This window comes from Cetorhinus maximus, chromosome 14, assembly GCF_964194155.1.
Source record: "Cetorhinus maximus chromosome 14, sCetMax3.hap1.1, whole genome shotgun sequence".
Lineage (NCBI taxonomy): Eukaryota > Metazoa > Chordata > Chondrichthyes > Lamniformes > Cetorhinidae > Cetorhinus > Cetorhinus maximus.
Window position 1 is genome coordinate 52,796,750 of NC_135892.1, and position 72,089 is coordinate 52,868,838.

Consider the following 72,089-nt stretch of genomic DNA (forward strand, 5'->3'; position numbering starts at 1 on the left):
TTCTTGGATGGCGGAGAGGCGTCATGAGTGACCTTCTGAGGGGATAGCCCTTGTCAGCCAGCAGCCATCCATCCAGCCGGGCTGGAGTACGAAAGAGCCATGGCACCTGGGAGTGTCTCAGGATGTAGGCGTCGTGGGAAATGCCTGGGTACCTTGCACAGACTTGTAGAATCAGCATCCTGTGATCACACACCAGCTGCACGTTCATTGTGTGGAAGCCCGTCCTGTTGACGAAGGCACCGGGCTCACCTGCTGGCGCCTTGATGGCCACATGTGTACAGTCTATTGCACCCTGGACATGGGGGAAGCCAGCAATGGCCGCGAAGCCTCTGGCTCGCTCTGTCTGGCTTTCCTGGTCCCAATGGAAGTGGATGAAAGTCAATGTACGGCTAAACAGAGCGTCTGTGACCTGTTGACACAAGTGTGGACAGCTGATTGTGAGACACCGCAAAAATCACCCACCCACCCCTGAAAGGAGCCAGAGGCATAGAGGTTGAGGGCAGCTGTGACCTTCAGAGCCACTGGCATGGGGTGTCCACCCACACAGTTAGCTGAGATCTCAGGCCCAATCATCTGACAGATAGAGTTGACTGTCTCCCTTGAGAGACGGAGCCTCCTTCGGCACTGCACCTCAGACAGATTGAGGTAGCTGCTTCGCCATATGAATACCCTGGCAGCAGGATAGTGGCATCTTCTGTGGCCCCTTCCGCCTTGGACTACCACTTGGTTCTGTGCCCCTTGTGCCTGCGCCTGTCCTCCCAAAGGTGGCTCCCTTGGAGGCTGAATGTGCACTCCTGGCCTCCTCCCCCTTCTAGCCCTCCCTTCCTCAGAGGAGCTGACTCCAGTGGAGAGTTCAGCTCCCATTCCCAGGCTAAGGGAAGGCTTCCTGAAACCTGTAGGCCCAGAAGAGATTACTCACTGCAGTGTGCCAACCTGAAGGTTAAGAGTCCAGACAAAGCAGCTGGTATGCATTTTGAAGATCACACAGGCAAGTTTCAATAACTTTGAAAAATATATACTTGACTGTGCACACTCGCAAACCTGGTGAGCCTTCTTATCCTGCCCGTGGATGAGGTTTATACAAATGAGTCCCACCCGCCTGCCCGTTGTGCCCGTGCGTCGACCCATATGAACACACTCGAACTCTCCCTCCAGCAGCGCCACCGCACTCTATTGCTAAGCTGCCCATGCCCCCAGTTTCATTTTATTCTTCGTCTCATCTGACGCCTCAACAAGAAACTTTGTCTCTTTCTTTCAGATGTAAAGGAACGCAAGCTGCAACAACTCATCGACACCAACGCCCATCCAGGACGCTCCCCCCCTGCCTATCCCTTTGTCCCCATCCTGTCTTCCAATCCCAGCCCCGGCCGTGTATTCACCATACCCCCTGACCTTCCCCTCTCTGATGCTGAACATTCAGTGCTCAGCAAGGGACTTAGTTTCATACCCTTGCGCCCTCATCTCAATGAATTTCAGGCTCGGCACGATGCTGAACTCTTCTTCCACCGCCTTCGTCTCCTTGCTCACTTCTTTGGGCAGGAGTCCTCTACCCATTCAACGGATCCTTTTACCCGCCTCCAATATTCTCCCTCCACCTGGACCCCTCCCTCTGGATTCTTACCTTCTCTTGATCTTTTCATTGAGAACTGTCGGCGTGACATTAGTCGTCTCAATTTCTCTGCTCCTCTCACCCATTCTAACCTGTCTCTCTCTGAACTTGCTGCACTCCGTTCTCTCAGGTCCAACCCTGACATTGTCATCAAACCTGCTGACAACGGTGGTGCTGTTGTTGCCTGGTGCACTGACCTCTACCTCGCAGAGGCTGAGCATCAACTCGCAGACACTTCCTCCTACCTCCCCCGGGACCATGACCCCACCACTGAACATCAAGCCATTGTTTCCAGGACCGTTACTGACCTCATCTCCTCTGGAGATCTTCCTTCCACAGCTGCCAACCTCATAGTCTCCCAACCTCGGATGGCCCACTTCTACCTCCTACCCAAAATCCACAAACAGGACTGTCCCAGCAGACCGATCATGTCAGCCTGTTCCTGCTCCACCGAACTCATTTCTAGCTATCTTGACTCCATTCTCTCTCCCCTTGTCCAGTCCCTTCCCACCTACACCCGTGATTCCTCTGACACCCTACATCATTTCAACAATTTCCAGTTCCCTAGCCCCAACCACCTCCTCTTCACTATGGACGTCCAATCCCTCTACACCTCCATCCCCCACCGGGATGGTCTGATGTCTCTTCGCTTCTTCCTCGAACAGAGGCCCAAACAATCCCCATCCACCACTACTCTCCTCCATCTGGCTGAACTTGTTCTTTCACGAAACAATTTCTCCTTTAACTCCTCTCACTTCCTCCAAATAAAAGGTGTGGCTATGGGTACCCGCATGGGCCCTAGTTATGCTCCTCACACCCCGCTTACTGTAAGGGCTCCATCCCTTTCTCTCAGTTCCTTCACCTCCGTCGCATCTGTTCTGATGCTGCCACTTTCAAAAACAGTTCCTCTGACATATCTTGCTTCTTCCTTACCCGAGGTTTTCCACCCACGGTGGTTGACAGGGCCCTCAACCGTGTCCGGCCCATCTCCCGCGCATCCGCCCTCACACCTTCCTCTCCCTCCCAGAACCATGATAGGGTCCCCCTTGTCCTCACTTATCACCTCACCAGCCTCCGCATTCAAAGGATCATCCTCCGCCATTTCCGCCAACTCCAGCATGATGCCACCACCAAACACATCTTCCCTTCACCCCCTCCGCTGGCATTCCACAGGGATCGTTACCTCCGGGACACCCTGGTCCACTCCTCCATCACCCCCTACACCTCAACCCCCTCCCACGGCACCTTCCCATGCAACTGCAGAATCTGCAACACTGCCCCTTTACTTCCCCTCTCTTCACCAACCGAGGGCCCAAACATTCTTTTCAAGTGAAGCAACATTTCACTTGCACTTCCCTCAATTTAGTCTACTGCATTTGCTGCTCCCAATGCGGTTTCCTCTACATGGAGAGACCAAACACAGGCTGGGTGACCGCTTTGCGGAACACCTTCGGTCTGTCCGCAAGCATGACCCAGACCTCCCTGTCGCTTGCCATTTCAACACACCACCCTGCTCTCATGCCCACATGTCCGTCCTTGGCCTGCTGCATTGTTCAAGTGAAGCTCAACGCAAACTGGAGGAACAGCACCTCATCTTTCGACTAGGCACTTTACAGCCTTCCGGACTGAATATTGAGTTCAACAACTTTAGACCATGAACTCTCTCCTCCATCCCCACCCCATTTCTGATCCCCCCCTTTTATTTACCTATAATTTATTTTCCCTATTCCCATTATTTTGAAATGTATTTCCATCCATTGTTTTATCTCCACCTTTTAGCCTATTTTGATCCCTTCCCCCAACCCCACCCCCACTAGGGCTATCTGTACCTTGCTTGTCCTGCTTTCTACCCTTAATGTCACTTATTAGCACATTCATTCGATAATATCATCACCTTCAACACCTCTTTGTCCTTTTGTCTATGACATCTTTTGGCTATCTCCACCTATCACTGGCCCTCTATCCAGCTCTACCTGTCCCACTACCTCCCCCCCCCCCCCACCCACTTAAAGCAGCTTATATTTCACCTCTTTTCTATTTTTACTTAGTTCTGTTGAAGAGTCAAACGGATTCGAAACTTTAACTGTGTTCCTCTCCGCATATGCTGCCAGACCTGCTGAGTTTTTCCAGGTATTTTTATTTTTGTTTTGGATTTCCAGCATCCGCAGTTTTTTGCTTTTATCATGTGTCTAAGAAATTATTTTTCTCCAAAGTCCCCAATTATGTGATTGATCTGGACTTTGGATAAGTCCAACTTGATCTGGAAGAGTGAATTTCTGATCCGTGGTTAAACAATTTTATAGCGTAGGTTCAGCTTTAAGAAGTTGCTGAAATTTAAGATGGTGCCATCGTTTGAAGACAACAGGTTTAACCGCAATTGTTGGTCCTGGCAGGCACATGCTGCAATGGCGCTCACACTCAGCCTTGAAAAAATTCCAAGCAATGGCTACTTGGATTGACTGGCTGCAGACTTCTCCATTTCAGCGCTATATGTTAGGATCGCTAAATCCGGGCCTTTGCTGGTCTTTAAAACTGATTCTTTCGTCATGATTCTTCTGAATTCATTTTTTTTTTCTCTTTTCTGAGTGAGCACAGATGATACGCGTTCAGGCTCTGACTCAGGAATCCGGTCACTCTGATGGAGTTTTTAAATGGCAATTCCTGAACACTGCACTATTCAAAAGCTTCTCAGGACTTGCCATATCCTGGAAATTTTAGCTCACTCCTGCCAGGTCTGCTGACTCTACACTCCGGGAACCAAAGCTGGAGTTCCAAGAAATCCTATGGAGTCTTTTGCTGCAGTAAGGAATTTGAAATATCTGCCTTCAGCTTGCAAGCCTTTCTTTGGAGCTTTACCCTGGTGATTTTTCTCTGCGCGATTCTGGGATTCACGACCCAATTCCCAGGCTGCACAATTTTTGGGAGTGCCTTTAAATGGTTTGGGCTGGTTCCTGTCAAAAGCCCATACCCGCCGCCCCTGACCTGACAGGCTCCATTGGTGTCTCCTACTCCTCCACAATTTTCATGGAGGTGGATAGGATTTTAAAGAGTCGTGGCTCAAGACTCTTTAAAGATAAGTTCAAAAGGTCCTCCTCATTTCCCCAATGCAAAGTTACATCCTTCACCCACCCCCTTCAGGCCCCTCATGCTCTCTATGCCAAGCTCTGCCCTTCTACCCACCCCCTCAGGCTCCTCGTGCCTCTATGTCCCTTACCCTCCCTCATGCCCCCTATGCCAAGGCCTGGCACTTCCATGCTCATTGACCCACTGTCCACATCAGCCCAGACAGCTATTACAATACGAGAACACCAGTGTCCCAGGGGAAACATTGTTTGATTGACAGCTCAGGTTCTCTGATCTCTGTGGTCAAATTCACTATGCTTGTTTACATAAGTTATGTGTTTTCAAGGATTCCTGTTTTGTGGTTTTTGAAACTTCAAAGGGCCTGGTTGATTGACACTTTTATTAGCTTGCAGTCCAAAAGGTTTTTTGTCAAGCATAGGAGAAATTTATCAATGAATTACTTTCTTTCAAAGATTTATTTTACACATAACACTATACACAATGGGCTTCATTGGTTCTAGAAAGTGTACAGTGGGTCTTTGGGCATGCAAGTGCCATAGCTTGGCATGGTGGCATGAAAGACCGGGTGTTGGGTAGAGGGATATAAGGGACATGAAGGGCATGAAAAGGTGAATGGGAGGGCAGAGTTTGGCATAAGGGACATGAGGGGACATAGGGTGTGCATGGGGGCGGAGGGCGGGGGGCTCATGAGGTGGCATGAATGGGGCAGAGGGAGTGTTTGGAGGGTGAAGGAGGTGTAAAGGGTGAGGGCTGGAAGGCCTTTGTGTTTTTTTTCACTGAAACAAAGTCCCAAGACACCAAGGCAGGCCTTTTGGGCAGCTCTCCTCCGCACCTGGCAGGCCTTGTGGCTGCCTCTGCACTTCTTCCCAGGTCAGCTGGCCCAACTCCAGCCCACACCCAGCCCCCAGCAGTGAAGATCCTCCCTTTACAGGCACTTTCCCCCAAGGCAGGCGGGCCAAGCCAGGAATTTTCCCAACTTCCAGTGCCTGCCTCGAGGGTGAAAATCCAGGCCATTTTGTTTAAGCTAAAGAAGAGTAACAACCAACTTTCATAATTAAAGTTGTAATTCCAAACTTAAAATTCTTTTCTCAAAACACTTTATTTGCAGTATTGCTTAGGTGGTAAAATGTGGATCCTTCTCGTGGATTTGGTATTAATTTCTCTCAGTCTTTTTGTAAAAACATTTACTTGCAGAGTGACAGGTTTCTCTGTTGTAGTGTGACAGACTTGTCTCCTTACATGCTGCTTCTTTGAGTTTGCTGAAACTCCTCTCATGTGGCTCTAACCACTGGTGCTTAATATCCTCTCTCGTCAGCTCTCGCAGATTTGCTGTGTTCTGACATGAGAGGTCCAAAAAAAAACTCATGTACTGGATCAAGCCAAGGAAATTTCTTAGTTCTTCCTCGTCGCTTGAGCTTCCATCTTAGAGATAGCTGTGACTTCTTCAGGGCTCAGCTTGACCCCATCAGGTGTATGTAACATTCCAAAGAACTGGCATTCTGTCATCTTTACAATGCATTTGTCTGTGTTTAGCTTGATCCCAGCTTTCCTGGTCCTCTCCATGGCTTCATATGGATGGTAGTCATGATCTTTTTTCATGTACACCATAGACCTGGATTTCATCAACTATATTGACTGCTCCTTTGCATCCCTTATATGCCTTGTCTATTTTCTGCTGGAATACATCCTGGCTCACTTTAAGGCCAAAATGTAGATGCAGGAATTTCTACCATCAAAAGGGAATGTTGAATGTTGTCAGTAGTGAAGGTTGCTCATCAAGCTTTGAGTTCCAGTAGCCATTTTGGCACAAAGTTTGCTGAAAGCTTTTGCCCCTGTCGGTGCTGGTGTTATCTCGTCCAGTGTTGGAACAAGGTAGTGATTCCTCTTTGATTAAGATCTTTGGGATCCAGGCAAATGTGTTGTCTTTCATTTGGCTTCTCTCGTGCAATGATGGAGTTTACCGAATCTGTCGGTTCTCCGACTCTGGCAATCACTTTCTTTTCTTCCATCTCTTGGAGCTCTCTTTCAAGCTATCCTTTTAGCTCTATTGGTACTTTACATGGGGGATGAAATATTGATTTCTTCTCTGGATCAATGGTGATGTGATACTCAAAATCTTCAAAATATCCAATCATCTCATCAAAACACTCTGGACCAGATCTTTCTTGCCTCTGATTGGAAGGTGCTTTTCAATGTGTGTGCTACCTTCAACACTTCGTAGTGTTCCCTTCTTCTCATGGTTTACTGATATCAGCTGCAGCTTCTTGCAACTGCTCAACCCCAGAATAGCAGGACCATCTGTTTCAGTGACATAGAACTTGCAGTTCATGTCTATCTTTGTGTTCCCTCTGATTTGGGTTGTCCTAGCTGTCAAATCTGTTTCACATTGCTTGGCAATACTCAGTTTCAGAGCAACTCTCTTTGTGTACCCATTTTCTTTCAAATTTTCAGGAAAGGATGTTGTATCGACAGGTATAGTCTGAGTTAGATGATGTTACTCTGTGTTACGTCACCAGGGGGAAGAATTTTCCGGTCGGCCAGTGGGGGCGGGGCCGACACGTAAAATGACACGCGGTGACGTCAGGCGGGCGTCCCCAGCGTCATTTAGATTTTCAGTTTGGTGGGCGCCAATCCGAGTTGCATGCGTGAAAGAGCACAGGTCCCGACTCAAGGAATCCCCCCACCCGCCCGCACATCTTCTCCCAGTTCTGCTTTCTATAAGCACTGGGGCAGGATTTTGCCCTTGGAGGGGGTGCTCGGGGGGGGCAGGTGGGGGCAGTCAGGCAGCCGTCTGCCACCAGCGATCGGCTCTGCACCGCGATTTCACGCGGGCAGGCCAATTAAGGACTGCCTTGCGTGGACCGCGAGTGGCAGCGCTAAGCACTGTCTGTGTGGGCGGGGAGAGGAGGGAGAGCTGGGCCTAGCGCGTAGTTCGCGCATGCGCATGAATGAGCACAGAGGCACAGAGCTGACTTAGGGAGATTGAAGCACTTTTATAAAAAATTAATAAAGACAGTAAAAATTTAACAATACATGTCCCCTCATGTGACTCATGTGATGGGACATGTTTTTAGTTCCAAAATAAAGTTTTTATTTAATGTTTATTTGCTTTAGGAAATCTCATCCTGCTTTTGGATGAGGTTTCCTAAAAAACTGTAAAGGCCGCGTGGCCTTTTTGCCTGCCGCCAACTGTAAAATTGGATGGGCAACATAGAATTGAATTTAATTAGCTTGTTAATGGCCTTAATAGGCCTTTGAATTATCAGCGCGTGCACAGCTGGCTCCAGCACATGCCCGCCGAATGAAATATTGCACGTCATTTTATGCTCAGACATGTCAGACGCATGCCGAGCATAAAATTCTGCCCCTGCAGTTTGATCCATATGCAGGACATTTCCTTCTGTCTATGAATTTGTGGCCACCCACAGCTCTTGCACATCTTTCTCTCAGTCTGATATGCATTGTGCTGTTTCACTGCATCAACCCTGCTGCCTTTTTCTTGCCTTAACTTGAAGGCTAGCCATTTGGGTAGTCAGCGTGTTCATCTGACTACTCGTGGCTTTATGTGCTCTGGCAGTATTAACAGTCTGTGATATTGTGAGCTTGTACTGTTCAATCAACGGTGTAATGAGCCCAAAATGAGATGATCTCACCAGTCTTTCATCAGTTTCTTTGACTTTACATTTGCTGGCTACATTTCTCAATCTCATTAAAAAAAATTATCAACAGGCTCACCTGGTTCCTGCCTCAGGTTTTGAAACTCATATTGGTGGATTCAATGGCTTGGCTTTGGCCCGAGATGTATGCTAAACTTTTCAAAAATTTTGTCTGGGTTTTACTGTCATTCTCACTCATCTCCCAGCCTTTGAAGTGATCGGAACCTTTCTCTCCTGTCCACAAAAGGATGTAGCTGATGTGTTCCTCTTCACTCTTGACTTTTAGACATCTACTAAATATCAAACTGCACTTTTGTTTAAGCTTCTCAAGTGTCTCTATGACATCATCAGCCTCCCAATTCACCTTGGGTCTTGCTGTGTGTTCATTGCTGCAGCAGTGGCCATTTCATTTATCGTATGATTCACTCTGTTTTTTCTCTCCCTCTGGCACTAATTTGGGTATTTTTCTCCATATAATTCAGCACTTATTTTGTTTATAAAGATTTGGTTTTACTCAAAAAATCTGACTGCTACTATGTTATGTTTTGTTAGAGTCATAGAATCATAGAGTCACAGAGGTCTACAGCATAGATAAAGGCCCTTCGGCCCATCAAGTCTGCACTGGTCAGATAAGTACCTAACTATTCTAATCCCATTTTCCAGCACTAGGCCCATAGCCTTGTAAGCCACAGCATTGCAAGTGCACATCCAAATACTTCTTAAATGCTATGAGGGTTTCTGCCTCTACCACCCTTTCAGGCAGTGAGTTCCAGATTACCACCACCCTCTGGGTGAAAAAATTCTTCCTCACGTCCCCTCTAAGCCTCCTGCCCCTTACTTAAATCTATCCCCCTTGGTTATTGATCCTTCTACCAAGGGGAAAAGTTCCTTCCTGCCTACCCTATCTATGCCCCTCATAATTGTATACACCTCAATCATGTCCCCCCTCAATCTCCCCTGCTCCAGGGAAAATAACCCCAGTCTATCCAATCTCTCCTCATAACTGAAACTCTCCAGCCCAGGCAAAATCCTGATAAATCTCTTCTGCACTCTCTCTAGTGCAATCACATCCTTCCTATAATGCAGATTCCAGAATTGCTTGCAATACACTAGCTGTGGCCTAACCAGCGTTTTATACAGTTCCAGCATAACCTCCCTGCTCTTATATTCTATGCCTCAGCTAATAAAGGCAAGTATCCCATATGCCTTCTTAGCCATCTTATCTACCTGTTCCTCTACCTTAAGGGACCGGTGGACATGCACACCAAGGTCGCTCTGATCCTTGGTACTTCCCACGGTCCTACCATTCATCGTGTATTCCTGTGCCTTGTTTGTCCTGCCCAAGTGCATCACCTCACTCTTGTTGTTCCCAGCAATTCAAAATTTGCAAATAAATAGTTCATACTGGAAATACATTTAGTTAATCAGCATACATGTATATAAATATTTTTAATTGTATAATTAAGTAGCTACATAATTAAGCACTATATGAATGATAATGTATACTTTCTATCACAAAATGAGAGGGTTGAAAGCTCTTAGTGAAAGAAACAACCAAGGTTAAAAAAGGGGAGGATGAGATAAATTAGCTAGTGACAAATGTCCCAAGCTTGCAGAGATGTAAGCAAAAACAGCTGGTAGAATGTGCAGAGCTCAGCTCCACTTCATAATGCCAATTGATCTTGTAATATTTAATATTTTAAATAGAATAATGAATATCCTGGAGTGATTGCAAGGAAATCATCAAAGATTTCACATGATATAAACTGCAGGAGTAATTCTCAATGCTCATTTGAACCAATTTCTGCAGATCACTCTTATGCAATAATTTTAGGTTTAGATTTAGCTTTACACTCCATTCAGCCCATGTTTGGTCTGATTGTGTGTTTATTTTCATTACCATTTCCAGTGCCATTAATAACTAGTTCATTTTGTGATGTCTTTCAGCACTTACAAGTTGTGGTATAATCACTGCAAATTTATCACATGATTTAATTAATAGGAAATACGTATCAGTATAGATAATCTATATAGGATAACACATTAGTGAAAGTGAATAATGAGGGAGAAAGATTGGTATAACATGAATTATAGAAACTTACAGCATAGAACAAGGCCATTTGGCCAGTCATACTTGTGTTGAAAGCAGTCACACTCAGCCCCACATCCCCACATTTTGGCCATAACCCTATAAGTTCCTCATCCTCAGGTACCTGCCCTCTTTAAAAAGCAGATTCTAGATTCTGATGACGCTGAATGAAAAAATATACTCTCCTAATCTCCTCTCTAGATTTTAAACCAATGATTTCACATTGATGATCCCTGGCTATTGACCCACTTGTGAGAAAAGTTTGAGCAGTTAATCAATTCCATTTCAAAGCTATGTTTTATTTCCTTGAAGTACATTCCAACCTACTTTCATATGGAAATTGCTGTTGGTGTAATTAGCAGATGAGCAATTAATGTGATCATTTGACCTTCCTCTGCCACTATTTTAGTACAGGTACAAACTCATTTAAAAGAAAGAGTAATTTATAGGTTAATTTGTACATGAAAATGTTTTCTTTCATTTTCAGTAAAAAATATTTTTCCTGTGATAGATATGATGGTAGATGATCATGGGCAGTAAGCTCTTGCAGTTTAAAGCCACACTTGAACCTGAAGTGCTGTCCTATTGTAATTTCAGTGGTGGGGATAATGGGTTCTACCTGACTAAATGTAAAGTGGGATAGTGTACTCTCTATACATAATAATATTAATTCCATTTTCCCCTCCCCTGTCGCCTAGTAGGGACAAAAATCAGTGGTGGTGTGCTTCTAAATCAATGCTTCTCAATTCAGTCAGGGCAATCCCAATGATATTACTCTCTTTGTTGTCCTGACATGAGAGTGCCAGACCTCCACATAGTGCTTCAGTTCGTGGCCCAGCCAGAGGTGACAGAGTTTGGACTGAGTTTGCAGAGTCAGGTGACCGTCAACAACAACCTGCATTTGTATAGCATTTTTCGCATTCAGAAATGTGCCAAGGCGCTGCACAATGGCGTAATCGAGCAGTCCATTGAAGAACTGAAAACTTAGAGCCACCTGGTCAGATTGGAAATGCTCTGTGCCTGAGCCTAACAACTTTGCAATATATTTATTAATTCTTATTGCTGGCAATAGCAGTTAAAACAGATCATTATTTAGATAAGCATCTGAAAAATAAATGTGGTGAAAGAATTAAGTTGTTCACAATTCATATATTAACAAGGCAATCTTTCAGTGAAGGAGCCTTCTTGTAGAAGGCATTCCATGGCATTTTAAAACATATTTAGCCTTCCACGAACAATTTATTAGATAATCAGCTTTCCTGCTTAATGTTTAGTGGACCAAACATTTTAGTCCCAAAACAACATCTTCTAAATAAAATATTTTTCTTCAAAATTATAGCCCAAAAAAGGAGCATAGTGGCGAGTGTCAGGAAAAAAATGAAAAAAATAATAAAAACTAATGCTGAATATTTATGTAACATGTAGCAATGAATCGAAATCTGCAGATTAAAAATGCCATTGTTTAAAGAAAAAAATGGAACCTCTAATCTAATTTTTTAGATGTTGTGTAAAAATACGCACTGCAGTTCTCAACAGTTCAGTATGTTACATAGGGCAGAATTCTCCCCCCATCACGGGGGGTGTTGAAGAGCGGGCGCGTGGAGGCACGCCTCCAATCAGCGCCCCCAATCGTAGGCGCGCTGCCATTTTACGTGGGAGAGCCAATTAAGGCCCGTCCAGCGTGACCTCTGCACGGAAGCGCTATGCGCTCCCTGTGCGGGCGGAGGGGGGGATTCTCTGAGCCGCGAGTGTGTTCTTTCGTGCATGCACACGAAAGAGCGCATTCATCCCCCTGAGGCTAAGTTCTGCCTCAGGGAGATTGGCTCTACAGTAAAAAATATGAAAAGTAGAAAAAAAAATTCCCTGACATGCCCCCTCATGTGACAATGTCACATGAGTTGGGACATGTCCATAATTTTCATTTACACTTTAATTAAATTTTTAAAAACCTACATGAAACCTTAAGGTTGGACGGGCAGGTCCATTAATTAGTTTAATGACTCTATCAATGCCCTCAATTGGCCATTGACAGGTCAGTGGGTGCACAGCTGATTCTGCTGAGACCCCGCCTACCTGAAAATTTAAATGGGGCGGGGTGACATCGGGAATTCCGCCTGACGTCATTCCGTGTCATTTTACGCATCAGCGAGTGGGCCCTGCTCCCCGCTCGCCGACCAGAAAATCCTGGCCATAGTGTTGTTATGACCAGGTGAGATGGGGTGAATGGGTTCCCCTCTATTCAACCTCCTCAGTTGGTCATAACAAGGATTTAAGTTTATTTTTCACTAGGATATGCCTTTTCTAAATCATATGTATTTAACTAGTTATGCAATAAGCGATAAGGAGCCAATGAAGCGAGGCATGCTCAACTCAAAGAAAGAGTAAATATATTGACCATTAAAGACGAGGGAAAAAGTAATAAAAACGCAACATCACACACGCACTTGTGTCAGAAATTAAGGAAGTTAGAGACCAATAAAAAAAGGTTAAAATAATATATAGTTAAGTGTCCTTTGCTTGTTCTTGTGGCATAGATTTTTAAACATTGCAGCCGATTTGGATTAGCTGGTTTTGTGTTGTGGTCAGATGTAGAAGATGTTGCAATTATTATGAGATTTTGGTTCACTGGTAGATTTCCAGTGACATTAGCTTCCAAACCGGGTTACATTCTCCAAAAGAGAGAGAGAGAGACAGAGAGAGAGAGAGAGAGAGCTTGCAGCCTGTCTCTTCTGCTGAAGTCTTTCTCGCAATCTCTCCCCAGAAGGTAAAAAACAATTCAGACCACTAATTTAATTTCCCAGTTTTTACTGATGTTCCATTTTAAGCTATACAAGCCCAGTTTGGACCAGTATTCTTATTTCCCAGTTTTTACTGTGTTTTTTCTCTCCCTTCTGCAGTGGCTGTAACCCGACCTGTTATACATCACCCGTTGTATATTTCCAAGGGGTTTGGGTGGGTCTGTCTGTGGCAGCCATTGTTCCAATATCCAGAACTACGTATTTTAATGTCTCTTTCTTAGACAGTGATGAGTTTTGATGGGTCTCTGAACTATAGGAAATGCCTCTCTCTTCACACTCCCATGAGGGTAACTTGTTTGTTTTTCACCTTCACCTTGGAATGTGGCCCTGCATTTTTAAGTAGTTTTTTCTGTCTCATTTCAAATCGCAAAATTTCCAGTCAGTTGAAAGTTTGAAAATCATACTTTCAATAATAAAAGGGCATAGCCTCGTGACAGGATGTAGAAGCTATTCATTAAGTTTCTTATCTTGTGCAATGAGTTACCGCTGAAGAACACAGACACAAGTCATGAATTGTACACACATCTTGAATTTTTGTTGCCATGTGCCCTCGGGCTTTAAAGTCAAGATTGAATGTACGCTTTATCCCTACTGGTCATTCTATATTCAATTTATCCAAATGCACAACCCTACAGTGCAAAGAATCTGTTGTGGGTTGAGGGTTGTGAAAAAAAAAACCTTTCTCTTTTCATCATGCTGTTCCAGATGCTTATCTTATGCATAGAAAGCAAAAGGACTTAGGAATGGAAAAGATGAAATCAATCCCATCTGGGATACATACGTAGCTTAATGTACCTTATATTTTATGTCTATAATTCTCAGTCATCATTACCAGATCAAACAGCACTCTAGTGTGAGTGAAAATCGCTTGTTTACTCTCTCATTGCAAAATGGTTTACATGCAGGCTTTGATTACCTGTAACATATAGGGTCTGATATTATTAGCAAAAACTGTTGCAATTCCTGCATGTCCCCAAATGTTGAGATATATTTGAGTTTGGAAGTAGTAGCAAAAATTTTGCAACAAATCACAATGCACATGTAATAATCTTTCATTCATCTGACACAGTTAATGAAGCAGCTGATTCTTATAGGTTCTGAAAAATCTAAGAATGCAAGAATCTAGCTATGAAATGTGAAACAGATGAAAAATGACTCAAGAACAGCTGCACAAATCTAGTTTCATCAAACGATTTGACAATTGATGATAAGATGGAAAGAGGACAGTGCATTTTAGGCACTGACTGACACTTTAAAATGCAAGCAAGTGCCAAGCATCACAATTTGGCACTGATTGTGTCAACATTACCTTTTCCATTTGGAGGTTCTGGCAGTCAGAGCAGAGGGGCCTCAATTCAAAAGATACTGCAGTAGACACAGAATCATGCTCATAAAAGGAACGCAAGCTAGAAATGAGAAGTGAAAATAACAGGGCTGTAAATTACACCACACAGACCATAATGGCAGAATGAATACACTCCAGGAAGGAATTTCTATGGCTGAACAACACTGCCCAAATGTTCAAAGGCAAATTCTCCAATAAGAGGACATTGTATGCAAAAAGTGGTGGAGTTCCAGACATTGAAGAATGCAATAAACAAAGAAAGAATGATAGATTTATTTAGCAGGGAGTGTCTGAACAGGACTGATCTGTGGAGATTGGAATATAAGAAAAAACTCGTGTAAGTGCTTGTATTAAACAGATATTTTATGATTTGTGCTATATATTACAAAATAGTTTGCATTTTGACTTATTGCACATAAGATATTGTAGTGCATATAATAACAAAATATCACTGAAATAGCTAAGTGTGTTTCTATGCTCACAATGTACCATTTGTTCAATTCACAAATGAAGGAGAACTCAGTCAAGTTACACCAAAAAAGCACCTCAAATTTACACACCAGCTGCCATTACCCACATTTAAATTAGCACAGAAATGCCTGCTGTGGTACATGTTCCTGTCGATGAAGATTGTGGAGAAAGAAGCAGAAGATGAGACACTTTGATGAGGAATAGGAAGCACAGGGTTCAGATCAAATGCATGCTTTTAATCAAATGTATCAGGATACGGACTTTATTGGGTCTGCTTTCAATGGAAACCAAGAATTGAAGGAAGGATCCATAATTTCCTTGCAGAAGATACTGGAAGATGGTCTAGGTAATGTAGGGGAGACTAGCAACCAAATATTTATTGAGCAAAGTAATGGGGGCAAGTTTATCCGCATTGCAGGCTAGCAGTGAGTAGGGGCAATACCAGTGTAATCTCAGTTCTGCAGCTACAAGCATAGGAATAGAGTCTCTCTTGAATTCCCACACTACTTTGTTGGAGCTTTGAGATCAAATCTCTAAGAACAACCACCTCCAGATGGGCTATAACCAAGTATAACTAAAGATTTCCAAGTAAGTTCACAAAGATCAGCATACATCATGGTGAATTGCCTTCCAACAAGAAATAGCTAACCAGCAGCCACTAGACTCTCATGTCAGGAGTAGTTCTGTGCCATCCTATAACCTGCACAGGTAACAGCAAGTGCATATCTCCGAAAGTACTAAGCCCACAGTGACTAAAACAGTAGCCATTGTGCTATTGATGCAGGTCCTTCAAAGTTAATGGTAATGGGACTTCTGTTGGATAAATTCAGCATTTTCTGCATTCCTAAGCAACAACAGACCAGAGAATCAGAGCTATAATGCATTGGCCCACCTCCAACCCACTCTTCTTCCAAATGTGGCACCTGCTGAGAGAACAGGGTTTGTAAATTTATTCTTGTAACTGCGGTTGCCTGTGCAGCGACTCACTTAGTTGTATTCCATATATGAAACCAATACAGAGAAGTTTATGACATACAAGGGGTAAAAGCAACATCAAATGTCATTAAACACTAGTACTGTATAACTTAATAAGATTAATGAACTGTGACTCTGTGTTGCAGCCTCTCATTCTTTCATTGTGCAGAAAAATAAACTGTCAGTTGTCTTTCCACAAGCAGTGTTTGCCCTCCTGCTGCCTATTCTTACTGAGGTGCATGGAATGGGGTACCTGGCATAAGAAAATGCTAGAAATACTCAGCAGGTGAGGCAGGATCTGTGGAGAGAGAAAGGATAATGATCTCTCCCTCCAGATGCTGCCGAACCAACTGAGTATTTCAAACATTTTCTGTTTTTATTTCAAATTTACAACATCTGGAGTATTTTTCTAATAAAAGACTTCAGTTACCTCCTGATCAAAAAGGCCTCAGGCATTACCTCTAGGTGTCTTGAAGGTCTCTATTTTACAAAAGTTGAGTGGTAACTTTAACTTCCACAGGAAGCACTTTGCAGATGGTTGGATATCCCTTAAGGTTTCCATGATCAGGTGACACACTTCAGTCAGTATCATCATACTTTCCATGGAGGTTTCCATAACCTGAAGGTTATGATCATTGTGTCACAACATGGTCAGGTAATATAGATTCATCAAGATAGACCCAATACTGTTGTGATTTGTATGACTTCCATGCTCGCTGTGTGCATTAGATTTGCTATTCTCCATCACCAATGAGATGTACTCAGCAAAGGCTACTACCATGTTCATAACCAGAAGTCTTAACATTTTGGAACCTTTGTGAGAGATTTGTCTTTGATGCGGCTCCATAGCTTCAGAATTTTGCATTGGTTGCTCCTTGACATTTAACACAACCTAAACAAATTCAGTTATCCATTTTACAATTTTGCATAAGTCAAACATTTCACCACTTTATACAAGCATATTTTTCCTGTAGATAAACAGACAGAGGAATAAGTGCCTCTTACGGTGCTTTAAGTTTAAGTTCATACTTCATTTCTGATTTTTCTGATAAATTCCATGTAGTACCAGAAGTGTGTTTCCCATTACTACTGCAAGCAAGTTGTTAACTAGAATAAAACCTTCCTTAATTAGGGTTAGACTTGAGTTAAAAACAAAAACAAAAATAAAAATAACTGGAAAAACTCAGCAGGTCTGATAGCACGTGCGGAGAGGAATACAGTTGAAATCCAAGTGGGGTAAGTCAGAGACGGAGACAGTCACTGAGGAAGGAACTATGGCTGTGAAAGCAAGTTTTAGTAAACACCTTGTCAAACACCAGGAGAGAAATGGAAAGCAATGAAGGTGAACAAGGCAAAAGAGAGAGGCGGAAATCCTGTCAGAGAGAAGAGCAATACTTCTTCAAGGCAGGCATTCCTTGAAGAGAAGTGGCAGTCAATTAAGCACTAAGATAAAAGCAAAAAACTGCGGATGCTGGAAATCCAAAACAAAAACAAAAATAAAAATACCTAGAAAAACTCAGCAGGTCTGACAGCATCTGTGGAGAGGAACACAGTTAACGTTTTGAGTCCGTATGACTCTTCAACAGAACTAAGGAAAAATAGAAGAGAGGTGAAATATAAGCTGGTTTAAGTGGCGGGGGGTGGGGTGGGGGGGGTGGTGGGTGGGGTGGTGGGACAGGTAGAGCGAGTCAGTGATAGGTGGAGATAACCAAAAGATGTCATAGACAAAAGGTCAAAGAGGTGTTGACGGTGATGATATTAGCTAAGAAATGTGCTAATAGGTGACATTAAGGGTAGAAAGCAGGATGAGCAAGGTACAGATAGCCCTAGTGGGGGTGGGGTGGGGGAAAGGGATCGAAATAGGCTAAAAGGTAGAGATAAAACAATGGATGGAAATACATTTAAAAATAATGGAAATAGGTCGGAAAAGAAAAATATATATAAATTATTGGAAAAAAGGGGGATCGGAAAGGGGGTGGGGATGGAGGAGAGAGCTCATGATCTAAAGTTGTTGAACTCATTATTCAGTCCGGAAGGCTGTAAAGTGCCTAGTCGGAAGATGAGGTGCTGTTCCTCCAGTCTGCGTTGAGCTTCACTGGAACATTGCAGCAGGCCAAGGACGGACATGTGGGCATGAGAGCAAGGTGGAGTGTTGAAATGGCAAGCGACAGGGAGGTCTGGGTAATGCTTGCGGACAGACCGAAGGTGTTCCGCAAAATGGTCACCCAGTCTGCGTTTGGTCTCTCCAATGTAGAGGAAACTGCAATGGGAGCAGAGAATGCAGTAGACTAAATTGAGGGAAGTGCAAGTGAAATGCTGCTTCACCTGAAAGGAGTGTTTGGGCCCTTGGATGGTGAGGAGGGGGAAGTAAAGGGGCAGGTGTTGCACCTTCGGCGGTTGCATGGGAAGGTGCCATGGGAGGGGGTTGAGGTGTAGGGCGTGATGGCGGAGTGGACCAAGGTGTCCCGGAGGGAACGATCCCTGTGGAATGCTGCCTGGGGTGTGAAGGGAAGATGTGTTTGGTGGTGGCATCTTGCTGGAGTTGGCGAAAATGGCGGAGGATGATCCTTTGAATGCGGAGGCTGGTGGGGTGATAAGTGAGGACAAGGGGGACCCTATCATGGTTCTGGGAGGGAGAGGAAGGTGTGAGGGTGGTTGCGCGGGAGATGGGCTGGACACGGTTGAGGGCCCTGTCAACCACCATGGGTGGAAAACCTCGGTAAAGGAAGAAGGAAGACATGTCAGAGGAACTGTTTTTGAAAGTGGCAGCATCAGAACAGATGCGACGGAGGCGAAGGAACTGACAGAATGGGATGGAGTCCTTACAGGAAGCGGGGTGTGAGGAGCTGCAGTCAAGATTGCTGTGGGAGTCGGTAGGCTTCTAATGAATTACTTGAGGTAAACCTGGCTAAGCTCTTAATTTAGGGTTGGTTTGAAACTAGGGCTTAGGTTAGGATAAATTTATTATGGAGCAACTTTATGTCATTTCAACAAGGTAACCTCTAAACTGGATTTATTGGAATAAGGAGGACCTGGTAGTGGGAATGGGTATATATCATGATGCTTGATGTGTTCTGCCACCCTATTACTGCTGCTTTCCCTTTCTGCTCTCTGTGCGGCTGCTGTTCTCTTTGTCATAGGTTCCAGCAGTGGACCCAAAACTTTTGTATGGAGCTAAGCATTGCACTGCCAAGTCTAAAGGTACACAAGATTCTGGACAGGAAAGTAAGTACCCACTCTGACTTGCTGTAGTCATGTGACTCTGCCACAAGGCAAGCTCATTGTAAGCTGCCATTTTAGATCAGTTCAATAAAGACATCTCACTGAGGATCAATGAGAAGCACTGCTGTCTTTAAACATGAAAGATGGTGTCAGAAAGTGAAGTTTTAAAAATCCTGGAAATTCTGCAGAGATGACCCAGCTCAGAAAGGCAAACAGAAATATTAAAATCTGCTAAAAGTTGCTGAAAAAGGACAAGGACAAGCAAGCAAACCAAAGGCTGCAAGTAAAATACTGGGTAAGTGAACATGGCATGAAACTTTCCAATCCCAGCTCCTGTCGAATTGAAAGGTGATATTTGGCAGAACAGGCAGTTTTTCCACTTAGGATGGCAAAACTATGAGTTTACAACAGGGTTAATTGACAAGCTGCAACTTGAGTACAAACTTCTAACACTGCTGGGGAGGGACTGCTACAAACTGTATACCACCCTAAATCTAACCGACAAGCAAAGAAAACAGACAGCAGAGATTTTGAAAGCCTTGAACGAATGCTTTGAACCCCAAGTGAATGTTACATATGAACACTCTGTATTCAACACTAGAGCCCAAGGCTAACATTTTCCCCCATCGGGGGGGATGTGTGGGAACGGGTGTGGGCGGGCGGGTTCTCAATCGGCACCCCTGGTTGGGGGCATGCTGCCATTTTATGTGGGCGGTCAAATTAAGGCCCACGCAACGTGACATCTGCCAGGAAGTGCTATGCATTTCCTGTACGGGTGGGGAGGATATTCTGTGAGCCAGGAGCGTGCTCTTTTGCGCATGTGTACGTAAGAGTACACAGATCTCCCTGAGGCAAAGTGCTGCTTCAGGGAGATTGGCTCAGATTTGAAACTTAAATAAAGATGAGAAAAAAACTTTGCTGCCATGTCCCTTCATGTGACTCTGTCACATGGGTTGGGACATGTCCATAACTTTTATTTTGAAATATCCTGAGATTTTTTAATCACTCATGAAACCTCATCCAGCCCATGGATGAGGTTTCATGCTTTTTTGGAAGCCCGCCAGGGCTCCCGGCCTGCCCGCCAACCTTAATGGACGGGCAGGTCCATTTATGGTTTCAATTAGTTTTCTAATGGCCTTAATAGGCCATTGGCGGGCGCGCAGCCGAGTCAGCTGCGTGCCCGCTGACCTGAAAATCTAAATGACGCGGGGTGACATCGGGACGTATGCCCGACATCGCCCCGTGCCATTTTACGCATCGGTGAGCGGGCCCTGCCCTCACTCACTGAACAGAAGATTCTGCCCCAAGGTGCAAGGGAAACTATTGAACAGTATGTGACTTCAGTAACACAGCTTGCAGAATCATGTGACAGCTAAAGGTGATCTGATTGTAGATCAAATAGTCTTAGGCCTAAGAGGCCCCTCAGTGAGAGCAAGTCAACTTAAACAGGAGAAACTTACACTCAGGAAAGCAATAAACATGTGTAGAAATGCAGAGCTTGTAAAATGTCAGCTACAGCACATGTATGGCAGGGCAGACTAGGGTCAGAATTTTACCACCCGTGGACATGCTCCCGACCTGATCGGGTGTAAAATCATGGTGCGTGCGTGCCAAAGCCAGAAGCGTGCCTGTCGACAAATAAGAAGGCAATTAAGCCCATTAACGATGCAACTGTCTCCGATTTTTCGTGGTCCATCCAACCTTACAGTTGGCAAACAGCTGAATCGGCCAGGCGGACTTTGTATTTTTCATCAAGCCTCATCCAAGGGCAGGATGAGGTTTTTGTTATTAGATAAAATAAAAATAAAAATCTGTGGCCAGCATTTTTTATCATCTATATGCTCAGGTGCATGATTGTGATGCTTGGACAATTTTTTTCTGATTTTCAAAACTTTATTTCATGGTTTTCGTGTCTGCAGCTCCCTGAGAAAGCACTCTGCCTTCTGGGAGCTTTCCCTCAGCACTCGCTCTCACCAGCATTGACATCTTCGCCTGCCCTTCTCCCACCCCCACCCCTGTAGCGCTGAGCTTTTCACTGCTCGCTTCACACTGGCTGGCCATTAATTGGCCAACCAGTGGGAAATCACAGTTGGGGGTCGATCGTGGTCGGTGGTCTGCTTCCCGGCTGATCCCGGGCCTACCAATCACGCCTGCCCGCCGAGCTGAAAATTCAGGTCCATGAGACACATTATGCTGAGAGACATTTCAGGATGAAAGAGCAGGACAATTGTGGACAAAGGGCAGCATGCAAATACTGCAGTCGACATCATACAAAGGAAAAAGATTGCCCAGCATGGGGAAAGCAGGGTTTTAGCTGCAAGAAACCAAATCATTTCACACAGAACTGCTTGGCTAGAAAGAAGCAAACCAATCCTATACAGATGGCCACTGGAGAGATATCAGCGAAAGTCTGGTGAAGCACTATACATGATACAACAGGTTGGTTCCATAAAGTCTATAGGTTATAAATGGTTTATGACTGTTACAATGATGACTGCAGAAAGAGGGTATCAAGCAAACAAGAAGTGTCAGATAGACAATGTTGCATCATGCAACATAATGACCTTCACAGACCTGTGCGAAGTGGCTCAACTTGGCGATCCAGAGATGAAGCCCTTGAAAGTAAGGATGAGGCTATATGATGGCATCATACTCATACCGAGAGGATAAATTTAGTCTGAGGGCCCAATGCAATGGCAAGAAGGAAGATCTAGATTTCCAGATTATAGTGGGACACACCGGCCACTCATCTCAGCTGAAGCAAGTCTAAAGCTTGGACTGGTAACCCTCTATGTGCCAACAGAGGTTTGCAATGTGTCACAGCATATAAAACCATTGACTACCAAACAGATCCTAGAGGAGTACGAAGATATGTTTACAGAGTTGAAATGCCTACCAGGAGAATATAATCTAGAAGTAGATGAGAGTGGAAGACTAATTCAGCATCTGCCAAGATGAGTTCCAGCTGCCCTCAAGTCAAGCCTAAAAGACAAGATAAAAGAGCTGGAAAAGAAGGGAGTAATCAAGAAAGTGACAACTCCTACAGACTGGATTAGCAGCATGGTGGCAGTGAAACAACCTGGAAAGCTAAGAGTCTGCTTACACCCAAAGGATCTAAATAAAGAGCTGAAGAGATCTCACTACCCCATGCCAACCATTGAAGGAATTTTGCCACAACTTGCCAAGGCAAAGATACTCACTACTCTAGCTGAGAAGGATGGTAACTGGCAAATGAAGCTGGATGAAAGCAGCAGTTTTCTAACAGCATTCTGGATGCTGTTCGGGAGATACAGATGGTTGTGCATGCTGTTTGGCATTTCCACGGCTCCAGGAGAGTATCAACGCAGGGAATATGAGATGGTCAGTGATCTTCCCGAGTGGAAGCAATAGTAGATGATCTACCATCCTATGGATGTGGAGACAAAATAGAAAAAGCCATAGCAGACAATGTTCAGAATTTAATATGACTGCTAGAGAGATGAACCTGAAGCTGAACAAGAGAAAATTGCAACTGAAGATGCCTGACATCAAGTACATAGGTCACATACTGACAGCAAAAGGTCTTTGCCCGGATCCTGACAAGGTGAGAGCTGTAGCAGTGATGCAGCGACCAACAGATGTGAAAACATTGCAACAATTTGTTGGACTCATGAACTACTTAGCAAAAATTTGCCTAATTTGTCAACTGAGTGTGCCAAGGAGGTGCAGTGGTATTGTGGACAGAACAAGAAGCAGCGTTCACTAAAATCAAACAACTAGTGATGACAATGCCGGTGCTGAAGTACTATGACATCACTGATGAAGCCACCTTGCAATGTGATGCCAGCGAGACAGGTGTTGGAGCAACCCTAATGCAGCAAGGACAACCAGGCACATTTGCATCTAGGGCACGAACGCAAATGGAACAATGCTACACTCAGATCAAGAAAGGTTGCCTGGCTATTGTCTTTGCTTGTGAGCATTTTCATCAATACCTGCTTGGGACAGATACAATAACAGTGGAGTCTGACCATAAGCCACTTCAAAGCATTTTTCTCTAACTGCTACTATCTGCTCCAAAGCGTCTGCAAAGAATGTTACTTTGTTTACAGAGATATCACCTGTACGTGGCATATAAGCAAGGGAAACAGATATACATTGCAGACATGCTGTCGAAAGCAGTGCTCCCCATGAAGAAAGTTGAGGATACTACAACAGAATGTGAAATCTTCCAGATTCAATGTGCAGCAACAGCTCGACCTGATCTGGAAATCGTCAACCCAACAGAGACATTGAATGCGACAGACATGTGCCTTGCTCAAATCAAGCGAACTACCCAACACAATGCAACTATCTAAATGATGCAGGAAGTAATGATGAAAGAATGGCCTGAGAGCATTAAGGACATACCTGTGGTTACAAGAGCATTTTGGGCATGACGAGATGAATTGACAGCCCAAGGTGGCATCATGTACAAAGGAAATAAAGTCATCAGCCCTAGGGAGATGAGAGGAGAGATGCTGAAGCACATCCATGCAAGACATCAAGGAATTGAATCAACTCCGAGGAGGACAAGAGAAGTGCTCTACTGGCCAAACATGAGCAATAAAATTAAAGACCACATAGGCCAGTGCAGTAGTTGTAATGAATACCAAGCTAAACAACCTATAGAGTTGTTGATGGTGCATGGCACCCCAGAGGGACCATGGATGAAACTGGGAAAAACTCTTCAATATAGCAGGAACTAATGATCTTGTCATTGTGGACTACTATTCTGACTACTGGGAGTTAGACCAGCTGACCTCAATAACATCAGGAGAAATAGAATGCCTGAAAGCACACTTCAGCCGTTACGGTATTCCAGACTGTTATGTTTTACCATGGGGTCACTTTGCTTGCGAACTGGTTGCATGCTTATCTGTCGGCAGGTGAGTCGATTACAATATGCTGTAGATGCAGAGACCTAAATGAAATGAAGCACATGCTATTTATTTACACAGACAGCAGAGCACTAACATGATGTGTGTTTCTCCAGCCAGACCCTACTCTAGACTAACATTAACATGGTAGCCCGCACTACACAGCTATTGGGTCTTACAGTCATGTGGTCAATCTGCTCACATTCTCTTAAAGGTGTATTACACCTCAGATTACCACATCCCTCCCCCTTTGCTTGAAAGTACATTTTACAATATATTAACTATTTACATAAATAAGCTATTTACAAACTCAGGCCAGAATTGCCCGCTCGCCGATGACGCGGGATAACGTCGGGAGGAACCCCCGACGTCATCCCACCCCATTTAAATATTCAGTGAAATCAGCTGTCCGCCCGCCGACCTGTCAATGGCCAATTGAGGCCATTGACAGGATAATTAACCCAATTAAAGGACCTGCCCATCCAACCTTAAGGCTGGAGGGCACGCCAAGAGCCCCAGCAGGCTTCTGAAAAAACATGAAACTGGCGGGATGAGGTTTCATGTCTGTTTTTAAAAACTTTAATAAACTTTATGTAATATTTATTAATATGTCCCATCTCGTGTGACATTGTCACATGAGGGGGACATGTTAATAATTTTTTTATTTTGCTATTTTTGAGGTTTATGAAACTTTCAGTGCTCTCCCTGAGGCAGCACTTAGTCTCAGGGAGCAGAGTGCACTTTGACAGTTGGGGAATCCCCCGCACAGGAAGCTCATAGCGCTTCCCGTCAGCCCGCCCACTCAAAATGGCGACAGGACCCGTTTTGGCAGCAGAGTTCGGATGCCCAGCCGCCACCGAGCCAGTGGGGCCTGCCCGCCCATCGAGGGCTAAATTCTGCTCTCAGTCTCTCAAGAGGCTTTTCCAAATGTGTCGACTGTTGTAGTTCTACAACTTTGGATGGTTTATCTGAAGCCTCGCTCTCAGGAGTTATCTGTCCACTAGGCTCTCCATTAGGAACCTATAAATTTGCTTCTTCAACTCTCTCAGGCTCAACTAGTCCTACAGGTACTTCCAAAGCAAGAGGAGTTCCTTCTACCTGTGATGTCAATTCCCACAGGAATGTTTGGCACACCTTTCCTTGTGGATCTGTTTCCCTTTTCCTGAGGTGATCTACATGTCTCCTGATTATCCGACCTTCAACTAATATATGGTGGGACAGGGGTCCTGTCACTGCACTGACTTCACCTGATAGTCATTTGGGCTCATCTCCAAAGTTCTTTGCAAAAACTGCCTCTCCTACAGTGAAGTTTCTTTCATGACTGTGGTATCGTGTTCATTTTTCTGGGCCTCCTGACTTCTCTTTAACCTACCCCCTAAATTTGGCCTTATGAGGCTTAACTGTGTCCTGGGACGTCTCTTCATTAATAACTCTGCAGGGACGATACTGGTGGCCGTATGTGGCTTTGTCTTGTAGCTGAGCAGGAAATGTGATAACTTATTTGCTATAGAGTCCCCATTTAGATTTTTCATTCCAGCCTTGAAAGTCTGAACTGCCCTCTCGGCCAACCCATTGGATGCAGGGTGGTATGGTGAGGACTTGACATGTGTTATGCCACTGAGACTTGTAAATCTTTGGAATTTCCTGCTAGTGAATGATGTTCCATTATCAGACACTATTATCTCTGGTAAACTGCGTATCACAAAATCCTGACACAATCTGTCTATGGTGGTGGCAGATGTGGGTGATCCCACCCCGTTTCCATCCATCCATTTGGAGTGAGTATCGATAAGTAAGAGGAACATTGTACCCAAAGAAGGCCCCACGTAGTCAACATGGAAGCGGACCTATGCCCTTCCTGGCCATTCCCAAGCACATAGAGGAGCAGAAGGAGGCAATTTCTGCACCTGTTGGCACTACATGCAGCTCTTTACCATGTTTTCGATTTCAGTGTCCATCCCTGACCACCACAAGTAGCTGCATGCCAACATTTTCACTCTGGAAATGCCGGGGTGAGCGCTATGCAATTCTATCAATAATGGTTGTTTTCCTCTGGGAGGCACAATGACTCTCACTCCCCACAGTAAGATGCTATCCTGGCAGCTGAGCTCGTATCTCCTGTTCAAATAGGGCTTCACTTCATCTGATTTTGGCTCGTTAGACCATCTGTGCAAGACTTGTTCCCTGACGTGAGACAAACTGGATTGTGGTCTGTCCATTCTCTGATCTGTTTCATCACTGGTGATGAATCCAGAAAGTTTAATAACAAAACAAGTTCTTGAGGGATGGGGACGTTCACAATGTTGTCCTTGAGAGGTAATCGGCTCAGCGCGTCGGCTTTGGCAATCTGGCTTCCCAGCCGGTGGATAAAAGTATATTCATAAGCAGCTAGAATCAGTGCCCACCCTTGGATGCATGCTGAGGTGATTGGGGGTATTGCCTTATCTTCCCCAAACAAGCCTAGTAGTGGCTTGTGATCGAGTACGATGGTGAAGTGGCGACCATGGATGTATTGGTGGAATTAACGCCAAATACAATGGATAAGCCTTCTTTCTCTATTTGTGAGCATCTTTGCTCTGCCACACTGAGTGTTCTTGAGACATAGCCAATGGACCGTTTGGAGTCATCAGCCATCCGGTGGGAGAGTACTTTTCAGTCAAAATGTACCAACAGGGCCAATGAGCGTAGTAACTGTTTTACTACCATAAAAGCCTGTTGTTGTGAGGCTTTCTAAGTCCACCTGTGGTTTTGTGTAACCCATATAATGCAGCCAGTACTGTTGAGAAATTTTGGAGAGAATTACCATAGTAGTTAACGATTCCCAAGAAGGACTTGAGTTCTGTGGCATTTTTTGGGGCTGGCCCCTCACAAATAGCTCTCATCTTGTCCGCTACTGGGTGAAGACCCTTTGAGTCAACCCAAAACCCAGATAAGTCACTTCTTTTGCTTGGAAGATACATTTTTCCCTTTTCAAACGTACTCCGGCTTGTGAGAAACACTTCAATACCTCTTCCAAGTTAGCCAGGTGTTCTTCATCAGTTAGTCTTGTTACTAGGACATCATCGAGATAAACCGCCACATGGGATGGACCTTGGAGCAAATTTTCCATAGTCCGTTGGAAAATGGCACAAGCTGATGAGACTCCGAAGGGTAACCGGGTATACTGGCATAACCCACTATGTGTGTTGATAGTCACAAAATCCTGCAAGGCCTTTCCTAGCTCGACTCGCTGGTAAGCATGGCTCATGCTGAGTTTCGTATATGCTGTTCCCCCGCCAGAATAGAGTATAATTCATGAGTTTTTGGGATAGGGTGCCTATCAAATCTGGCCACTTTGTTCACAGTTAACTTGTAGTCCCCACATATTCACGCACTCTGGTCAGGCTTTAGTACTGGAACTATGGGTGCTGCCCATTTGGAAAATTGTACAGGTTATAAGATTCTCAATCTTTCCAGCCTGTCCAATTCAATATCGACTTTTTCTCGTAATGCACAGGGGACTGGTCTCACCTTCAAATATCTGGGGGTTGGTCCAGGATCCATGTGGATTTTAGCTTGCAGCTCCTGAATCTTCCCGAACTCTTCCCTGAACACAGGAGCATATTTCTGTAATAATTCTTGCAGATCTTTCATCCTGAGTTGAAAAATCTCAGTCCACTCCAACTTTATTTCCTTAAGTCAGTTCCGACCAAGTAGAGTTGGACCCTCCACTGCTACCACTATCAGGGGTAGGTTAGCAGACTGGCATCCATATTGTACTGGAACCTTGCATATACCTTTTACTCGTATGTTTTCGCCAGTATATGTCTTGAGTCTGGCAACTGAGTTTTCCAGCTTTAGTGCAGGGTCTCCTCCATTCAGATACTTAAACGTGTGTTCCCTGTCACTGTCGTGGATGCGCCTGCATCCACCGCCATTCAAATGGGTTTCCTGTTGACTTCTACTGTCACGTAGATTGCCTCTGTTTTACCCATTTTTAAGTTGTGTAGCGAGTAAATATCTGACTCTGTTTCTTCTGGTTTCTCCATTATATAAATTTCACGGCTTCCACCTTTTTGTTTGAAATTTGGCCTCAATCTTTCTTTACAATATCACACAATGTGCCCATTGCGATGACAGTAGAAACATTTGGTTCTTTTAAATTATCATTCATTTGTAGGCCATCTGGTTCCAATTCTGCTATTATTGGTTGTTATCCGTTAAACCATTACTTTTCGCTGGACTGTTAAAGGCGGCTGTTTCCTGCCTTTCCATGGAGCACTGCGCTTCCACGCCATTTCTAGCTGGTGCCTCCTCCCGACGTGAAGAACAGCACCATTTTGTGCTCCCTTGATTTCTTCTGAGTCCCTGACTGCACTTTCCATTGTGGTGCCAACTCCAGCGCCTTACTGAAGTCTAAATATGTTTGTGACAACAACCTTTTTTGAATAGCATCGTTGTTAATCCCACACACTAATCGGTCTCTTAACATGTCATTAACTAACGTCCCGACACACAATGCTCTGTCAGTTGTTTTAAGGCTGCTACATAACAAGCGACTGTCTCTCCAGGGGTGCGACATCTCGAATTGAATTTAAAATGCTGCGTTGTTACCGAGGGCTTTGGCTGAAAGTGGCTTTTCACAAGATCCACCAACTCATCAAAGCTCTTGGAATCTGGGTGTTGGGAGCTGATAGACTATGAATTAGGCCGTATGTTTTACTGCCACATGTCGATAAGAGGGTCGCCTGCCTCTTCTCCTCCCCCATATATCGTTGGCCAAAAAGAAAAACACGAGGCGTTCAATACAATGTGACCAGCCATCAGTGGTCTGATTATACGGTTTGATGCGGCCAAATTGTGGAATACTGGAAGGAGATAACTTCGACGACTCTGTACTTACAATTGGCCTGCAAGGCATGGCTGATTCACTACAGTTGAACTTTCAGGGTTTTCCTTGGTGTCGTCAACTCATCGTGTTTTACCATGGGGTCGTTTTGCCCAAGAACCAGTTGCACACTTATCAGTCGGCGGGTGAGTCAATTACAATATACTGCAGACACAGAGACCAATATGGAATGAAGCACATGCTAATTATTTACACAAGTAACAGAGCATTAACATGATGTGTGCTTCTCCAACCAGGTCCTACTCTAGACTAACATTGACATGGTAGCCCGTGCTACACAGCTATTGGGTCTTATAGTCACGTGGTCAATCTGCTTACATTCTCTAAAGGTATATTACACCTCAGATTACCACACAGGTATTGTGATGAGTGATAATGGCCCTCAGTTCATGTGTGAAGAGTTCAGTCATTTCACAAAGGATTGGGAAATTTGACACTACACATCATCTCTGCACTATTCCCAGTCGAATGGAAAGGCTGAGCAGCAGTGAAAATCGCCAAAGGAATCATCAAGAAATCGAGCAAATCTAGCACTGATTTGTTAAGGCAATCCTTGAGTGTAGAAACACAGCGACTGTAGGCTTGGAAAGTTGTTCAGTCCAAAGATTAATGTAATGCTGCACCCAAACTACTCTTCCAATAACAAAAAAGCTAATGAAACCAGAAGTATTAACAGGCATGAGTTAAAAAAATCAAGGTGAAACAGGAGAAAGCCAAATTTCAGTTTGACAAGACTGTCAAACTACTACCAGAGCAGAGCATTGGAGAGTCAGTCAGGGTACAAACCTTCAATGCTCTCAACAGGAGCCAACCCATGTAGTAACTTGGGACACACGTACAGAAATTATCACTATGATTGTACACGGTGGCAGTGAATGACCAAATACAGACGCATCTGCAGGAACATATGAACAACCAGCGAAACTGTTCCTTCATTGCAGTCAGTCAGTCAAGAAGATGGGATCTCACCAGCTGTACAGAGTACAGTACTACCATCAATCCCAGAGATCCACACATCCCCAACAACTGTAATGGAACAACAACAGTTACCATGGCAACAAGTGCCATGGGAACGATACTCTCCAGACAAGGGATGTCACCCAGATGAACAGCCAATGACAACGTGCACGTGTACCATTAAGAGACCTGCACAACTTAAAGACTGTGTGCAATACAGGGGCAGAGACGGACTAGTAGAACAAACAGTTATTAATGCATGAGTTCAATGGGTGTAATGTGGGTAACCTGGATAACTCACAGTTACACATGATGATGCATGCAAATTTGTCTTTTGTTCATTAGGAAAAGAAGGGTGTTTGGATCTTTTGTTCCTTATGAAAAAGGGGATGTGTGGGCTTTGAAATGCAATGGTACTACATGTCCTACCTGGCTTGATGTACACGTATGACTCTGACGGGAGAAAAGCTCACTGTAGGCTGCCATTTTAGATCAGTTCAATAAAGACATCTCACTGAGAAGACACTGAAAAGCACTGCTGTCTTTGAACATGAAACAATGGTAGCATTGCCACCTCTGAGTTGTGGGGGGTGGGTGGATTTTATGGAGCCCACGAGGGTGGGAAACATGGCATGTGGGGTGACTTAATTAGGTGGGATGTGAAATTTTGATTTTCGGACAGTGGGTTGAGATACAGAGATAAAGCAAACGGCATGTTTGAGGCATGTCGAGCATTACACCGGTTAGCACTTGTAATATATTTACATGCCATGAATCCTCATTAACGTGAAACAGTTTTCAATAAAGTTCTGCCTTCAAGATAAAGTTAGTGGCACATAAGAATCTCATGGCATCCGGTTCACGATTGTTTAAAGATAGCATGTACCTATGAGCTTTGTGTAGCTGTGTGTAAGCTCAGCGATTTTTCTTGTTTAATGCTACTGCACAAAGGAGGGGAGCAGGAGGATGGCATCTTGCATGGAGGCTCAGGACCGGCAAGGGTAAATCAGTGGTGAGGGGTATTGTGGTGTAGGGGAGATGGAGGAGTGGAAAAGCGATCCAGGGAAGGACAGAAGGTGGTGTTGGGGGCATGGAGGACTGAAGTGGGAGGGGCCTGGCATCCTGGGTTAGGTGGTGGTGGGGCTGGTGGGGACAGGCAGTCAATGTAAGTAAAGGAACGGCATGAGGGTGGTGTCAGTACTGTCCAAATGTGCATCCATCTCAGGATATTGGCTGGCAGAGTCCTTACAGGACTTTGAGTTCACCTACAAAATTTCAATTACCCCTGCTGAGATTGCTATTGGATAATGATCTTTTCTAATGCATGGAAGGGAGGACCAGCTGAGCCTGCAAGTTCAGCCATGCCCCACAGAGTGGTGAGTGCAACACTAGAGGGCACAGTTTTAAAGTGTTTTGCAAAAGAAGCAAATGCGAGGTGAGAAAAACTTTTTCACACAGCATGTAGTTAGCACTGCCTGGAAGTGTGGTGGAGGCTGGTTCAAATGAAGCATTCAAGAGGACATTAGATGAGTATTTAAATAGAAACAAAATGCAGGGTTATGGGGAAAAGGCTGGAGATTAGCACTTAGTTAAAATGCTCGGAGAGCTGGTGCAGACACGATGGGCCGAATAGCCTCCTTCTGCACCGTAACAATCCTGTGACTCCGTGGGCACTAATATGAACATTCAACAAAGTGTGACATAGCACTGTTTTTCCCACAATAAAGAAATGTCCCTAACCCTCCTGGAAAAGTCAATGTGTGCCAACCATGAGGCATGCTGGTACATTTAGCTCTCTGACTGAGCTAGTCTCAACAAATAACAGTGATGTACACATGAATAAAGTGAAACCAATGCAATGTGAAATAGTTACAAGTGAAATTTAATTTTGAAAAAACACCTATGCCACCTTTGTGCTCTCAAGTCTTATGTTAATAGCAATAGAGTTGGGTAGGATAGTTGTGGCTGTCATGCAGAAGCTCCCTGTTTGACCAGGCCACTTTACAATAGGCTGCCCATAGATACAGCACTGTCAGCTGATGGTTGCTTTTACCAATGAAAAGCTTCCCCAACTGCTAAATCGAAATGTGTTTTGTATACACACCACTGGCACTTAGAATTTTAATTATAATCACCTGGGAAAGGGAAAAAGAGAGTACGTGGAGGTGGTACACAGCTCCAGTTACAATGTCAGGAATGGCACACTGTTGACAAGATCCAGCCCAGAAGGTACAGTGTTTGACTTCTGTTGCAGGCAGTCCCGGTGAGTGATGACTCTGAAATCTGTGTTGATGCAATACTTGTGACTATTGGCCCTCCCTGTAATATACGTTGCGGCAGCCCATTCTGCCACATAGCACTAACTACCCTACTGGCTGGTATGAAGATGCTTATGGCCATTGAATGAGTATTCATGTTGTGACCTATCAGACTGTTAATCTATTTGCAAATCCTTCCAGTACTTCACAATATTTTTGGAGGGAGCATTGTCAAGGTAAAAAAAAATGTTACTTATTGCAATTTTTCACTCTCAAATATTGCCTTGTGTACATGATTTATTTCTTGTTGGGTGAGTCAGACGTTCTTTGTAACCTATGAAATGGGCAATGTTGTCAACAGTTTTAGAAACTGCAGTAACAGTCATTGTATGGAGTGATTTACAAATTCCATGGTTCTTTTTTAAGCACAATGCAAATTAGTCTCACATTAGAGAGGAGCCATGGTTGTACCACTATCTATTTACTTTCACTGAACTGGAATGTATTGAATAGCAAAAATTTGGTGCTCATATTTAAAATAATTAAAGTTCCAGATTTTTGATATCCAATGGTAAAATACATTTACTGTCACAAACTCTAATTCTCTGTAGTGCACACTTCATGAGTGTTGACTTTGGTGCAGACATCGCAAGTGTAGCTGGCAAATCCTTTGTCCATATGCAATGCTCATCTGTGATATCAGAGAAATGAATGCATTGCTCTTTCACTGTCAACAAAGTGTGCTATCATCATAGAGGTTTGGACACTGAGATATGCACAAACCCTACTGTATAAGACGTCTATGCCATATCCCTTATAGTGTGATAACATTATATGTTATCAGAAGTGTTGAGGTATTTTTCACATTTCTGCACTGTAAGACATCCTTAGCCTTGTACCAGCACTTTTTCCCCCCTTCAGTTAAACGAGGACAGGATCTTCCACTAAGTTAATGAATACATCATTTGCAACAAATATACATTCCTTTAAAGTACTAAAAAATCACAGAAAAGGAAGGAATTAAAGATAGTATTAGATCAAAGGAAGAGTCTTACAATGTCACCAAAAAGAGTGATAAACTTGGGAGATTTCAGAATTCAGCAAGCAAGGACAAAGAAATTAATAAGGATAGAGAAAAGATTATTACCCGGAACTTCTGGGAGGTACCGCAGAAGACGCGCTGGGGGACCCCTCAGGAGTCCCCATGCAAGGACTGCACGGAAATTGCCCGGGAAGTTTAAACTTGTGGTGGGCAATTACCCTGAATCAGGAACTATCTGGTACTCCAACTTAAATCAAGTGCTTCAGATGGTTCCGACTCCCTTTGCAGAATAGTTACCTAGGAAAAGTTAAAAGGATTAAAACCACTCTTAAGTCTTGGGGAACAATGTTACTGCCCCCCCAACCCCACACTGGACTTCCTCCCGCAACTAAACCCCCCCAACAACTCCCCCTGATTACCTCCCACACACCTCCCCCCTCCCACTATCTGGTTTCTGTTATGTGACCATAGAATCTGTTTTCCATTGTCCACATAAATGGTCTCTGACTACTTGGGCATTGACATCCAATAGTGTTTAAATTTTACCCATTTGCATTTCCTTGTGATAGGATGCTTCTCACACTCATTCTGTGGAATTCTTCTCCGAAGCCAATAAGTCTGTATATCCATTGTGAGGTAGTTTTTGCAGTTATTTGGACAATGGCAGACGTTAATCCACAGGAAAAGTTTGTTGTATTTAAATGCCTTCTCATTTAAATGTCCCGAAAGTTGTTTGTTTTAATGCCCTGAACAGACAGGCAGGCTATCATCCAAGTTTATATAGTTCCATGAATATTGACAGAAAAGAAAAGACTCAACTCCATTTTGTTCCAAAGCAGAGTGTCTACTCTCCATTTTGTTTTAAAAGTAAAGTGTCCATTTTCCATAAATCCCTGAGTGGAATTGTGTGGATGTGACAGGGACTTAATTACAGAGCACTTAAAAAAGTCATAATATGATTAAGCAGAGTCAACTTGGATTCAAGCAAGGGTTTGACAAACCTGTGAAAGTGTTTTGAGAATGTGACTAATAAGATAGAACCAATGGACCTAGTGAATTTGAATTTTCAAAAAGCACATGATGAGGCACCACACAAGAGGTTATTACACAAAATTAGGATTAATGGGATTGTGGATAATATATTAACATGGGCTGAGGATTGGTTAATGGACAGAAAGCAGAGAGTAGGAATAATTAGGACATTTTTGGGTTGGCAGGTTGTAACTAGTGGGTTACCTCAAGGACCAGTATTCATACCTCAGCTATTTACAATCTACATGAATGACTTAAATGATAGGCCTGAGTGTAACGTTTCCAAGTTTGCTGATGATACAAAGAAAACAGTGAGGAAGATGTAGAAGGAGGCTGCAGAGGGATATAGACAGGTTGGGTGAGTGGGCAAGAGCATGGCAGATGGAATCAAATGCGGTGAAGTGTGAAATTATCCACTTTGGTAGGAAAAGGGAAAAAAAAAACAATATTTTTTGAATAGTAAGAGATTGGGAAATGTGTGCTTTCAGCAGGACCTCTGTCTAGTTCACAGAAAGTTAACATGCAGATTCAGCAAGCAATTAGGAATGTAAATAGTATGTCAGCTTTTGTTACAAAGGGTTGGATTACAAGATTAAAGGAGTAAAGAAGGGTATTGGCGAGGCCATACTTGGAGTACTATGCGGGCTCCTTACCCGTGGAAGAACATACTTGTCCAAGATGGAATGTAACAAACATTCACTAGGCTGGTTCCTGGGATGAGGGGATATCTTATGATGAGAGATTGAGTAGGCAAGGCCTATATTCTCTGAAATTTAGAAGAATGAAAGCTGACCTGGTTGAAACATATAAAATCTCGAAGGGACTTGACAGGGTAGGTGCTCAGAAATTGTTTCCTCTGTGCCTAGAACACAGGGTCACACTCTCTGAATAAGAGGTTGAGGTGAGAAAAAATGTCTTCACCCAAAGGGTTGTGAATCTTTAGATTTCCCAACCCAGTGAGCTGTGGACGCTCAGTCATTGAGTACATTCAAATCAGAAATCTAAGGGAGTTTAGGGATATGGGGATAGTGCAGGAGGTGTTGAGGTCAAAGATCAGCCATGACAAAGCAGGTTTAAAGGACCAAATGGTATACAGCTCCTATTTCCTATGTTCTTTTGTTCTTATGTACTGTTTTGACTCACCCTCCACCAGGGGTTGAGAAAAGGCATGGCTCTTGGAGGTGGGAATTCCGACAAAATTCTGAGAAAGACTCCAACCACCTAGTGACTACCCCCAATTATAGGAACATTCATCTTTTTTAATGAAAATTATATAAAGAAAATAGCCAAAAGAGATTAACTGTGTGATTTGTCAGTTTAACCCTTACATGAACAAATCCAAAGCTATTGTGCTATTTGGACAGAACCAACTCTCTGAACTAGAGTTCTGATGAAAGGTCATTGATCCAAAATGTTGGGTGAAATCTTCTGCTCTCACTAATGGCGAGCTTAAAGGCGAGAAAGGATATTTACTTTGGTGGGATGTGGTGTACCTGAACTCCACTGCCTTCCTGCCTCCCCCAGAATTAAGTTCCCTTTTTGGCAGCTTGGAATCTCAGGGGGAGGATGGTGGGGGTCCCTCGATCAAAGGCACTTGGTGAATTAGCGAATTAGTGTCTGATCTAAGGACTGGACAATGGGAAGGGGTGTTCTGCTGATAGCCACCCCCTTGCCCTTGCTTCTGCGCCCCCTCTCCCCTTCCGTGACTCCTATCATGTGAAACCCCACCCCCTCCCCACATTACTTACCCGTAGCATAGGTTCTCCGTGATCCTGGGACTCTGGGGTGTGTCCTTGTGGCAGTAGCCATGGCCTCCTCATTGGCGCCACTAAGCACAAGAGGTGCCGGCCTCTTGCTAGTGGGGTCTTGATTCCAAGGAAAGGCCTGCTGCTGGCCTTGCCACTGCCTGATTGGCGTGTGATTCCATGGGCCGTCCCTAAAAATCGCACTGTAGGTCTCCACTTGGCAGGCAAGACCCCTACACCACAACAAGATTCCGCCTGGTAACTCTATTTCATTCTCCACAGATGCAAGCTGACCTGTTGAATATTTTTGCATTTTCTTTTTTTATAACTGTCTGAACTAACTGCTTATGTAAATGATTACTTGTGAATAAACTTGGTTTATTGTTTACTTTTCTGCAAAGTTATATGAAATCAATTTTCATCTGAAACTACGTGGATGTGTAGTAGAAATCTTTTATGTAAATCCAGAACAGATATCTTCTGCACCCAGAGTACACTATCTCAAATTACATTAAATACAAGTTCTCATTTTGGTTCATATAAAATTTGTGTATGTAGGCTAATGTTTATGTTGGGGATGACAAGAAGTATCTGAATAAGCCTGAACCAGGACAGTATATTGCAATTTTCAGAATTTATAATGCAACTATAAAATTGGGCAGAACAACCAGATCACATATTTACTTGCCTTGAAATGTTTTAAACAAAATAATTATAATAGTGTGTGTTTTACTATGTTACTTTTACTTAATGTCATCACAGCTCTCTGGAGAATGAAAGCACAGTTCTCGGGCTTTTCTATTACCCAGTTAAACATCGTATATCCTAGGCAGATGTTCAGAACCCAGATGTAAGAGGTTCGACAGGCGGAAGCACTAATCACAAATTCAGGCACAAGCTGCTCACAATATTTTCTCTATTACTTTTAGTTGGTGAGCTATCATTAGCAACTTGTGCCTGAGTTTTCAATCTATGCTTTTGTCCGACTAAGCTCAGCCCAATTCTCCCAGAATACCTACAACCATTATTTCAATGAAGCCATTACAAATTACTCACTCTCTTGACACACTGGTAACCAGAAACTCCTGAGAAAATGGTATTATGCTTAAGATTTGAGTCGTAGACTTCAGATAGCTTTACAATTAGTTATGGTGTCTTTTTTGTAATGTTTTATTAAATAATTTTGTAATGTTTTATTAAACAACCCATTAAAATTTCCATCTTCATACTGTTAAAGATAATGCAGATGCAGGGAGGTACAGCTGTAACATAGAAAAGTAATTACCAAAATGCATAATTTGAAGAGATAACAATTGCTTTTAAACAAAAACACTTGTAAAGTAATAAAAGCAACACCAAAAACAACAATAGCAGCTGAGGAAAAAGTGGCCAGGTTATTGATATACCAAGTGGCACAGCCCATAATCAAATCTCAAATTCCTCTAGTCTCTTCCACCTTTAATACAATTCATGAAAATTTTATAAATTTCAGTAGTTCATATTAGTGGGTAGGGAATCAATTTTGCTCAAAGAATGTGAGGCAAAATCTTTTATTAGTCTAATGTGCTACAATCTCTCCCTGCAAGCATGTGAGATTCCAGTAGCCATGACAATACAATGATAGTCAGCGTATGTGATTAAAGGAGTTTTCAAAACTCCCTAGGAAAAGACATCAGCAACCAGAATTCTTGATAGCAACCTGAAAATAAGAGATTTGGCAAAGCTTAGTCGACTTGCCAGGGCTTGAGAATCCCTTGTACTCAGTGCCGGTAAAGAAACTTTTTCTCTTCTTTAATAAAAGCGAAGTACTGCGGATGCTGGAGAGCTTTTCTGAAATAAGAACAGAAAGTGCTGGAAAAAAACTCAGCAGGTCTGGCAGCATCTGTGGAGGGAGAAACAGAGTTAACGGCCGGAATTTTCCGGCCACGTTGGCACGGGCATCATGGCAGGCGGTGGGTGCTTCGGGGGGAGGGGGGGTGGGGGGGGGGGGCGGCGGGGTGGTGCAGGACAATATGGCAGGAAGGCCAAAAATCAGTTTCACATTGTCGTTAAACCAGTTTGCGATTGTCCACTTCACCTGTCAATGGCGGGTTGTGTTTCCCGCTGCCACATGTTGGTAACCTAAATTTAATACACCGGCATATTATTATAAGCCCCGCTCTCCAGGATCATCTCCCGATGCTGGATCATCCCGCCATGGTTTCACAACTGTACATAAGCAACGTGCACCTGGAGACCTGCACTTCGCTCGGGACTTCAAGGTTTATTTGCCTATCTTGCTTCGGGCAGCACTCACAGTCATCAGCACCTGGCTTTGCAGACAGCACCATATCACTTTTAGGGGGCTCATGGGCAGGTCTCTACCAACCAGCCCAGCCATAAGACGGAGTTGGCTTTTCAATGGCTGCAGGGCTAGGGCTTGCTTGGGGAAGGGGGAAAAGTGACCTCAGGCAAGGGAAGAGGCTGCTGAAAAAGGGCTGCATTGGGGAAGGGGGGTATCCCAGGGTTATCTGGGGACACATATTGATCTGCAAAATTTGCCTCAAGATGGTAAGGGCTGAGGAGGCAGTTTCCAGAGGAGGTGAGGCCAGATGGAGATGTGGCAGTGTGTGTGAGAGAGTGAATGGTGATGTCACTTGAGCTGGCAGTGAGTGAGATGCCAGTGAATGTGTGATGGGCTTGAGTGTGTGAGTTTAGAATGATGAGATGATTGCCTTACCCTGGCAGCATGGATGAGATCATTCATCCATTTTCTGCACTCTTGTGTGCAGCATTGGCATTGACCACCACTGCCACCCCTCTCAAGCTGAAACGGTGAGACTGATGGGCCTTCTGCGGGCAAAGCAGGGGTAGAGGACATGGCAGCGGGCCTCCATGGCATCCAGAAGGTGTCCCAGGGGTACGTCACTGAATTGGGAGGCTGCACTCTTCTTGGCTTTGGGGCCATGTCTTCAGCGGAGCAGTCCTGGGCTGCAAACATTGAGAAGTGTACACATGGCTGCAATTTAAATGTGGCGCCTTGCATGAGGAAGCAGTGAGGTAATGGTGTGGGGGCTACCCACCAACGGGATGGCGTGTTTCCTGTGGCCGCTTAATTTCTGAGGCGGAATGGGACGATACAGTGCGAAAAGCTGTCATTGCGACTGGCGGGTAAAACACCCTTTTTCCTGCTGGCTTCTGCACTTAGTGTAAATCTGGGATGATTTCACCCAAAACATTAACTCTCTTTCTCTCTCCACAGATGCTGCTGGACTGCTGAGTTTTTCCAGCATTTTCCATTCCTTTTCTTCCTTTGGTTCAAGCCGGAGAAAATGACCTCCAAATGTTTGTGAACATTTATGACTACCAAAATCACAAACCAAACTGAAAAGTTGAAGACACTCAGTAGCAGTGGTTTGGTTGCATTTTTCTGGCTTTGAAGCCTGTTAATACTGTACGATTACCAAACCACACAACAAGTGGTAGCTGAAAATACTTGGATGCTGTTATCACCAGTGTTTGGTAATCACACAGTAATAACAGACTACACAGCCAGAACTTTGCTGCCAAACAGAACTGACTGCAGCTGTGTCTGAGTGTCTGGAGCTATTACATTTAGTGTGCAAGTTTGGTAACACTCCAAGGGGTAGCTACAAAGAATCATATGCAGTAATATTTGGTTTGGGTTGACTGTTTATTGCTGGCTGTGCAGTTTGTATGATTACCGAGTCACACAATATGGGGTAACTGTTGATAGTTGGATATAATCGCCTCCTACTTTGAATTACAGAAAAATAAATGAACAGTGAATTTTCCTAGGTTAAAAATATAATGATTATTCTTTAAACTATGTTCAAAACAAAACACTGTTCAACTAGTGTAGGATGTAAGTTGCTATGTGAGACAAGCCTGCAATTAGTGACAATAATGTGGATGTATAATTACAGAATATTAACAGTGTGCTTATTCAACCTATATTTTTGAGACCTATAACAACCACTATGAAACTGCCCTGTCCATCTGGATGTCACTGTATCTGTAATTTAAACTGATCAGCACCATAATAACTGACAAAGCTACAACCTGCTCCAAAGCACAAGCCTGCAGATGAACTTATTTTAAGAGCTGTATTTAATTGACACAAAGACGCTTGGATTTAATAAAATAAATTATCTATTGGCTAATTTTTGTATTTGTCAAGGAGGAAACTGTCAATGCTGGGGTCAGGAACATCTTGGGCACCAGTGTCAGCATGAGGACAGGGATAGTTTAAAGACACACAACATAAATACCCCTCTGCTCTATTAGAGCAATGTGCTTTAATCGCAGTCTTACAATAATACCGATGTACCTGCTGAGCTCCCTGCCGTGTCACAGTCTGCAGGTCAGATTTCAAAGCTGTGTTCTGTGTGAAATGTACCAGACAACATTCTCTTGAGAACCAGCTTTCTCTTAGCTAAGTCTTACAGTCCTAATGTGTCTGTATATGCACAGAATGCTTGGCAAAATTTATAAATTTGTTTACAAATATGGGTTCGAATCCCATCACAGCAGGTGGTGAAGTTTGAATTCAATAAAAAATCTGGAATCAAGGGCTGAATTTTCCCCCCATCGGGGGGAAGTTGAAGGGCGGGTGCACACAGGCACGCTTCCGATTGGAGGCATGCCACTATGTTACCTGATGTCCATACAGAAGTGCTATGCGGGCAGGGGGAAATCCCAAAATCGAGAGTGCGCTCTTTTGCGCATGTGCATGAAAGAGCGCACCCATCTCCCTGAGTCAAAATGCAGCCTCAGGGAGATCGGCTGTAAATTTAAAAAAGATAAAAATAGAAAAGTAAAATTTCCCTAACATGTCCCCTCATGTGACAATCATGTCACATGAGTTGGGACATGTCCGTAATTTTTCAAAAACTTTATTAATTTTTTTTTAAAACCTACATGAAATCTCATCTTGTCAATGAATGAGGTTTCATGTTTTTTCTAATTCGCGCCAGGGCTCCTGGCCTGCCCGCCTACCTTAAGGTTGGACCATTGACAGGTCGGCAGACGCGCAGCTGATTTTGCTGCACCCCCGCCTTCCTGAAAATTTAAATGGGGCGCGATGACATCGGAAGTTCCCCCCGACATCACCGCGCGTCATTTTATGCGTCAGCGAGTGGGCCCCGCCCCCACTTGCTGACACGTAAAATCCTGCCCTAAGAGTCTGATGATGACCATGAAACTATGGCAGATTGTTGTAAAAACCCATCTGGTTCACTAATGTCCTTTAGGGAAGGAAATCTGCCGTCCTTACCTGGTCTGGCCTATATGTGACTCCAGACCCACAGCAATGTGGTTGACTCTTAAATGCCCTTTGAACAAGGGCAATTAGGGATAGGCAATAAATGCTGGCCAAGCTAAGGATGCCCACATCGCAAAAATGAATTTAAAAAAGCATGTTTTTATAACTTCCAAGCCTGGGAATCATCTGGGAGGAGTGGGCCTATGCATCTGGTGGTGGCTTGGGAGGATCGGATGGTGTAAAGCTTAATGCTGTGTTGACAGTCATGTCCACAGGAAGTTCCTGTAGTGCAAGCTATTTGATGGTCTCCCTCCAGAAGATGACACAGCAATTTGGCATTGCTATTTTGGAACAGGGGCATTGAAGGCTGGTTTCATTTGACATGACTAGGCTACAAAATGGACCTATTGGGTTTTGGTTGGGTGTATATGTAACATAAGAACATAAGAACTAGGAGCAGGAGTAGGCAATTCAGCCTCTCGAGCCTGCCCCGCCATTTAATACCATCATGGCTGATCTCATTTCGGCCTCAACTCCAATTTCCCGCCCTCTCCCCATAACCTTTCAACTCGTTACTAATTAAAAATCTGTTTATCTCCTCCTTAAATTTATTCAGCGTCCTGGCATTCACTGCACTCTGAGGTAGTGAATACCACAGATTCACGACCCTTTGAGAAAAGTAATTCCTCCTCATCTCTGATTTAAATCTACCACCCCTTAGCCTAAAACTATGGCCTCTCGTTCTAGAATGCCCTACAAGGGGAACATCCACTCCACGTCTACTTTGTCTATCCCCTTTAGCATCTTAGATACCTCAATGAGATCTCCTCTCATCCTTCTAAACTCTAGCAATTATAGGCTAAACTGCTCAATCTCTCCTCATAAGACAAGCCCCGCATCTCTGGAATCAATCTAGTGAAACTCCTCTGAACTGCCTCCAATGCAACTACATCCTTCCTCAAGTAAGGGGACCAAAACTGTGCACAGTACTCCAGGTGCGGTCTCACCAATGCCTTGTACAGTTGCAACAACACTTCCCTATTTTTATACTCTATTCCTTTAGCAATAAATGCCAAAATTCCATTTGCCTTCCTTATTACCTGCTGTACCTGCATACCAGCTTTCAGTGATTCATGCAAGAGGACACCCAGATCCCTCTGCACTGAAGCATTCTGAGGTTTCTCTCCATTTAAATAATAAGTCACATTTTTATTCTTCCAATAAAAATGGATAATCTCACACTTATCCACATTAAACTCCATCTGCCAAACTTTGGCCCATTCACTGATGAACCTGTCCATATCCATTTGTAAATTTCTTATTTCTTCATTGTAACTCCCTTTCCCACCTATTATGGTGCCATCTACAAATTTAGCTATAGTACCTCCTATCCCTGAATCTAAGTCATTAATACAGATGACACTTGAGATACTTTCATATTTGCCCTTCAACAACTGCTCTTTTTTTCCAAATCAAGGAGTATGATTGTAATTCCCAGATAACCTTCCATTTTGGTTGGTACTAGTGAAATAGCTGATAGAAGCAAAATTCGAAGGATCAAAGTTAGAAATAAAAGCTTGCAGTGCAATAAAGCAGACCAAAATAGCAATAAGAAATGCACCAATAAAAATGCAGATAAAGCAATATTATATGCAAAGAAAGTCCATTAAAAACTATCAAATGATGCTCACTTTTGAAAAGCCTATCTCTACATGCTAGGCAATTCACACACTAGGGTTCCTTCACTGTTGCTGAGTCAAAATCCTGGAACTCCCTCCCTATCAGCACTGTGGGTGTACCTACACCACATGGGCTGCAGCGGTTCAAGAATGGGGCTCATCACCGCCTTCTCAAGGGCAATTAGAAATGGACAATAAATGCTGGCCTACCCAGCAATGCCCACATCCCATAAATGAATTTTAAAAAATCTACTTCAAATGGGTGAGCATCACTGCCAACAAGAGAACAAAGAGGAAGCTGGAAGACCCAGTGGCTAATAGCTTCAAAAATCCCATCATTTTTCTTCACCCTAATCTCAGTGCCAATGAATCTTTATGAAATTAAGTCTGCAGTTTTGTTTTGATTTTTGATGTAGAAATGCCTTCAAAAGGTGTGACAGCTTAAATGTTTCTTAGGATAATATTTATGCTCAGTTGTTTGTACAAGCTACTAACTTTCAACTTCAGAAAGAAAGGTTTTATTTTAATGGCTGTTTAATTGAATTTGACATCTGGGTGTGGAAATTAACTACAAATGAAGAGAAAATTCCCACTGAGGTTTTCATTAGCTTCAGAGCTTAATGGCTGTCACGGTGTAACCCTATGTTTCTGGTTTAATTTTACTTGTGGAAACTGGCTGTATCTAATTCTAAAAATCAATATCCTGCTGACTTCTGTGTAAAATCGCTAGGAGTATCAATTACAAGTACTTAACATAGCTACAAATCATTATGTTTGATCTATAATTAGTTCTTTGCCATTGAGAAAGTTTTTTGCCTGAATGGCTCAGTAAATGAATACACAGCTTTTGTGCAGAACAGTTCAGCATTAGGTCTATGCAGTATCTTATTCATCTCAGACTCATAGGGCAAATCGTCCCAGATTTGCACTAAGTGCGGTAGCAGGCAGGTAAAATGACGTTTTACCTGCCAATTGCGATGGCAGGTTTTCACGCTGTATCATCCCAAAATAGCCACATTATTTATGCATTCCCAGGAAACACGCCGTTTCCATGGCAGGTGGGCTCTCATTCGCCTACCTGCCATCACCCCACCGCTGTATCATGTTGGGCGCCATATTTAAAGTCCCATCACAAGTACACATCTCTGCTCCTAGCTCACCACTGCTGCATGGGAGACATGGCCCTGAAACTGAAGAAGACTGCAGCCCCCAGATTCAGCGACGCATTCCTCGAACACCTTTTGGATGCCTTGGAGGACACCCAGGATGTCCTCTACCCCAGCTCTGACTGCAGGAAGGGCAGCAACATCGCTTACCCGGCTTGGGAGGCAGTGGCAGCAGTCTGCCAGCGCCAACACCCTTCAAAAGAGGACAGCCACCCAGGGCCCCAAGAGCATGAATGATTTCATCCATTCCACCAGGGTAAGTCACTCTTCTCATCACTCTCAACTCACACACTCACAAACCCATCACACATCCACAGGGCCCTTACTCACTGCTGGATCAAAGGATATCATCATTCACTCTCTCACACGCACCATCATTGTTCTCATCCTGTCCACGGGACCACTCACCTCCCACACATGCTAGGCATACTTATCATCTGGCCTGGCAGGCATCCTGCTGACACTCTCTCCATCTCTAACTATGCAGGACAAGCTGGCACACAAGAGGGAGAGGTCACAGATGGGTGGGGGAATCCCTGAAATCAAGATCCTCATGGGCTTTGAAAACAGAGCCATCCAGCTGGCCAGTGAAGATCTGGACAGGTCTTCTGCTGACGGTGAGGTAAGTGCTCTACCAAGTGAGGGTCTAGCAGTGCAACATCCATCAGACAACAATGCTGTGAGTGATGTGTCATGTTTCACAGGCCACTGCCATGCACTAACTATCTCTACGTGTTTTCACAGACACATCTACCAAACAGGCAACAGAGTCCACAACCCAGGGCCTCCAATCAAGCCCCGAAGAAACCTCTGAAGAGGAATCTGGAGGCACCCTCCCTGAAGTCCAGTCACAGCGCTCCCACATCCTCCACCAGCACAGAGACACACACCTCGATGGGACCTAGCTTTACAATAGCCTCAGGATCACAATCTGGTGAGCACATTGCACTGTATGATCCACAGCAGGCGGTAGGGACTTCCCAGGTGCCTGGCACTCAGAGGACTGCTAGAGGCCAGAACATTGCTGAGTCCCAGTCAGATGACGAACCTCTGGACTCGGTCATGTCACAGTTGCTGGAGCTGCAAAGGCAAGCTTGGGAACATCAGGAAGGGATATCCTCTGCACTCCTCAGATTGCAAGGCATGATGGAAGAGTCCATCCACCTTCAGGCTGAGATGATAGCGCCGGCATGCCAATGCACCAAGGTCAACACTGGTAGGACGGCAATCGACATGGAGACCTTGGTCCAGGACTTCGCTCCTGCACTGCTGCGTGGGCTCAACTCCATCGCTGATGTCATAGTTGGCCTCCAACTGCAAGTACATGACAGGGGTGCTGGGCAGCTCAATATCACTCCAGCTACCACGTTTCTGCAAGGCGGCAACCTGGGGTCACCTAGCACTCATAGGGAGGAATAACAGCAGGTGTACACTCCGGAGCCCATCCATTCAGGTGACTCTGAGAGTTTCCAGGCTATCTGACTCGCCTCTTCCTGTGACCTCAGCAGCTCCTGCTTCACAGGCCGAGGAGGGACCCACTGCCACACAGCAGGACCCCAAAAGCAGGCCAGGGCCCTCCAAGTCTCAGCCCTCCAGAGGACGCCTGCCATGGTCATCACAGACAGAGTGTCACAGTCAGCAGGCTGCCTCCACCTCCGTTGTGGATGTCCAGGGAGCATCAAGACGGATCAGCAGGGTTAGGAATGTTAAGGAGGATTAGTTGCACAGCCTAGGTATGGGTGTAAATCACTTGTACATACAGTTCACAGTTGTCAATAAACTCCCTAGAATGTCTCCCTGCCTATGGCTCCTTATTCTGATGAGCAGTGTTCTTCAGTGTTTCACTCAGATGTGAAACCTTTCTGCACAAGATAAAAGCAGGTCTCTCAGTCCGGGCCTCTTCCCTGTGCTTTGTGCAGCCTTCAGACCAAAGTGATGGCCTGGCCTCACACTCCCTGGGCACTTTACTGATGCCTGCACCTCGACGGTGCTTGTCATTGTTGCCAGAATGTCGCGGGCAGACATCACAGAGTTCCGTCATTCCCTCTGTGTGCTCTCAGCACCTTTAGGGTGGGGCTGACCCCCATTCTCTTCAGTATCTGTGACCAGTGATGCTGTGCTCCTGAAGAGCTCAGGTGCTGAAGGCGGACAAAGGATCAGATGCTTCGAAAGTTTCATGGCTGCGACTCTATGATACGACCATGATCACGGAGCACAAGCGAGCTGCCCTCAGCCAGACAAGAGTCAGACATTCTCAGAGGCTATGTGAAGATCTATGGAGAGTCCTCACTGCATGTCATCATCCTCCTGCAATCAAGCGACTATTAGGGCCTCCACTGTGTCTCCATGACAGGAGCATTCTCACAGAGGGTATTCATGCTGCGCATAAGCCATGGAGTCAAACGCATTCATAGATGCAATGTGAGGATTTATGGGGTCACCTCACTGCATGTCAGCATTATATTCCACAAATCTAGCAGCTATGAGGGCCTCCCGAGTACGCCTGTCTCACGTACCCACTGCCAGAGCCTTATCCTCATCATCGTCGCCTTCGAGGACCTCCTCATCTTCATCCCCATTGGCATCTTCCTCATCGGAGGAGATGTGCAGGTCCTCCATCTCCTCCTCTGCCAGCTCGTCTCCCCATTGGAGGGCCAGGTTGTAAAAGGTGCAGCAGACGACGACGATGTGTGACACCCTCTGCGGACTGTATTGCAGGGCTCCACCAGGCACCAAAGTTCATCTTCAGCATCCCAATAGTCTGCTCCACCAAGTTGTGAGCTGCAGCATGAGCATCATTACAGCGTCTTCCTGCTCTAGTCTGAGGCTGCTGCACGGGTGTCATCAGCCATGGCCTCTGCGGGTAGCCCTTGTCCCCGAGGAACCATCCCTGCAGCTTCCGTGGACCCTGGAAAACTCCAGGGATCTGTGACCGACTGAGGATGTAGGCGTCGCACACTCTCCCTGGAAACGGTGCGCATACCTGCTGAGATATGATTCTGGTGGGGGCATGGGTTGCTGGGTTGGGGAAGCTCTGGAGCAGTTTGGTGGCACTTTGAAGCCTCTGAGTTGCTTGAGTGGGCAGATAAGCTAGAAGCCTGACTCCAATCATATCAATGTGACTGCGTCTGAACTGTCTCAGTTGCAGAGGAACGGTCACATTATACAGGTTTCCCTAATGTGTGGCTACTTCCCTCGCCCAACCTACCCCCTCAGCCCGAATTATTGTGCGCTATATTCAATGGCAGGGCTGCCCTTAACTCCTCCCCTACCACCAGTCGCCTCAAAGGCAGGGTTGCCCTTGCTACTCCGCCCTTGCCACCAGTCGCCTCAATGCCTAACCCTCATCTCTCCCGCCCTTGCCCCCCACCTAAATGCATGCCCCCTCATATGCCCATGTCATCCCATGTCCCCTTCATTCAGCTTCATAAAGTAGAAGCGGGCTGTTCAGGGTTAGGGGACTATGAGGGTGGAGGCTGTGGAGGGAAGATCTCCAGAGGAGGAAGTTAGTTACAATACTGGTAACAATGGCTTCCAAACCCGTGACCTCTACTACCTAGAAGGACAAGGGTAGCAGATGCATAGGAACACCACCACCTGCAAGTACCCCTTCAAGCCACACAGCATCCTGACTTGGTACAATATCACCTTCTTTTCACTGTTGCTGGGTCAAACTCCCATCCTAACAGCACTGTGGGTGTAATTACACCACATGGACTGCAGCGGTTCAAGAAGGCAGCTCACCACCACCTTCTCAAGGGTAATTAGAGTTGGGCAATAAATACTGGCTTAGCCAGCGATGCTCACACCCAGTGAAAGAATTAAAGAAAAATGTTCAAGGTTCTGATGAAAGGTTATGGGCCTGAAATGTTAACTCTGTCTCTCTCTCTCTCTCTCTCTCTCTCACAACAGATGTTGACTGACCTGCTAAATATTTCCAGCATTTTCTGGTTTTAATTCAGTTTTCCAACACCCGCAACATTCTGTTTTTGTAGCAGTTCTCTCAGTGTCCAGTTAATATTTATTCCCTCGACCACTATCATTAGAACAGATTATCTGATCATTGATCTCATTGTTATTTATAGAACCTTGTGCAAACCTGCTGCTGTGTTTCACTACATTACAATAATAAAAAGTTCTTCTTTAGCTGTAAAGCACTTTGTGAGGTCCTAAGGTTATGAAAAACATGATGTAAATCCAAGCTTTTTCTTTGGTAAAGCATATATTGGCCCTCTCCTCTAAGTTTAAGGGCATGCTTTCTTGTTGCAGAAGCTGATAGTTTTGCAGGCAACAATTGATGTCAATGCCCCTGACTTTTACGGAGAGCAAAATCAGCCAGGAGCTTGTGGCTTCAAGACAGAAGAAAGTAAAATGACTGTAAAACTGGCTTCACAACTTTGTTTATTTCTAGAGTAGAAGTATTGTTCCCTTTGGCTGTAAGCTGTCTTTTTTCTACCCAGTAAAAATATCATGGCTGCTGTATGACAGGAAGCGGAGTCAGTGCTGACTGCAGTGCCAAGACACTGTACATATCCACATTGCTCTTTGAAAAAAAGACTGAACCCTGTCACAAAATGGTTCTGTAAAAAGATTTGTAGCACTTAACAATATTTATGGCTGCTTGAACTCTGAACTCAAAAGAAAACATGAGGAAGTGGAATGTTGCCTAACAGACATATGAAAAGGGCAGAAAGAAAGGAGAAAAAACTACTGCTGATGAATGCAGTTCAAAAACAATGTCATTGAGGTTATTTCTGTCTTCAAAGCCACTGTGGTCTGGCACAAATGCTTTTCTTCATTTATCTTTCTGGTGTGCTTTATGGAGAATAGTTTTTTAAGCAATTGGCTTGGTCACATATAAACAGGCCTGTGCAGTGAAAAACTCCTACCTTTTACTGGAAGCCCTTTGAAAGATATTAACCAGATGTGGAAGGTGGGACCAGAAGCAGTGTGATGGGCCGTATTCAATGACTAGTGAACTGAATGTCAATGTACAAATCTCAAAGCTGTCACTGTAATTTCCCTCAGCAGATCCAAAGTCTCTCATTTTATAGATGACACTTAAATATATGAGGAGAAATTTAGTAAAAATAACACTTAAAAGTTGGCTTCTCTACCCCCTCCTCATCTTTTTATTATGTAAAGTTCAGTAAGTCTGCCCTGTGACATCTGTTACTTATTAAATTACTGAAAGGACGGTAAAGCCAGGAGACATGGATTACAGGGGTGATGTGTGTGTCTGCCTGCCAGTCTGTCAGACAAGCATTTTATTAATTATGTTGTTATAAATATTTCTTTTAACATGTAAGAGATTGCAGCAGTTTCTTTTTCATTTTTGTCAAACGTGGCGCTGACAATGGATAGTCTGTCTAGTATCGGGACAAAGTTGGCAGAAATCCCAACATTCTGACCATTTTCTTTTTCAGTCTTTGTTTCTGCTGAAACTTGTCACACTTAGCATCCGCTATGTGTTACAATTTGGTACGACCTATCACTTAATCAACTTTGAACCTAGAAAAGATGGTGTGTCATTCCAGAATTTCATCAGTACAGGACGCAAGGTATACATATAGAAAATGGATCCATGGGATTGCATTACAAGGTTATAGCCAGATGGAAAGGTACAGAAAACCTTTATAAACTGCAGAGCTGAAACTTCAACAGCTTGAAGATATCATTTGAACTCCTGAGATTAGACTGCAGCCTTTAATTCACCCACTTTTATCTGTTACTTCTGTTGCAATTCAATAACAAATGGCTGTTTTTATATTTATATATATTTTATACACAGCACGAGGTGCGCCTGTGTCAGCTCATGATATTTCACTGACTGAGCAGATGTTAATGCAAGAAACGTAAGAAGCAAATCCACCATTTCTTAATTTTCTTCCCATTGGATCCAGATCCCACTGCATGTGTTGGTTTCCCTCCTGTGCAGCAAAAGCAGAAGGCAAAACAGTCAGCAGTTGGATATAGCAGATCATTCATCATTTCTTGCAAGCTATCCATTCATCATCAGATGTGAAGATACTTATTGCATCTCACTGCTGGCTATGACACATCTGGTTTAAAACTATAGAGTATAGACGGAAGTATAGGTGTATAGCTGTAGCTCAGTGGGTAGCACTCTCACCTCTGAGTCACAAGGCTGTGGTTACAAGTCCCACACTAAAATCTAAGCTAACAATTCAATGGAATACCGAGGGACTGCTGCAGTGTTAGAGATGGCTTATTTCTGATGAGACGCAAAACTGCCACTCTGGGCTGAATTTTCATTTCCTGGTCCCAATCCAGCCGACGGGATGAAATGCAGGTCGGAAATCCACAAATGCTGATGGAAGGACCCAGAAGCGACTTTCAAGGGGATAGCCGATTAAGTGGCTGCCTCCAGGTGCCTCTTTCAATTAAGGATGGTGGGCGGGTCCCTGGGTCTGGAGGGCCAATGGGAGGCTGTCCAGCACTAACAGATAGGCAGCCCCACCATCAGAGGGCTGTTGGAATAAGTTGGGAGGCATGAGAATACCTCCATTCCCGTCTAGGCCACAAATTAGGTCCCTTACATTCTGAAATGAGAGAATTTATAATAGAGAACAAGGAAATGGCAGAGCAAGTAAACAATTACTTTAGTTCTGTCTTCACGGTGGAAGACACAAATAACTTCCCAGAAATGCTAGGGAACCAAGGGTCTCTTGAAAAGGAGGAATTGAAGGAAATTAGTATTACTAAAACAATAGTGCTGGAGAAATTAATGGGACTGAAAGCTAATAAACCCTCAGGGTCTGATAATCTACATTCCAGGATACTAAAGGAGGTGACCATGGAAATAGTGGATGCGTTGGTTGTCATCTTCCAAAATTCTGTAGATTCTGGAATAGTCCTGGCAGATTGGAGAATGGCAAGTGTAACCCACTATTTAAAAAAGGAGGGAGGGAGAAAACAGTGAATTACAGACCAGTTAGGCTAACATCAGTAGTAGGGAAAATGTTAGAGCCTATTATAAAGGAAGTGATAACAGGACACTTAGAAAATGTCAACATGATTAGACAAAGTCAACAGGCATTTATGAAAGGGAAATCATGCTTGACAAACCTCATGGAAATTTTTGAGGACGTAACTAACAGAACAGATAAGGGAGAACCAGTGGATGTGGTGTATTTGGATTTTCCGAAAGCTTTTGCTAAAGTCCCACATAAAAGGTTAGTGTGCAAAATTAAAGCACATTGGATTGAGAATTGGTTAGCAGGCAGGAAACAGAGAGTAGGAATAAATGGGTCTTTTTCAGAATGGCAGGTGGTGACTAATGGGGTACCGCAGAGATCAGTGCTTGGGCCCCAGCTATTCACAATATATATCAATGATTTGGATGAGGGAACTGTAGGGGGTGGTGGTGTGTGTCAGTTTCACCTCTGACTTCTGAGTGGTTCAAATCGCTCTCACTCCCTGAGTTCTAGACCTTGGACTTATTTGGGGGTTGTGACAAAGTGCAGCAGACAACTGGTTTTTGTGCAAGAAAAACTGGGTTTATTGAAGTCACAAATGAACTTATAACATTAGGATTACACTGAGATTATACAGAACTAAAAAGTACACTTAGTTAAGAATGGGGAACACACGGCATAACGAGGGAAAAATCACGCTACTAATCCCCTTACCCTTGTCCCACCCCCAAAATCTAACTAAATTGAACTAGGAGAGGTCAGGGATCATGCTCACCAATCCAGGGTTCCTTGACAGGTTGAAATCCAGCCAGGTAAGCCGGTTGCAGTTTTGGGGTACACTCTTTGTGTCCTCTGGGGCCTTCCATCCCCACGTGGTCCTGGTCTGTGGAATCTGCGAATGTTCTTCAGTTGAGTGGAGGACGTAGTTGTGGGTGGTCGATCTTCGTGGAGGGCTGCGGTTGTGGTCTTGTTGTCTTTGGTTGAGCCTGCCACCCTGTGCCCCTCGCCATGATGTCGCCTGCGGGCCTGCAAGACCTCCAGATCTTCTTGCTTAAACTCTGTTTCAACTGCTCCCAGCTGCTCACTGCCTGCTAGCTGGTTTCCTTCTCTCCCCCTCTCATAACTGACTGGCCAGTTATGTGTCTTTCAAATTTCTTATCTCAATCCAAATCAAGGTTAGTTATTTGTATGGTTTTGGTGGGCTTCCCCGGGTGATTGATGTCTCGTTGTTTTTAATGGGCTCGCATGATGTTTATCATTGTCTTCCTGCCTAGTAACTAGTTTTGAACTGAAAGCCATTGTATGTGTGGAGTATTGATGGGTTCGCATAATTGAATTGATTGTGCCTTCCTGCCTTAGTAGTTAGTAGCGATTGTTTATGCAAGATTTTGATGGGCTTCAGTTTCGTGTGAGGTGAAGTCTTTCTCTGGGTTGATTGTATTAAAGGGAAGAATGATTATTCTGTCTCCTTTTATCTGGTTTCAGGCAAAACAATCCACACTGCACTCAACAAGCCCGGGCATGTGCAGCCCCAGGTCTTCATGGGCCCAGCCTCCTGTCTGCAGGGTTTTACACTTATCTAAGCAGTTTAAAAGTCCAAAAGTTGTATCCTTCTTGATGATATGAAAAATGTGGGAATTTTGAGAACCCTTCAGAACCAAATGTAATATTTCCAAGTTTGGTGACGACACGAAACTTGGTGGGAATGTGATCAGTGAGGGGGGTGTTTAGAGGCTTCAAGGCAATTTAGGCAAGTTGAGTGAATGGGCAAATGCATGGCAAATGCAATATAATGTGGATAAGTGAAATTATCCACTTCGGTATGAGAAACAGAATGGCAGAATATTGGTTAAGTGATGATAGATTGGGAAATTTTGATGTACAAAGGGACCTGGTTGTACTTGTACACCAATCGCTGAATACAAGCATGCAGGTGCAGCAAGCAGTTAAGAAGGCAAAGGGTACGTTGGCCTTCATTGCGAGAGGACTTGAGTACAGGAGCAAGGATGTCTTACTGCAGCTGTACAAGGCCTTGGTGAGACCACACCTGAAGTATTGTGCGCAATTTTGGTCTCCTCACCTAAGAAAGGATATGCTTGCTATAGAGAGAGTGCAGCAAAGGTTCACCAGACTGTAGCTGGAATGGCAGGATTGCTGTATGAGGAGGGATTGAGCCTACTAGGCCTGTATTCACTGGAATTTAGAAGAATGAGTCGGGATCTCATTGAAACATAAAATTATGACAGGGCTGGACAGGCTGGATGCAGGGATGATGTTTCCTCTGGCTGGGGGGGTGTAAAACAAAGGGTTATAGTCTCAGGATACGGGATAGGCCATTTAGGACTGAAATGAGGAGAAACATCTTCACACAGGTGGTGAATCGATGGAATTCTCTACCACAGCAGGCTGTAGAGACCAAGTCACTGAATATGTTTAAGAGGGAAATAGGTAGATTTCTGGACTCTAAAGGAATCAAGGGGTACGAGGAAAGAGTGGAAGTACGGCGTTGAGATAGAGGATCAGCATGATCATATTGAATGGTGGAGAAGGCTCGAAGGGCCGAATGACCTACTCCTGCTCCTATTTTCTATGTTTCTACATAAAAGAGTCAGGAGGGTTAGTGTTATGATCTCCATAGATACCGATAACTTTCCAAAAGAGAGTCGAACATCCAGTTACTGACAGAATGATATGACAAGATTCCATTTTTAAGACTTTTGCTGTAACAAATGACTAAAAACACTAAGGTTAAACATTATTTTCTTTTTGTAGGCCACTTATACTTATACTTTAAACCCTGTTCCAAAATCACTGGGGTCTGGGACCATTTCAAAAAGCCAGCATGCGGCCTGGGGACGCAAAATTGCAATTTCGCCTGCATCTGGTCCACTTCCTCAGCCAAATAGAATTTCAGCCCCCTGTCTTCAATGTCAGATTGTTCCAAAAGGATCCCATGCAGCTGTTATGAATGGCAAAGGATTTCACCACAGTATATTGGCAAATTGTATTCCATCAACCAACATCACTAAAAAACAGATTATCTGTTAATGCCTAATATGTTTTAATTTGCCAGTTCTACTTGAAGTAGATACACATACATCTTGTGGGATGTGGGCGACACCTCTCCCCTTTATTGCAAATATCACTGAAAGAGGTGGGACTGGCAGGACAACATCATCAATTGAATTGCTTCCAGATTCAAATCCATCACCCCATTGTATGAAGCAAACATACTTGCTTACTAGTACATGATGCTAGGCCGAGTGAGGTCAGTAAAATTAGCAAAGTTGGAGCAACTGATTGCTGTTGGGAAAGCAGAAAATTCAAAATATGATCACTTTAATATTTTTGAACATATTCAGCCCATACACATGGCAGCAATGTGCCACAGGGAAGTGTCTCCCCATCCCATTGCGATGAGTACATCAGTCAATCAGGTATTTGGGAGATGGGTCAAGTTATTCAATTCAAATACAAACATGATGTGGGATTTATTCAAATATCTGTTTGATTTGGCAGCTGTTTTGAATTTCATGGTTATCTGAATTTGCTTTGTTTTGATCACTTCGTTGTAATATTTATCAACCTATCCCATCAGAAGCCTTCAGAGAGAGATAGGTCAGATAGTTAATTGTAGATGGTGAGGAAAACTGGTATGGAAGAAATTGCTTATATCATAGTTTAGTGCAGCAGCTATGAATTATTTATGGTTTTCTATGACTGTAGCAGCTAGCTAAGCTCAATAACAACTCTTAAAATATACGTTATATTCTTGCCACTATTCCCTTGTTTTTTACTGTTTAATACATTTGTTTGTCAATCAAACCTTAGATCACAGTCCAGTGTGCTATTAACTAGCTACCTTCAAAAATCAATGAGGCTCATGTGAGATTTAGGAATAAAAAAACAGTAAATTAAACAAATGGGAGGATTCTCTGTTTTGATCCCTGGCATGTTACAAATGAACCTAACTATCTTGGCAATTGACAACTTTCCCTGGGACATACTAGAGTACTCTGAGAAGCAGAAGCTAAAAGGTCTGCATTTAAGAAGTGTAAAGAAACCCAAAATGCACCAGCTCATTCTGCTGAAAATACAAGGTCTTGCTCAGCCTTGGGGGGTGGTCAGCAGCAAACATAAATTCAATCACCAGCAAATTTAAAATCATTAAATTGGTAAACTGATGAGATTCTTTAGTATTTTATTTAGAAGTTTCAGAACTATCAATTTTTACTACAGATGCAAATGTTCAACCTGTTACACATAAGTACAAATAACCTGGGCCTCTGCATATCCCTATTACCCAAATTTAAATGGGGCAATTCAGAAAAATCACAGTGGACTTAAAATGACCCAGTTGAGATTGGTTTGGGTTTGGAAATATCTTTGGAGCTCATTTCTACCATACCTAGTCCATCCCATAGATTAGGGATATCAAACTGATAAGTTAACATAGGAAATAGGAGCAGGAGTAGGTCATTTGGCACTTTGAGTTTGCTCTGACATTCAATAAGATCATAACTGATCTAATTGTGGCCTTTAACTCCACTTTCCTGCCTGTCCACCATAACCCTTAACTCACTTGTCAATCAAAAATCTGTCTAACTCAGCCTTGAATATATTTTCCTGCGATAACTCATCAGTGCACCAAATCTTAGTCAGAACTCCTGAAGTCTTATCTTCAGCACGTGTAAGTAACAATCTGTAAGAATTAGTAATTAAATGGACTGTATGAAGAAATTTCTAAATTCAGAATGTTTTTTCATCAGAATTACAGGTCCCAATATTAACTTGGAGGCTGGGAGGATCTGAGGTTGGAGGGGCACCCTCTTTCATGATAGCCAATCTCAGAAGAACGGTTTGCTTAAGGCCCTGTTGTATGAAACACCCGAGACTGATTAATATTTTTTCTCTACATTTTGTCTGCAGATCTGTAGGCTGGATGGCTGTTTTTTTAAAATTCTTTCATGATATGTGGGTGTCACTGGCTAGGCCAGCGTTTATTGCCAATCCCTAATTGCCCTTGAGAAGGTGGTGGTGAGCTGTTTCTAGGTACACCCATAGTGCTGTTAGGGAAGGAGTTACAGGATTTTAACCCAGCGACTATGAAGGAACGGCGATATATTTCCAAATCAGGATGGCGTGTGGCTTGGAGGGGAACTTGCTGATGTTGTTCCCTTGCATCTAACGCATCTAATCCTTCCAGGTGGTAGAGGTCGCGCATTTGCTAGGGGCTGTTGAAGGAGTCTTGGTGAATTATGGTATAGAACTGCACCTGCTGTAGCATCAGCTGATGCTAAACTCGCCATCTCAGTTACCACATTAGGCCCAGGATTGGATGGCCCTGGTGCCTTGTACTCCTGCATTGGATGGTTCCCATGCCTTGCTTTTCTAAATTGGCTGGCTGCCATAAGATTGTGTGCAGCCAGGCGCTTAACAACAAAATGGAAATGGTACCTGCTTCTGATGACACCAAGGTGACCTTCGCCCTCAAGACAAAGTTTAGCCCCTGGAGGGGACTCAGAGACATCAGGTTGTCAGAGCAAGGGATGGATTGGAAAGGCTGTGAGTGGCAGGGTATGTGGGGGATACCAGAGAATAAGGGAGATTGAAAGACTTGCATGGAGGTGTCATTCAGATGGAAGATTGGGTACATGGCAATGCTGGTGGTGGAGATCAGTGGGAATTTTTGCCTTGGTGGGATGCAGGGTAGGGGTGGGAGTAAACAGGTAAACTGGATCCAACAGATAAGTGAAAGGCACTCACCTCCAGTCCTAGCCTTCCCTTAGCTGCCAGGTTTCCGAAAGGCAGGAAACCGGGCCAAGCAGGATGAAATTTTAAAATGAAGATTAAATCTGTTGCACAGAGCCTTATTATAATATTTCAATGACCAACCTGCCTCTTGGAAGCCAGTAGGTTGCACGCCCCCTACCCCACCTCCATTAAAGTGGGTCAAGGCAGCATGGGTTCAGGTTTGAGATGTTTAACATTTTAAGGTCCCATTCAATCGAACCCACATGTTTTGTGGGTTACAATCCCCCTCGTGGTATTAACATGATCAATCAGCTTTAGAACAACGTACTTGTTCGGTAATTACTGCTATTGGAGCTTGAGGAAGTCAATTTTGCAATGGTGTTAATAAACATAATTTAAGCATACTTACTCTTAACATAATGTTCTCACAATCAAATTGTACCTTCACTGGGAGTTGATCCTAAGAAGTGTCCCTTCAACATTAGAAATTATGCTGCTTTCCTTAAATATCATTCTCTCATTTTGTTTAATTCTCTGGATCCACCCATTGGCACAAAATAAACAGTATGCCTTAATTATGTTTTCAAAATTAAATTAGTAATAATGGAATGAATATGATGCTTTCAACATCCACACTAATGAATTTGAATACAAAAGTTAACTCACCAAGTACTGAATTATTCAGTGTTTTGGATTCTCCTGCATTATCACTATTTGTAGAATGTTGGTGCTTAGATGATTCGTAGCAGTTTATGCTTACAAAACAGCCAGTAATGAGCTTGAAAGTTCTAAAGCCAAAAGTCCTTGACTTAGATAGAACGTGCCCCTTCCAGAAACCAGCGGAGGGCTTATTAATGTCTCCAAATCGAGGTTGAAGATGCTGGAGCCATTTCCATCTTTACCCCCCCGCCATTGATACAATATGTTTCTCAGCCCATCACAAACCATAGACCTTGAACAAGTTGGGAACCATTTCCAGTGATATTTAAAGGAAGGCTTAACAGTTCTAAGCTAGAATACCAAAAAAACTTGGGAGACATTTTACTTGCAACTCCTGTTGTAGGGGGTGGTGTGTGTGTCAGCTTCACCTCTGACTTCTGAGCGCTCCGAATCACTCCCACTCCCTGGGTTCTAGATTTTGGACTTATTTGGGGGTTGTGACAAAGTGCAGCAGACAACTGGTTTTGGTGCAAGAAAAAAATTGGGTTTATTGAAGTCACAAATGAACTTATAACATTAGGATTACACTGAGATTATACAGACCTACAAAGTACACTTAGTTAAGAATGGGGAACACACGGCATAACGAGGGAAAATCACGCTACTAATCCCCTTACCTGTGTCCCACCCCCAAAACCTAACTAAATTGAACTAGGAGAGGTCAGGGATCATGCTCACCAACCAGGGTTCCTTGACAGTTCAAAATCCAGCCAGGTTGCAGTTTTGGGGTACGCTCTTTGTGTCCTCTGGGGCCTGCCGTCCCCACGTGGTCCTGGTCTGTGGAATCTGCGAAGGTTCTTCAGTTGGGTGGAGGGCGCGGTTGTGGGTGGTCGATCTTCGTGGAGGGCTGCGGTTGCAGCCTTGTTGTCTTTGATTGAGCCTGCCACCCCGTGCCCCTCGCCGTGATGTTGCCTGTGGGCCTGCAAACCTCCAGATCTCTTCCCTCTGCTTGGCTCAGCTAACCTCTCCCTGCTTAAACTCTGCTTCAACCGCTCCAAAAACTGCTCACACTCCAAAACTTCAGACCTGCTCCCTTTCGTAACTGGTGGCCCAGTTATACTGTTTTTTCCTAATTTCTTATCTGAAACCAAATCAAGGTTAGTTCTTTGTCTGATTTGGGCTTCATCAGGTGATTGTTGTCTCGTTTTTAATGGGCTCGCATGATGTTTATCATTGTCTTCCTGTCCCCGTAACTAGTCTTGAACTGAAAGCCATTGTATATGTGGAGTATCGATAGGTTCGTATAAGTGCATTGATTGCAGCCTTCCTGCCTTAGTAGTTAGTAGTGATTATTTATGCAAGATTTTGATGGGCTTTAGTTTCGTGTAAGATGAAGTCTTTCTCTGAGTTGATTGTTTTAAAGGGAAGAATGTGTATTCTCTCTCCTCTCGTTGTCTGGTTACAGGCAACAATCCACACTGCACTCAACAAGCCCGGGCATGTCCAGTCCCAGGCCTTCATGGGCTGCAGGGTTCTACACCTAACTCAGCAGTTGGGTCCTCTGCCATAAAAGTCCAAAAGTCATATCCTTGTTGATGATATGAAAAATGTGGGAATTTTGAGAACCCTTCACTGTATGGCCTAAATCTTCCGTTCAGGATTAGAACTCCTGTTTCAAAAAAATGTACAATTAAGTTCTTCACATATTTCACAGCAGTCTTCCAATGGAGGATCCTTCCAAACTCACTCAGCTCAGAAAGCCTTGGAGGGAGCAGCAGAGAGAATCTGCACAAAAACCACGCTCCCTTCTTACTGGACGAGCTGCCTTATTCTGTAAGTAAACAATTTGAATGTCCCAAAGCTTTTGTGAAAAGCTATATAGAGAAGGTTAGTGAGTGGGGTAGGTAAGATAAGTGGGTAAGGGGTAGGGTGGGTAGGGTAAATGAATAAGGGGGAGTTTTGGGGGGGTTCAGGGGAGAGGCAGAGGGTTGGGGAGTAGTCGGATGGTGGGGGCTAGTCAGGTCAGTTTGAGGGGAGTCAGGGGCTTGTGGAGGGGTGGTTGAAGGGTAGTCATGGGGTCAAGGGAAGTCAGAGGGTTGATCAAGGTGGGGAGTCAGCAGGGTCAGTGTGAATGATTGGGGGGTCAGTTGTATAAGTACCCAAGTGTTAGGCCAGGTTTTAACCTGTCTAATATTTCCCAGGTAACTATCCAGATAAGTAAATTGGAATTGCCTGACGTTTCCAACTCTAACTCAGAGTTGGAGACATTTTCAGAGGGTCCGGAGTACAGGGGAATTGCCCATCGGAAGTTCAGACTTCCTGGGCAATTCCCACGGAGTCATTGCATTGTAACTTCTAGGGGGTCCTGCAGCATATTTTGGGGCGTACATTGGGTCTCCGACTATCTGGAGACATGAAGATCTGGGCCATAATGCTTTTTGTTGCCTAAGGTGATCTTGTAGAGCTTTTAGTGGCCGTAGACAACTTCTGAAGTCTTAATGAGGGTTCTCCTGACAAATACACTTTAACTGGAGGCCGAGGAGGAGGAGGGTTAGCAGGAGAAAGGAGATAGACAGAGAAAAGCTACAAGATCAAATACAAAGGTACAAAGTTTTTGCTGTCAGAAATCCTTACCCTCCTGATAGATTGCAAACGTCCAGGACAACACCCCTGCATTTCTCAGAGGAGGGTGTCAAGGAACTCTGTCACCTCCAGCAGCAAGACCTATGCTCAACTGCAAAATCTACCACAGCATTGCCTATCACTGTCAAAGTCACTGTTCCTAGGGGCAGAGTGGCCCCTCTGAAAGGGCATGGAATTCTTTGGGATTCGCATACAGCACTATTGGGTCCATTCACAGGGTCTCTCGATCAGGAGATCTCCCAAATTCCCATGTAATCTGTGATTGCAGCACTTAATTTTATTGCCCCTAGTTCCTTCCTGGTTGCCAGAGGGGAATCAGTAACTTCACTCAGTCCCCACTTCAGGCTTGCAATAAGCAGGTGATTGATGCCATATTTGCTAGGACAAATGCTTTCATCAGTTTTCTCATAGGCAACTGGAAGCATCAGGATAGGACTGTACGATATCACCAATCCATGCAAACTCCACTTGTAACTGATCTCCACTCTGTATGATCATTATTAATAACAACATCCGCTCACAAGAATGCAACCAATTCATCATCTAATTCAAACCTTGCTTATTCCCAGTGATGGCTAATTGAAAAGCTGTTTCCAGGAGCCCCATCCATTCATGGATGGCGGCAGGTTTCCTACATCTGCGTGGCAGCTTTCAAAGGCTGGCAGCCCCAGCAGGAGAAGTGAATGCTGCTCAGGCAACTAGGAAAGTGTGAGGGCACCTCAACATGAGACGCCCTTCGAAACGTGCATCAAATTTAAAAATGATGAGGGCAGTCCCGCTGGTGGAGTCGTTTGGGCACCAGTGGCGGTATTTTCTGCCCGCAGGCCAGTCATTGGGCCATGGAGCCTCCAGCTCCGATAGCCACCTGGTTGACTGCCAGGAGGCTTCCTCCACTGAGCTGCCGGGCTCAGCACTGAGCACTGGGAAGATCCTGGTGGAGTTGTCTCTAATTAGCCTTCTAATTGCTACTTATTAACTGCCCACCTCTTCCAGGCTGGTCGCCATTGTTGGTATGGCCCAACCTCTGGCAAGATTTCCAGGAGGTGCAAATGTGTCAAGCTGCTGATCTACTTGAACCTTTCCTATTTCCCTTAAGTCTCACCTCCAAACCCACCTCTGTGAGTCTCATAAGATTCTGGCCAATGAGAGCTATGCTGTTACAAGGAACATTTTCAGCACATCATTGGCATCCTCAAGCAATACTTGCACTGTCTGGAGAAACCCTGCAGTACTCAGCTGAGTGGGTAGCAATGCTTGTGGTAGTATGTTGCATACTGCACACAATCTGGCTATTCCGAGCCTTTGCTACTATCTATGGGGCAGGAAGCTGAGGAATAGGAACAAGGGGAAAAGGAGCAGGAGGAGGAGGAGAAGAATGGAGGAGGGGGAAATGCATTAGGAAGTGGAGGAATATGAAGAAGAAGGGAAGAGACATCTCCTTTCTGCCAAGGCTCTACATGATGAAATAATTTGCTATCCTGTGCTATCCTTTCTCCTCCACTCTGGCTCATGTGTGTTTGTGGTGGAGCTCACACCATGTGCACTCCCTCCTCTATCCTAGCCTCTCAAATATGCACAGTGTCAGCCTCTGAGCTGGCTGCTGCAAATGTAATATTGAATGACAGTGTCTCTCCATTGTCGCTGTCTTCTTCTTCTTCTTCTTCTTCCAACTGGAAAGGTTCCAGCTCTTGGTTACCTGAAATGTAAATGGGACAAGGGGATGCTGTAGTGATGGGAGGGGCAAAAGTAAGAAAGGTGTGCTTACATCATTTGCAGCTTGTGGGTCAGAAGAGATTGTGCAATGAAGGAGAAGTGAGATGTGAGAAGATCATCCAACCTTTCAGCAATCGCCCATAGCCTCACTGATGCCTGTGCTTATAACAACCAGCAGCATTTCCTCCATGGGGTTTAAAAATACTGTGTGTTTCTCCTTCTCAAGTTCCTTGCTGCTGTCTGCTGTTATGTGTCATTTTCTCTTGAAATATATGGAAAATATGTCAGTGAAAGTTGGTGATGTGACTGCCATGGTCAAATACCTACAAGTTTGTGAGGGCTGTGGTGTGAGGCTTGTAATAGTGATAAGTGTATGAAGATGAGGAAAAACATATACACTTTAGGGTTGAGCACTGATTGATTGAGATTGCCGGTAATGATGATGGGGTTTTTAAGATTATAAGGAATTGAATAGCCGATGAGGTTAATGGTGCAGTTGGTGGCATGTTTATTTGAAACTCTTTCGAGTTATCAACAGTCACAGATCGCAACTCTTTCGAGTACAATCACAGTTCTTGGTTTCCGGGAGTGGGACATGAACCCACAACCCTCTGATTCAAAGGCGAGGGTGCTATGAACTGAGCCACAGCTGACACCTCATGTTTATTTGAAGATGAACACACTCAACTTGACAACTCACATGAGATCGTTGAACTCCTTCCTGCACGGCATCCATGCTTTTGGAAGAACACTCCTGGCTTTGATCTCCACCACCACTTATTCCCACTGCCTCCTGAGCATCTGTCTGGAGTTTTTCCTGCCACCACCACACTAATCCCCAACACCTGTGATTAGAGGGGGCTGAAATTTCATTCCAGGGGTCTGGAGTCCGACAGTTAGACCATTTCTAGGTCCCGGCCCCGCACCATATGAGCATCAGTGATGCAATGCAATTTTCAAGGTGTCAGCCAATAATTGACCCAGAGGCAAGTTCAGCACCCGATTAGGCGTGTTGGTCAGGAGGCTGGAGGGAGATGTGAAGGGATAATTTTAAAAGGCAAATAATAACCATAACTGAGCTTGCCATCATCTTTAGAAATGGATGAGAAGGGAGAGCAGTGGGCCAGCAGTGATATGGACAGCCATCCCTGAGTGGCCGCATGTTTTTCTGATGCTGCTCAAGGCTGTGGCAGACAGGAGAGCTTTACTCTTCCCTTTATCTGGAAGAAGAGCTCCAGTGAGTCAAGCCAAGCAGACATGGCAAGAGGTGGCATGGAGGTCAGCAAACCTCACGTTCCTCTCAAGAGTCCAAACACTCTCTCCTCACAAAATCAAGCTTCCCAGCTCTAGCAATGGCAACTCTGTGTCACTGCATGAGCAACTGAGTTTAAATCTCCCCTATTATACAACTCTTTCACACTGCAGTCATGAGTACTAATGGCTTCTTGCTGTGTTCCTGACAGCTATGCTCAAATGTTTCCTAGTCCCTCTGTGTTTCCTGTGCTTGCCATTTGAAAATTGCTAACTGTTGCTCCCCATTCACTTAACAAGATCTACAATGAGCTCAACAAGCAATTAACTGGAGGTGAGCAATTTGCTAGCTCTCTCCTCCCATCTGGACTTGAACTCACCTCCACCAGCATTGAAAATTCAGCCTGTTACAGGATGTCTCTCCTTCTCTTCACCTCAAAGACAAAACTTCCACTACCTCCCCTTTAAGAAATGCAGTAGACATAGGGTTAGATTTTACAGGCGCCATAGTCCCTGCCCCCTTCCCCCACTGGATGCTCAGGATGGCTGGCTCGCATCAATTAAAAGCCAGTTGGCCATTAAGTGAGTTGAGGTGGGACTTTTGCCCCAAAGGAACAGGAAGTCCCAACTTTAGAGCTGCTGGCCAATCAGAGGCCAGAAGCTCTCCAGTGCCATCGAAAGCAGGGGCCACTACAGCACTCAGGGCTTCAAGAGGTGTTCAGCACCCTATCGGGACTTGGTAAGTCTTGGTCACCGTAAAGGCGTGAGAGGGGGTGGTGGCGGCAAGCTCTGGTTTGATTGGCCATGGGGCAGGGAGCTGGAGATGGTAACAGACCCAGGGGCCCATTAAGGAAGGACGCCTCATTTGTCACCAGCCTGTGAAAGGGAACCTGCCAGGTTGGAGACTTGGCACAGATCTCTCCTGCTGCCGGTTAAACCCTGGCAGTATTGAGATGAGGCCCCACCACTGGTATAATTTTAATGGGGGTAGGGGTAGGGGTAGGGGTAGGCCCATATGCGGCGGATAGGCCGCAGACTGAATTTTAGGAATCCCCCCACTCCGCCTTCAAACCTGCCACTGGTGGAGCATAAAATCCAGCCCATAGGGTCAAGCATTTTAGAATCATGGGACAGTAGCACCAATATTGGGGAAAGAAGGAGCTGCTCCCTTGGGATGGGCTCCACTTTAACTGGGTTGGGATTAGAGTCCTGGCAAATCATATAGGGCTGTTGATAGGCTATTAAATTGGTAGAGAAGGGGAGGAGTCAGGTGAAGGGAGATAAAGAACTCTAAGAGAAAAGTTTAAACAACAGAGCAGGAAAGTAGAATTAAGGCTACAATCAGATCAGCCATGATCTTACTAATAGTGGAGCAGGCCCGAGAGAGGAAATGGCCTATTCCTGTTCCTATTTCTTATGTTAACCAGTGTTGCAATTTAGGTAAAGAAAAATAGAATAGGACAGGAAGGGACAGAGTTTTTAACAGTAATAGTGCATCAATGAATAGGGTCCATGCAAAGAATATTGGTAAAATAATAAAATAAAAGGTTTTTCATCTGAATGCACAAAGCATTCATAACAAGGTATATGTACTCACAGCACAAATAAAGATAACTGGGTTTGATATAATCACTATTACAGATATATGGTTACAAGGTCAGGAAATAAGTATCCCAGGGCACAGAACATTTCAAAAAGACAGGTAGAGTGGAAAAAGAGTAGCAGCTCTGATAATAAAATATGACATAAGGACAGTAATAAGAAAATATCTTGGCTCAGAAGATTAGAAAGTCGAATTAATATGGGTAGTGATTAGGAATAACAAGGATCAGAAAATATTATAGCTCCCCAAAAGTAATTATACTGTTGGGCAGAACACTAAGCAAGAAATAATTGGAATTTGTAATAAATGCAATATAATAATCGTGGGTGACTTTACTCTTCATACAGACTAGAAAAGAGCAAGGGGGGGTCTGTAAAATACTTTCTTGGCAGCTTCCTAGAACAATACATTGTGGATCAAACTCAGGCCAAAGCTATTTTAGATTTAGCATTGTGTAATGAGCCAAGATTAATTAGTAATCTCAAAGTAAAAGATCCACCAGGAAAAAAGTGATGATAGTACAGTTGAATTCCATGTTTAGATTGAGAGCGACATACTCTAGTCCAAAACAAGAACCTCAGATTTAAACAAAGCCAATTCTGTAGATATATGGAGAGTGATGGTTACGGTTGGTTGGGTAAATCAGCTAAAAGGTGTGATGCTAAATAAATTGAGGAACATTAAAGAAATTATTCAAAAGGTTCAACAAAAATATGGTCCATTAAAAAACAAAAGCTCAGTGAAAAAGATGAATCCATGGTTGATTAGGGAAATTAAGGATAGCAGTAGGTTAAAAAGAGGCGCATAATATTGTGAAGGATAGTAGTAAGCCTGAGGATTGAGAGATTTTTAGAAACAAGCAAAGGGCAGCCAAAAAAGTTGATGAAAAGTGAAACAAATAGAACACGATAGTAACCTAGCCAGGAATATAAAACAGACTGTAAGGGCTTTTGTAAGTTTTTAAAAAGGGGAGTAGCTAAAATAGGAATTGGTCCCTTAGAGGTAGAAACAGGAAAAAGCTATCATGGGAATTGAGGAAATTGCAGAGGTGTTGAACAAATATTTTGTGTCTGTATTCACATTAGAAAACACAAATTATATACCAGAAATAGAGAGTAACTAAGGAGCCAATAAGAGTGAGGAACTTATGGTAACAAACACCAGCAGAGAAAAAGTATCAGTGAAACTTAATGGACTAAAAACCAACAAATCTCAGGGTCTGATGGCCTACATCCTCGGAATAAGAGGTAGCTGCAGAGTTGGTGGATGCACTGATTATGATTTTTCGAAATTTCCTAGGTTTTCGAATGATCCCAGCAGATTGGAAGTTAGCAAATGTACACCACTAATTAAGAAAGGAAGGAAAGACAAAAACAGGGTACTAGAGGCTAGTTACCTGGCATCAGTCATTGGGAAAATGTTGGAATCTATGTTGTGTGTTACACTGAGTAAGACTAATGACTTACAGCAGGCAGCCATTATTAAACAAATTTTGTTTACACCTCCCTAACAAAGAAGGCAGCAGAGAGAGCAATATACCAAAATGCTCAGATCCTGCAATATACTTCACTCCCTCTGCACTTAAAGAAAAACTTATACATTATAATGTAAAAAGGTACATGTACACAAGTTCCCAGAATAAAATGCAACTGAACAAACATCAACGATACCTGTCTGGGTATCTCCTTCCACTTCCATTAGCTTGACTCTGCTCTCTCAACATCTCTGACTGTGTCAAACCTGAACTTTGACTTTGACTAGCAACTCCACTTGATCATTGGGACTGTGGCATTGATTGATTTGTCTTAAATCAAAGCCCCCCGACTCACTTTGCTCTACCAATGGATTCTGCAATCATGTTTCAATTTCTTTCTGACTTTCACTTTGAGCGGTAGGAGGAATTTGTATTATAGGAGGTTTTTCATTCTCTCCCTTTGTCATATTTCCACTTTCAAGCAAATGACCTACATGACATTGATGGAGTCTCTTTCCAATCTTCACTAGATATATACATTCACCTAGTCTCTTTGCAACAACTCCAATCACATACTTCTCCTCATCACTTTGGTGATTTTTCATCATTAACTTTTGACCAGGTCTAAGTTTCATGCCTTGTGTATCATGACTCATCTTATCTTTGTCTTGCTTTTCTCTTATTTCACCATTGATGTCAGGCTAAAATACAAACTAAACCTTGTCCTGGGAGTTTGTTTGATCACTAATACATAAGGTAAGCAACCTGTTGTAGATGGTGGGAGGGAGAGAACAGAAAATTGTCCAGCCAGTATCATAGAAAAAAATGGAAATTACTGCTTAACTTGTCACGATGCAAATACTTCAACAAAGACCTCTTCACAACTGTACACTTCTTTCTGCTGCAACATTCTACGTTGGCTGATGCGGGGGTATTAAGAATATGTTTGACTCCTTCCTTCCTCAGAAATACTTCAATACTTCAAATACGTAAATTAAGTACCATTTTTCTTTTATTCCTTAGTGGGATGTAGGCATCACTGACTTGACCAGCATTTATTGCCCATCCCTAATTGCCCTTGAGAATGTGGTAGTGAGCTACCTTCTTGAGCCGCTGCAGTCCATGTGTGGTAGGAACACCCACAGTGTAGTTAGGAAGGGAGTTCCAGGATTTTGATCCAGCAACAGTGAAAGAACTGTGATATAGTTTCAAGTCAGAATGGTGTGTGGCTTGGACGGGAACTTGCAGGTGGTTGTGTTCCCTTGCATCTGCTGCCGTTGGCCTTCTAGGTGGTAGAGATTGCAGGTTTGGAAGATGCTGTCAAAGGAGCCTTGGTGTGTTGCTGCAGTGCATCTTGTAGATGGTACACATTGCTGTCACTGTACGTTGGTGATGGAGGGAATGAATATTGAACATGATAGATGGGGTACCAATCAAGTGGGCTGCTTTGTCCTGGACAGTGTTGAGCTTCATGAATATTGTTGGAGCTGCACTCATCCAGACTAGCGGAGAATATTCCATTGCACTTCTGATTGTGCTTTGTAGATGACGGACAGCTTTGGGGAGTCAGGAGGTGAGTTAATCGCGGCAGGATTCCTAGCCTCTGATCTGCATTTGCAGCCACAGTATATATATATATGGCTGGTCTGGTTCAGTTTCTGGTCAATGGTAACCCCCAGAATGTTGATAGTGGGAGATTCCATAATGGTAATGCCATTGAATGTCAAGGGGTGATGGTTAGATTCTCTCTTAGTGAAGATGGTCATTGCGTGACACTTGTGTGGAGCAAATGTTATTTCCCACTTATTAGCCCAAGTCTGAATGTTGTCCAGGTCTTGCTGCATACGGTCACGAGCTGCTTCAGTATCTAAAGAATCACAAATTTATTGATTTTTTTATTCATTTACGGGATGTGGGTGTCGATGACTAGGCCAGCATTTATTGCCCATCCCTAATTGCCCTTGAGAAGGTGGTTGCGAGCTGCCTTCTTGAACTGCTGCAGTCCATGTGGTGTAGGTACACCCACAGAGCTGTTAGGGAGGGAGTTCCAGGGTTTTGACTGAGCCACAGTGAGGGAACGGCAATGTATTTCTAAAGCAGGATGGTGAGTGGCTTGGAGGGGAACTTCCAAGCAGTGGTGTTTCCATGTATCTGCTGCCCTTGCCCTTCTAGATGGTAATGGTCATGGGTTTGGAAGGTGCTGCCAAAGGAGCCTTGATGAGTTTCTGCAGTGCATCTTGTATATGGTACACACTGCTGTCACTGTTCATCGGTGGTGGAGGAAGTGAATGTTTGTGGAAGGGGTGCCAATCAAGCGGGCTGCTTTGTCCTGGATGGTGTCAATCTTCTTGAGTGTTGTGGAGCTGCACTCATTCAGGCAAGCAGAGGATATTCCATCACACTCCTGACTTGTGCCTTGTAGATGGTGGACAGGCTTTGGGGAGTCAGGAGGTGAGTTACTCATCGCAGAATTTCTAGCCTCTGACTTGCTCTTGTAGCCAATGTTTATATGTTTAGTCCAGTTCTGTTTCTGGTTAATGGTAACCCCCAGGATGGTGATAGTGCCGGATTCAGCTATGGTAATGCCATTGAATGTCAAGAGGCGGTGGTTGGATTCTCTCTTGTTGGAGATGGTCATTGCCTGGCACTTGTGTGGCGCAAATGTTACTTGCCACTCGTCAAATCTGGATATTGCCCAGGCCTTGCTGCATTTGGACATGGAATGCTTCAGTATCTGAAGAGTCGCGAATGGTGCTGAACATTGTACAATCATCAATGAACATCCCTCTTCTGACATTATGATGGAAGAAAAGTCATTGATGAAGCAGCTGAAGATGGTTGGGCCTAGGACACTACCTTAACGAACTCCTGCACTGATGCCCTGGAACTGAGATGATTGACCTCCAACAACCACAGCCATCTTCCTGTGTGCTGGGTATGACTCCAATTCCCATTGACTCCAGTTTTGCTAGGGCTCCTTGATGCCACACTCGGTCAAATGCTGCCTTGATGTCAAAGGCAGTCACTCTCACCTCACCTCTGGAGTTCAGCTCTTTTGTTCATGTTGAAGCAAGGCTTCAATGAGGTCAGAAGCTGAGTGACCCTGGCGGAACCCAAACTAAGCATCAGTGAGCAGGTTATTCCTAAGCAAGTGTGCTTGATAGCACAGTTGATGTCTCCTTCCATCACTTTACTGATGATGGAGAGTAGACTGATGGGGTGGTAATTGGCCGGGTTGGATTTTTCCTGCTTTTTGTGTACAGGGCATACCTGGGCAATTTTCCACATAGCCAGGTAGAGACCTATGTTGTAGCTGTACTGCAACAGCTTGGCTAAGGTCATGGCAAGTTCAGAAACACAAGTCTTCAGTACTATTGCTGAATATTGTCAGGGCCCATTGCCTTTGCAGCATCCAGTGCCTTCAGCTATTTCTTGATTTCAAGTGGAGTGAATCAAATTGGCTGAAGACTGGCACCTGTGATGCTGGGGACCTCCGGAGGAGGCCAAGATGGATCATCAACTCGGCACTTCTGATTGAAGGTTGTTATAAATGCTTCAGCCTTATCTTTTGCATTGATGTGCTGGGCTCCCCCATCATTGAGGATGGGGATATTTGTGGAGTGTCCTCCTCCAGTGAGTTGTTTAAATTGTCCACCATTATTCTCGACTGTATGTGGCAGAACAGCAAAGCTTAGATCTGATCGGTTGGTTGTGGAACCACATAGCTCTATCTATCACTTCCTCATTATGCTGTTTAGCACTCATGTAGCCCTGTGTTGTAGCTTCACCAGGTTGACACCTCATTTTTAGGTATGCCTGGTGCTGTTCCTGGCATGCCCTCTTGCAGTCTTCATCAAACCAGGGTTGATCCCATGGCTTGGTGGTAATATCAGAGTGGGGGATATGTCAGGCCATGAGGTTACAGATTGTGGTTCAGTACAATTCTGCTGCTGCTGATGGCCCACAGCAACTCATGGATGCCCAGTCTTGAGCTGCTGGATCTGTTTGAAATCTATCCCATTTAGCATAGTGGTAGTGCCACACAACATAACGGAGGGTATCCTCAATGTGAAGACAGGACTTTGTCTCCACTAGGATGGTGCTAATTATTGTGCAATGATCCGTGAACATCCCCATTTCTAACTTTATGATGGAGCTAAGGTCACAGATGAAGCAGTCGAAGATGATTGGGCCTAGGAGACCATCCTGAGGAACTCCTGCAGCGATATCCCTAGATTGAGATGTTTGACCTCCAACAACCAGAACCACCTTCCTTGTGCTAGAACTGACTCCAAACAATGGAGAGATTTCCTCCTGATTCCCATTGCTTCCAGTTTTGCTAGGGGCCCTTGATGCCACATTCGGTCAAATGCTGCCTTGATGTCAAGGGCAGTCATGCTCATCTCACCTATTGAGCTCAGTTCTTTTGTCCATGTTTGGACCAAGGCTGTAAGGAGGTAAACTGTTAGCTGAGTGGCTCTGGCAGAACCCAAACTGAGCATCAGTGAGCAGGTTATTGTTGTAATTGCCATTTGACAGCACCGTAGAGGACACTTGCCATCACTTGGTTCATTATCAAAAGTAGACTGATGGGGCGATAATTGGATAGGTTGGATTTGTCCTGCTTTTTGTGGACAGGGCATGCCTGGGCTACTTTCCACATTGCAGGAGTGGCATGGCCAGAAGCACAAGTCTTCAATACTATTGCCAGAATGTTGTCAGGGCATATAGCCTTTGTAGTATACAGTGCCTTCAGCCATTTCTTGATATCACATCAAGTGAGTCGAATTAGCTGAAGACTGGCATCTGTGATGTTGGGAACCTCAGGAGGAGGCTGAGGTGGATCATCCATTCAACACCTTTGGCTGAATATGGTTGCAAATGCTTCAGCCTTGTCTTTTGAACTGATGTGCTGGGCTCCTCCATCATTGAGGATGGGGATATTTGTGGATCCTCCTCCTCATGTTAGTTGTTTAATTATCCACCACCATTCACAATATTATATGACACCAATGCTTCTGGCAACCCATAAATTGCAAACCATCTTCTCAACACCTCAATAGTTTTGGCCCTTGCTGTATTGGGCATGGATTCAACATTTTTTAAGAAATCTGGGTTGGGTCATTTCTTATTCTCCGACACAACTTTTCACCAAATCTTCAATATCTCTGTTTGTCTTTGGATACCAGAAATTACTTTTTGCGACTGGCATTCACACGGACTATCCCTGTGCATCCTTGATGAAGTTCCTCTAACAATCTATCTCTAAACCTAAGTGGAATGATGACTTTTAACCCCCATAGGAGACAGCCTTGATCTACACTCAGCTCATTTCTATGTGTGAAATACTCCTGCAGTTTCTCATCTTCACAGTTTTCAGGCCAGCCATTCATGACATAGAAAAGTTACAGCACAGAAGGAGGCCATTCGGTCCATCTTGTCCATGCCAGCCCGAGGATACCCAGATGCCCTTTCTAATCCCACCTTCCTGCACCCGGCTCATAGCCCTGCAGCTTACAGCACTTTAGGTGCAGATCCAGGTTCTTATTAAAAGAGTTTAAGTTTCTGCCTCTACCACCAACTTGGGCAGCGAATTCCAGACACCCACTACCCTCTGCGTAAAAAATGTTCTTCCTCATGTCCCCCCTACACCTTCTGCCACTTATCTTGAATCTATGTCCCCTGGTTCTAGAATTCTCCATCAAGGGAAATAATTTTATCCTGTCCACTCCAACTATTCCCCTCATAATTTTGTACACCTCAATCAAGTCACCTCTCAACCTTCTTTGTTCTAAGGAAAATAACCCCAACCTATCCAAAATGAAAACAAAAATAAAAATCCCTGGAAAAACTCAGCAGGTCTGACAGCATCTGTG